At 36.2% G+C, this 72,089-nt stretch overlaps 3 protein-coding genes, 1 long non-coding RNA gene, 1 other non-coding gene and 2 pseudogenes across 7 annotated transcripts; 5 read left to right on the top strand and 2 right to left on the bottom strand.

The window, feature by feature from the left end:
• Positions 1 to 27,549: 27,549 nt before the first annotated feature.
• On the top strand, positions 27,550 to 41,271 carry LOC147481611 (sporulation RMD1-like protein, putative (DUF155)). The gene is made up of 7 exons (XM_086576747.1): positions 27,550 to 27,910; positions 27,988 to 28,099; positions 31,245 to 31,404; positions 37,930 to 38,078; positions 38,158 to 38,309; positions 40,592 to 40,706; positions 40,817 to 41,271. Exons 1-7 carry the CDS (start codon positions 27,591 to 27,593, stop codon positions 40,943 to 40,945), a joined length of 1,137 nt encoding a protein of 378 aa, XP_086432873.1. The 5' UTR covers positions 27,550 to 27,590; the 3' UTR covers positions 40,946 to 41,271.
• A 1,519-nt stretch (positions 41,272 to 42,790) lies between these two features.
• LOC147481609 (L-ascorbate peroxidase, cytosolic) lies at positions 42,791 to 45,965 on the top strand. Its single transcript, XM_086575493.1, has 10 exons — positions 42,791 to 42,907; positions 42,997 to 43,125; positions 43,201 to 43,375; positions 43,467 to 43,532; positions 44,512 to 44,560; positions 44,858 to 44,943; positions 45,097 to 45,176; positions 45,343 to 45,445; positions 45,536 to 45,594; positions 45,698 to 45,965. The coding sequence occupies exons 2-10, from the start codon at positions 43,007 to 43,009 to the stop codon at positions 45,711 to 45,713; spliced, it is 753 nt and encodes a 250-aa protein (XP_086431619.1). The 5' UTR covers positions 42,791 to 42,907; positions 42,997 to 43,006; the 3' UTR covers positions 45,714 to 45,965.
• On the top strand, positions 44,107 to 44,187 carry LOC147481610 (small nucleolar RNA SNORD36). Its single transcript, XR_015207056.1, has one exon. It is a non-coding gene; the product is annotated as a small nucleolar RNA SNORD36 (small nucleolar RNA).
• On the bottom strand, positions 45,927 to 47,713 carry LOC147481608 (uncharacterized; annotated as a pseudogene). Its single transcript, XR_015205471.1, has one exon. The product of XR_015205471.1 is annotated as an uncharacterized LOC147481608 (transcript).
• A 179-nt stretch (positions 47,714 to 47,892) lies between these two features.
• On the top strand, positions 47,893 to 54,436 carry LOC147481607 (BTB/POZ domain-containing protein At1g04390-like; annotated as a pseudogene). The gene is made up of 8 exons (XR_015205470.1): positions 47,893 to 47,904; positions 49,710 to 50,184; positions 50,298 to 50,417; positions 50,501 to 50,946; positions 51,404 to 52,555; positions 53,002 to 53,154; positions 53,645 to 54,205; positions 54,299 to 54,436. The product of XR_015205470.1 is annotated as a BTB/POZ domain-containing protein At1g04390-like (transcript).
• Positions 54,437 to 54,448: 12 nt separating this feature from the next.
• On the top strand, positions 54,449 to 57,028 carry LOC147481606 (U11/U12 small nuclear ribonucleoprotein 35 kDa protein-like). Its single transcript, XM_086575494.1, has 7 exons — positions 54,449 to 55,036; positions 55,102 to 55,185; positions 55,403 to 55,473; positions 55,873 to 55,963; positions 56,044 to 56,119; positions 56,341 to 56,419; positions 56,658 to 57,028. Exons 2-7 carry the CDS (start codon positions 55,155 to 55,157, stop codon positions 56,796 to 56,798), a joined length of 489 nt encoding a protein of 162 aa, XP_086431620.1. The 5' UTR covers positions 54,449 to 55,036; positions 55,102 to 55,154; the 3' UTR covers positions 56,799 to 57,028.
• Positions 57,029 to 57,896: 868 nt separating this feature from the next.
• Positions 57,897 to 59,908, bottom strand: LOC147481605 (uncharacterized). Its single transcript, XR_015206169.1, has 2 exons — positions 59,618 to 59,908; positions 57,897 to 58,260 (listed from the first exon to the last, which is right to left on the bottom strand). It is a non-coding gene; the product is annotated as an uncharacterized LOC147481605 (long non-coding RNA).
• Between the last annotated feature and the right edge of the window lie 12,181 nt (positions 59,909 to 72,089).

The following is a 72,089-nucleotide window of genomic DNA, read 5'->3' as shown; positions in this document are numbered from 1 at the left end:
CCTCTACCCATTTGGTGAAGTAGTCTGTTGCAGCTAGGACGAACTGAAAGCCTGTGTTTTTTTGTGGAATGAATGGACCCATGGTGTCCAAGCCCCACATGTGAAATGGCCAAGGGCTTGCAATGTTAATTAGTTCACGAGCTGGGTGAATGATGTTGTGGTCAAATGTTTGGCACTTAATGCACTTAAGTACATATTTCTTGGCGTCGATCTGCATTCATGGCCAGAAGTATCCTTGTGAGATTGCTTTGTGAACCAGAGAGCGACCTCCTGCGTGGTTTTCGTATTCTCCCTCGTGGATTTCTGCGAAAATTGTCTGACCCTGTTCTGGGCTTATGCACCTCAGATGGGCTCCGATGGATTTTTTGAAAAGTTTGCCGCTTACTAAGCAGTAGCAACCTGACTGATATTGAACATGTCTGGCTTTTGTACGGTCTGCTGGTGCTTTGCCAAACTGGATGTAATCGATGATAGGTTGCATCCATATTTGACTCATTTGAATGTCAGAGAGTGGGCATAGGTCAGTAACTTCTAGGACGTGCTTATTTTTTTAGGCAGGTTGGTCGACTACTTCAATGAGTAGTTTCCTAGGGTCACAGTTCGGTGTTTGGGTCGCTAGGCCCGCCAAGCTGTCAGCATGGCGATATTCTTTCCATAGGAAATGTTGTATGGAGATCTTTTTGAAAGAAGGTAGTAATTGATCTACAACTTAAAGGTACTTAGAAAGGTTACCTTCACTGGTGGTATACTCGGGCTTAACTCGGCGAACGACTAGTTGTGAATCACTAAAGACCCTGAGCTCCTGAACATTGAGTTCTAGTGCCATGTGAAGTCGTATAATCAGGGCTTCGTACTCCGCTTCATTGTTAGAGGTCGTAAAATCGATGCGAACTGACTTTTCCATCATAGAACCATCTGGTGACACTAGGACTACTCCGACTCCACTGCCCCCTGGATTGCTAGCTCCATCCACGAAGAGTGACCATTCTAACTGGTGTGGCTGTTTAGAGGTCGGGGTGTTGTCCTCTGGTTCCCAGTTTAAGTCGTCCACTGGGAAATTTGCTAAGAAATCAACAACGACCTGACCCTTCTAAGATGTTCTTGGGGTGAACTCAATGTGGTGCTCACCAAGTTCTTCTGCCCATACTGCCATGCGAGTTGTCTTGTTGGCCTTAAGAAGGATCTTCTTAAGTGGCAGGTCGGTGAGCACTTTGATCGGATGTGCTTGGAAGTAGGGCCTGAACTTTCTTGCTAAATAAAGTAGTGTAAATACTGCCTTCTCAATGTGGGAGTAGTTCTTCTCAGCTGGCAACAAAGTCTTGCTTGTGAAGTAGATCGGTTTCTCTGCGTTTTGTTCCTCTTTGAAGAGAACTGAATTGATGGCGAAGTATAGCCCCATCATTTCACCATTAATCGGTTTTGCCGGCATAGGTGGTGTTGTCAAATAGTCTTTGAGAGTGGAGAACGCCTAATGGCATTGCTCGTTCCAAGAGAATTGTTCACCATTTTTTAGAATTTGTAGGAAAAGTTGGCATTTGTTAGATGCTCTCGATTAGGGCTGTCAATGGATCAGTTTGGGTGGGTTTTGGAAAATCCAAACCCGAACCGATAAGAAAATTGGGAACCCAAAACCGAACTGAACCGATAATATTACATTTAATCCGAAACCGAACTGAACCGATAAGATAAATTGCAAACCGAACTCGAATCGACCCAAACCAAAAACTATAAAATCAATTAAATCTTAAATTAAATTAATTAATTTCAACCACACAATTGACAAACATATACAAAATTAATCATAAATATTACTAAAATGTTATCTTATCGATTTGGATTCATATCGGTTCGGTGGAAGGCAAACCCGAAACCAAACCAATATCTTATCGGTTCGGTTTTGGGTCAATAGATGGCAAGCCAAATTATCAAAACCCAAACCATTTTTTATCGGTTTGGTTAGGGTCAGTTATCGGGTTATCGAAACCCATTAACAACCATACTCTCGATATGAATCGGCTTAGAGCTGCCACCATCCCAAATAATTTATGTATCTGCTGCTTTGTTTTTGGATCTGGCATATCCAAGAACGCTTGAATCTGATCTGGTTTTGCTTCTATCCCTCGTTAAGATACCTGATATCTAAGAAATTTCCCAGAGAATGCTCCAAAGAGGCATTTCTTAGGGTTGAGCTTCATCTGAGTTTGCCTCAGTCTGGAGAACGCTTGTTCGAGATTACCCAAGTGATCTCTAGTTTTTTTGTTTTTTACCACCATGTCGTCTATGTAGACCTCAATGGTATCTCCTAACATGTCTTAGAACATATCGATGACCAATCACTTGTAGGTTGTTCCGGCATTCTTTAGGCCGAACAGGAGGACGTTATAATAGTAGATGCCTTATTCTGTTACTAATAATGTATTTTCTTGGCCTTCTTCTGCCAATGGGATTTGGTTGTATTCACTATAGGTGTCCATGAATGATAGGAGTTCGTGGCCAGCAGTTTGGTCCACGAGTTGGTCGATTCTTGGTAAGGGGAAGCCGTCCTTAGGTGTTTCTTGGTTGACGTTGGTGAATTCGACACATAGACGAACTGTGTCGTTCTTTTTTGGGACTGCTATAATGTTAGCAATCCACTCGGGGTATTCCACTTTTCTAATGAAGCCTACTTTTTTAAGATTGTTGCTCTTGTCGTTTATTGCTTTTTTGAACCTAATAGATAGTTTCCTAGGTCGTTGGCGAACTGGTTTAGCATCTGGATTAACATTTAACTTATGGCATACAATATTGGGGTAAATTCCAGGCATATCAATGTACGACCAAACAAAAACATCTTTATTTAATGATAAAAAACTTACAAGTCGTGCCTTAAGAGTAGGATCAAGGTTAGCTCTTACATAAACGAACTTGGGGTTATCCTCAGTTCCTAAGTTGACCTTTTCATTTAGCTCGGTCTGAGCAGTCGCCTAGGTGGGCTGAGTGATCTCTGGGGTCTTAGTCTCTGGCGGTGTCTCCTTGATTGGAAGGGGTGGGGCAACCTCTGGAGTATTAACTTCTGGAGGGGCTTTTTGGACTGAGCCCCCATTGTTCTCCTTTGTTAGTTCGCTTCGGGGGGTCTTGGTCAAGGTCTTGACCTCAGAGATGAAGTCGTCTGCCAGCTTGGTTTTGGCGATCTCTCCTTTGTTTTTGAGTGAAGCCCTAGCTGGCTCACTGACTGAGAAAATTTGATTACAGTTGTGAGCATCGAGCTGGTTGCTTCGGAGCTCCATCATACCTCTGGGGCCGGGGAAACACAACACTTGATGAATTGTTGATGGAACTGCTTGCATCTTGTGGATCCAACGACGTCCTAGTATAACGGTATAAGATGAGTTGACATCCAGAACGCTGAAGCGTGTGTTGATACTGACCTTGTCTTCATGTGACCCACTGAGACAGGGAGAATGATGTCACCTATTGGATCGGCTCGTGATCCGTTGAAGTCATAGAGGGGAGCTATTAGATCGACCATGACTGACTTGGGTATGCTCATTTCCTTCAGGGTTCGGTAGAATAGGATGTCACATGAACTGCCTAGATCGATCAGGACGCGTTTGACAGTCCAGTCGTTGATTTTGACATGGACTACCAAGGCATCATTATGTGAGAGGCATACCTTATTGAGGTCAGCTTCAGTGAAGGTGATGTCTCCTGAGCTACAGCCATTTGTGCGTGGGATGGGGGCTGCTTGTGAGGAGAATTGGTAGACTTCCTAAAGGGTGCCTACTCGTCTCCTTTTCTCCCTAGAGGACGTGACAGAGTCATCCTAGAAGGTGATCATGTTGATGGTTATGTTGTTGTCTCTGTCAAAGGAGTGCTGGCGACGCTCGTGACGCGATCGCTCATTTGAACGTCCTCTTGCATGAGAGCGAGCTCTGTTGCTTGGGTGCTATGGAGTTTGGCTTCGCTCTCTGCGAGCCATGAGTTTGTGATGCAGATTGCCATCGGATATATCAGTATAGTATTTGATATGCCCTGCCTCGATGAGGTCTTGAAGGTAGTGTCTGAGCCCCCGACATTCGTTGGTCTCATGGCATTTTGCTTTATGAAAAGCGCAATAGGGCTTCCCTGGTGTGTCATCTAGCCGTTTTACCTCAGGTCGATAATAGGCCATGTTTTTTACTTTCTCCAGTATGTAACTTGGAGATCTTGTAAGCACAGCGAACTCTATTTTGGTTTGGGTTCGGGTGTTGGTCAGCAGATCCTGTTGCCTGAGTCGCTTCTTGGAAGATGGGGCGTTATTTGAGATCACAGCGACCTCACCTGCTGCCTTCAACCTTTCTTTCTTGAGGCCTTTAGCAAGCTTGATATACTTCTCCACGCGTGCGTATAGTTCGGCCAGTGTTTCAGGCTACTCTTTTATGAGCGACCTAGACAGATCAATGGTTTTTTTTATCGCATTGGTGAAGGCCACTGTGGCGAACGACTCCTTGAGGCCGCTCTCCATGGACAATAGTTCTATCTTGAAACGTCCCAGGAAGGTGCGAATTGGTTCGTCACTCTTCTGTGACAATTGGAAGAGTGAATTGAGGTCGGTTGTCTTACATCTGTTGTGGACGTACTAGCTAGCGAACTGGTCAATGAGCTTTTCGAAGCTGTCGATTGAGTTCGGTCCTTAGCGAGTAGAACCAATCGAGAGCTCCATCTTTTAAGTTTGTTGGGAACAAGCGGCACTGTAGGTGGTCGAACTCCTGCGCACTGTAGAGTGTAAGGCTCTGAATGTAGCGAGCTACGTGCTGACCAGGGCACGTGTTGCCGTCGTACATTAATTGAGAGTCGAGGTTGAATGAAATCTTGGGGTGAGGGTTTATTGAGTACCTCGAGCATGAAAGGTGATGCCCAGTACGTCTTCAACATCTTTTGGGACGACTGAGTAGCGTCCTTTTTCCCAACACTCTGTTCGATCCGCTGGGAGAGGTTGTTGATAGCTAGTTAACCTCATTGATCTCGTCCTCAGCGGTAACTCTGTTCGGGTTCTGGGTCGAGGACTCGACCTGGGTTTTCAGAGAGGCGTTCTCCTGTCGGAGCTAGGTGATGCTACCGTTCATGGCTTCCATCTGGGTAGCCATAATCTTCAGTTGATCTTGGAGGCTTTCCATGCTTCGTGGGCTTGAAAATTAACGATTATAAGAAGACGTTTGGAAGAAATGGAAATTTTGAATAGATGAATTTTCAAGTAATTCGACCCATAGATGGCGCCAATGTAAATGTAATGTTTCGTTTAACCTTACTGGAGTAGGTATTTTGGGGGAGATAGATCAGTTGATTGGGTTTGACCAAGTTTGTGTGGACGAATTCGTATCAAGTTCTCTCTCTAGGGGGGAACTTGAATCAGGTCAGAAGTAGTTCCTCATATTCTTTATATAGGCAAAGATGCCCGCACTTTCTTCTCTCCCGCGTCAGGTCAAGTTTTGGACTTGATGACATTTAATGAGCCATGAAGGCATCCTATGGTGGAGTAATGGTGTGCGTATCTGAAGCTCTGGTCTTTAAGGTGACTGCCAGGCCATACGTTATTAGTCGTTGTAATGCTAGCTGATGTGAGTGTTCTGGACGCCTATCGTTATGGATATTGTTATTCTGGGAGCAGAGCGTTCTGGTGCTGATGAGGTCGCTTGACTTGTATGAGCTGATCATAAGTGAGTTGGACGTATGGATGAGTGCGGTCATCTTATTATGCTGGACACGTATGTAGTTAATATACATTGGTTGTATATATTACTCCCTCACAGTACCCAAATGACATGGAACACTTTGGAAGAAGAAGAAGGTGTATATTCTATACTATAATTGATTCAAACAATAAAACAACTAAAGAAGATTAAAACTTTTTTTTTTTTTTTGTATTAACTTATCTCTTACTTCATCTACACGTGTCTAAAGACTATTGCATCTCCATACCTTTTACAATTAATGGTCTATTATTTAAACTAGCTTTCGAACCCATCCTACGAACGGGGGTGTCGTTATATTAAATTATTCTAAAAAATATTAGCAACTATTCATAGCTATGAGATATGTAAATTATATTAATCACTTGTTCAAATTTCTTGCACCACTCTTTATCAAAAGAAAGCACCAAACTTTGGTAAAAATCTATCGATTTATTTTTGTTGTTATGTTTAATAATAGAAATTTGATTAAAATTTTGTGAGAATGTCCAATGTGGCGAAGATGATATTGAAGCTACTTAAATAGCAAGTCATTCACAATTATAATAAAATAATTATAATAAACACTACTTAAAATGCAAAATTATACTTGTCGAGATATTATATTCTCCCTATATATAATACAACTATGTTTCAAGGTTAGTTCAATGCATTTGCATCAAGTTTTTGATTTTACGTTAATTATTCTTTGAGACTAGTTCAATGTAGTTGGATCTAGTTTCCGATTTCTCATTAATTATTCTTTGAGGTTAATTCAATGTAGTTGTAAAAAGTTTTTGATTTTCTGTTAATTATTATTTGAGGTTAGTTCAGTGCAGTTGCACCAAGTTTACGATTTCCCGTTAGTTATTCATTAAGGTTAATTCAGTACAGTTCCATATAGTTTTCAATGTTTCATTAATTACTCTTTGAGATTAGTTAATTGCATTTGCATCAATGTTCCAATTTTCCGTTAATTACTCTTTGAGATTAGTTTAATACATCTGCATCCAGTTTCTGATTTCTCGTTAATTATTTTTCGAAGTTAATTAGTTCGTATCTAGCTTCCAATTTCCAGTTATTTATGCTTTGAGGGTAGTTCGATGTAGTTACATCCGGTTTCCGATTTCCAGTTAACTATTCTTTGAGGTTATTTTAATGTATTTGCATCCAGTTTCTTATTTTCCGTTAAATATTCATCAAGGATATTGCATCCAATTTCTGATTTTCCAGCCTGTTAGTTAATATATGATTTTAGTTTAATGCAGTTGCATCCAGTTTTCGATTTTTTGTTAATTATTCTTTGAGGTTAGTTCAATACAGTAATTTCCGATTTCCCGTTAATTATTTTTTAGGTTAATTTAATGCATTTGCAACAAGTTTTCAATTTCCCGTTAATTATTTTTTGAGGTTTATTCAATGCAGTTGCATCAAATTTATTATTTCCCTTTAATTATTCATTGATGTTAGTTTAGTGCATTTGCATCCATTTTTTGATGTTTCTATATTCGTTAATTAGTTTTTAGATTAGTTTATTGCATTTGCATCTAGTTTCTGATTTCTCATTAATAACTCTTTGAGATTAGTTCAATACATCTACATCTAGTTTATGATTTTTGATTATTTATGCTTTGAGGTTAGTTTGATGCAATTTCATCCGATTTCTGATTTCCCGTTAACTATTCTTTGAGGTTATTTATATTTCAATACATTTGCATCTAGTTTCTGATTTTCCGTCAATTATTCTATGAGGTTAGTTCAATACAGTTGTATTTGGTTTTTGATTTCCTGTTAATTATATTTTGAGGTTAGTTCAATGCATTATTTGCATCCAGTTTCTGATTTACTGTTAATTATTATTTGAGGTTTATTTGTAGCATTTTTGCATATCGTTTCCGATTCCCCGTTAAATATTTTTCAAGGATTTGCATCCAATTTATAATTTCTCATTAGTTATTCTCTGAAGTTAGTTTAATGCAGTTGCATCCAGTTTCCGACTTCTAGTTAATTACTTTTTGAGTTTAGTTTATTGCATTTGCATAAAGTTTTCAATTTCCCGTTTATTACTATTTGAGCTCCGTTCAATGTATTTGAATCCACTTTTCGATTTCCTTTTAATTATCCAATGTGGTGTGTAATACCAACTTTCTACTTATCCATCTGTAGCGTCCTTGCAAACATGATATAAAAATAAATTATGCTTGATTTACTATATGGGATCATCAAAGATTATCTAGTTCCTGATTTCCGTTAATTATTCTTTAAATTATATACCTGACTCACTATGTGGGATCTTCAAAAATTATCTACGAACGGGTCATATTAATTATTCTAAAAAATATATGCATAACTATTATATACAAATATTATATTGCTCACTCATCCAAATTTCTTATAACATGAAAACCCCACGTGCTCTTTATTAAAAAAAATAACTCACCATTGATAAAACATTAAAACCCTTCAACTTTATTTGTTGTTTAATAATTGAAGTTTGATTGAAGTTTTGTGAGATTGTCTAATAAAATGAAGTTCATATTGAAGCTACTTGAATAGCAAGGTGTTTCCAATTATACGAAAAAAGATAAGATAAACACCGTTTTAAATGTAAAACTATACTTATCGAGACATTCCTACAACATATAACACAACTATATTTTGAGGTTAGTTCAATGCATTTGCATCCAGTTTCTGATTTTCTGTTATTTATTTTTTGATGTTAGTTCAATGCAGTTGCATCCTAGTTTCTGATTTCTTGTTAATTATTATTTGCAATAAGTTTAATGCATTTGCATCCAATTTCCAATTTTATGCTAATTATTCTTTGAGTTCAGTTCAATGCATTTGCATCTAGTTTCCGATTTCTCGTTAATCATTTTTTGAGATTAATTTAATACATTTGCATCCAGTTTCCGATTTCTCGTTTATTATTCGATGATGTTGCATTTGCATCTAGTTTCTGATTTCCCATTAATTACTGTTTGAGATTAGTTCAATAAATTTGCATCCAGTTTCCGATTTTCCGTTAATTATTTCTTGAGGTTAGTTCAATGCATTTGCATCCAATTTATTTTTTGAAATTAGTTTAGTGTAGTTGAATCCGGTTTCGATTTCCCATTAATTATTTTTAAATATTAGTTTCACGCATTTGCATCCTGTTTCCAATTTATAGTTATTTTTTTTAGGTTAGTTCAATACAGTTGCATCTAGTTTCCGATTTCCCGTTAATTTAATCTCTGAGGGTTATTTTAATGTATTTGCATCCAGTTCCCAATTTTCCGATAATTATTTTTTGGTATTAGTTCAATGTATTTGCATCCAAGTTTTGATTTCCTATTAATTATTCTTTGAGATTAGTTTAATGTAGTTGTATCAATATTCTGAATGTCCATTAATTAATTTTTAAGATTAGTATAATACTTGCATATGCATCCAATTTCTGATTTCCCGTTAAATATTATTTGAGGTTAGTTCGATGCATTTGTATCTAGTTTTATGTTTCTCGTTAATTGTTCTTTGCCATTAGTTTCATGTAGTATTATATATATTTTAAAATATTTGTTATATATATATTTTTTAAAAAAATTTGCTATTATATATTTTGTGATGTTATTTTTTGCATAATTTAATTTTCCACATGTAATTTGTTTTGGTTTAGTTTGGTATATAATTTATTTAAGCTCAACGTCCACTTTAACTAAATCAATAATTATATAATCTATTTAAGCCAACATCCATTTTAACTGAATCTCGTTACTCCATTAAAATTGGGAATTATAAAATTCATAAATTTAATTAGAATATGTTGTAATTATTGTGACATATGGTTTTTGAAATCTTTAACTATAACTAAATGTCTAAATCCCACAGTGGATGACACCTCAAATTGATCCAACTTTATTTGTTAGGCCCATATATATAGTGCATACAATACAATTTTATTTGTTTTGGGTGTACACTATTTTATTTTATGATTAGTTTACTTTTTTTCCTTTTTTCCCAGTCACATGTGTGGTTAACAAATACATAAAATAAATGTTTAAGCAACTCAATTCATTTTTTCATTTGTTCTTTCATAGTTTCATTAACATTTTCTAGAAATAAACTTTGTTATATTAAATTTCATTTGATATTAGTGTGGAAGCTATTCTTTGTGGCGTAAGGGTTTTAAGAAAATTGTTTTTGGTTGAAAATATTGTTTTTTGCAATTTAGTTATTTTTTTATTTTTATTTTTTCGTAATTAGCTATATTGTTTATGAAAAATTGGAGACTCTATGAAACTCTAGATGGGATTGTTAGATGGGATTATTTATTTATTTATATCCTACTTTTTTGTAATTAGTAATAGAGTTTAGAAAAAACTAAAGTCTATGTGAGTGCTCAAAAAAATAGATTGGTGAGAGTATAACTATAATATATATTTAAGGATTTGGAATTTCTATTTTTTCGTAATTAGTATTAGTGTTTATAAAAAGTTAGAGACTCTATGAAGTCTTGGAAAATAGAGCCAAAAGGGTATAGGCGTATAGCTATAATATACTAGCTTTTTAAGCCCGCCTATGGCCAGGCCTGCTACATTGATAGTTAATGTTTCAAAGGCCTAGAGTCCACTTGAATAAATACTATATGTATATTGATAGACATAGCTAATGATTCAAAAGCCTTAAGTCCATTGGAATAAATAATATATTTATTGGTTTTTTATTTAAAACTCCAAAGTCCATTATAAATTATGGGTTTACTATTTCCATTTTTTTTTAAAGTAGGTATGATATCACTTGGAGAAGTAAATAAAATGCCAAAGCCCATTAGTTTGAGTTATGAAATTTGATTTGGACATGTTTTTTGTGCATTTGTTTTGTCTGTTTAATAGCCCAAAAAAATCTGAAATTAACGTGGTCGTGGCCGTTGGTTTATTCCACGTGTTTTTGTTTTTAAGCACATTTGGTGTTACTTGGTTTTCCCGTTTTCTTTGTGAAACATGTGCCATAATGTAGAAATTATTGGTAAATATAGCAATGCTCAATTGTTGAGGGAGTGACAATTATTATGTGCAATTTTTGAAGGAAATTGTATACCATTACCAACTCTACATTTTCATGAAGTCAATGCTACATAATCACCTGGCGGACTATTTTGTAGACTGACAACAGTTGAAACTTATTCGAAAACCCCTTGCATTTGGAGCAGATGACATTTCGTGAGAGTGTTAGCTTTTTGGATGTTCCATTGTAAAGCTCCTCCAAGCTAACCTTGTGGATGCATCACATCATTGCACTATCAAAAAACTAAAACAGCATAATTTAAGGAATGCACCCAACTAACACCAAAAGGTCAAATAATAATAAAGAATAGAATTCTTTCCTCGCGTATGGAGTCGTGGACTCACCCCTTGTACTTGGAGCAGATGACATTTCGTGAGAGTGATGGCTTCTTGGATGCTCCATTGTAAAGCTCCTCCAAGCTAACCTTCAGTGGATGCATCACATCCTCGCTCCTTCTCTGCCTTCGTCCTCTATTGCTACCAGCACTGTTGATGAATTATAGCTCCTCCTGCCAATTTCCTTTTGGAGCTAGTGCTTCTTCCATAAAACCTATGCACACCCTTTTTTTTCTTTGATAAGGTCTATTCCACACTTCATAATAGCTATGCCAAATGCTTGATTGATGTCTGTAGAGCGAGTAATTAAAAGACTTGATTTTTATTCTACATTTAAGTGCATTTCTTTAAAATCTTTGAATCAGAATTGAAATGAAAATTATTAGCTCATAATTAAATGAGCAAATAGGTGGAAGAATGTGTCATTGAAATCAGCAAGCATTGTCTATGACAACATTCATTAATCAAGGCAAAAACTATAGAATCTGATAACTCAATTTGTACATACACCAATTACATCATACTAAGTACATGAAGCTAAAAATGCTGGTGGGATTACCCACCAAACTGAAGCCATAGAATGATATGTATTGCTTGTTGCAAATGGGGAGGACAATTCTCATGGTAGATTGGGGGAATTAAATTATGGTATTCAAGGTGGAAGCGAAAGAAGTCAGATAAATCTTGCCATTGATCTGCTGACACACCCGTGTACCTCTCTATACCACCACTGTAATGTTAACTCTTGATTGACTACGGATCTCTTTTTAATATCCATAAATAGTGGTTGAAATGACGAATGTAACTACTGAATATCTCCATTTACAACTTGAACCAATAGTAAACAGACCACTTCAATGATTAACTTGGGTGGATTTAGCTCCTTCACAATTCTGAGCGCATAGAGTAATGATTGAAACTCAACCAAGTTATTTGTTCCAAGAAAAATTGGAATGGCCATGGAAAAAATGAACATACTAGTGTCATCCCTACGCACACCTCCCACTCCAGCAGGGCCTGCATTCGACCTAGCGGAGCCATCAGTGTTTATATTAACTTCAGCCTCCCTCCGGTAGAAAATTGTTCTGCAGACCATGAAAATGTTCGATCATATCTTGTAAAAGTTTTTGTGCATTAGATATTGCCCTCAATGGATCAGGACGTATATATCTCGCAATTGGTCTGCTGTAGACACAACTCCAGCCATGCATTGCCATAACAAAAAACTCTCCACTCATAAGGCAAGTTGGCCTTCCAAATTCTTGTGAAGGCTATAATTTCCTCACTGCATCCAAAATAAATTAAATGAAAACACCCTCCAATTGTTAAGGACAAAATCAACTTAAAAAGAAGTATTTATGATTCAACACAACACCTTTTCTTATAAGTAAGCATGCATGTCTATGTCTCTTACTGCTACTTTGTTCATTGTCACCTTTTGTTCGATTCTGATTGCATTTGCATTCACCTGAAACAAAGCACAATACTTATACCACTTAACTTTAATAATGATTTAAATTCATCGGGGTTGAGAATATAGTAACTGTCAATATATAGCTCAATTAAAATAAGTAATTGTCAACAACTAAACCACGGAATTTAACAAATTTGCATGCATTGTAGCCTATTACCATATTTTATTTCAACTTTGTTGGTCACATTTAATTTGTAGGCTTAATATACTTCAAACACACCTTTAGGTCTAACATAAAACCCAGACCACCGAAGACTCATCTAAGCTTGAATATAACATAAACAATGGATGGATGTACAACCATAGCCATATATATATATATATATATAAGACTTGAAAATTTTACACTTACCATCCATAGCAATTTATTTGTAAATCAGTCGCTTTGGCGAGCCTAAGTAATGAAACACCCTATGGTCTCATGATGTTCCTTTAGGTTGCAAGAGATGCTCCTATCTATCATATTCATGCATGTAACAAATTTTATATCAAGTATATGTTAAACTATTACGAAAATTTAGTAGTGCCAATTAGAAGAATGCATACCTTGTAACAGAAGTCTTCTTCCCATTCTTTGCTAATTGGTATTGATCAATTATGCTCCACCTTGTGCCATCCGCCGTAATTCCTGATCCTTTTCGAGCAGCAATCCCTAGACATTGCTCAATTGCATCTGCAATGAACCTTACAACTTTCATTGAGTTGTTCCACAACTGTTTGCATCATTATATGAATGAAATAGTATGTTAAGTAAGTGTAGAAGTTTATTAAAAGGTTGCACACTTATAAAGATTTTCAATTAACAAAAGTGTTTACAAAAAGTATAACAATGGGTGGCGTTCCTACTTTTGTATAACCTGTTTTAACTGGTAGTTTTTCAACTTTGGTTTGAGGATGGAATTTCTCGAGTGTTGGTGCTTTTGACTTTGTATTTGGATCTAAGGTGTTAGAAGGGTCTACCTAGTGTTGGGGAGAAAGGCCCTAACAGAAGAACTCATCTGCGGTATATGGTGCTAGATTGCCTACCCAAGTTTCACTTCAGCTTGTATAGTATTTCCCTTTAATACGCAATCTGGTAGAGCATAAGAACTACTTCCACCCTTAATAGTATTGGGAGTTCCACAGCATCTTCATCAATTGTTCTGATCCAAGCCATGACATCGAAGGAAATGAGATACAACCATTACTATATTCTGTGTTTGGTATGAAAGGTCTTCTTATAAGATTCACCCATTCACTTTCTGGACCTGGAAATGCAGCAATGACAGATCACTGGATATGTTACAAACAAAAAAATTGAAAACAATATAGACCAAGGACATGCCAGCAAACACAGTATGCAATGGTCGCTTGAACCCTGCAATCAGCGAAGGAAAAGAAAAGACTCTCAGGAGTCTCGATTTCCCTCAAACTGACTATGTTTTGTTTTCCCCCACCTCCAGATTCATCCCATTCTACCTATTTAACAGACCGAAGTACAATGGTATAAATAGTAGAAAGACAAAAACTTTACCCCTCGTGATAAAAGACACTTGATGCACTGGTATCAGTTTAAAAAGGGAAACCCATAGATCCATAGATGAAGCCAAAAAGGTATTGGCATGAGCGGATCTACCTGAAGGTTGTGTCCATTGGGAATTAAGCCACCTTAGTGGATCTAAATCACTTATCCCGACTATGGTGTAACATGGTGGTTTATTTTTATTTTTATTTTTATATATTTATTATTTATTATTTTCTTTGTGTGTGTGTGGTGTGTGGGGAGGAGGAGAGCTAGTACAACACAAATAATCAAGAGAATATGTTTCCATAAGGAATCAATAGAGAATGAGAGAAAGAAATATAGATGCATCAACCAATAATATGGAATGTGTGTATACATATATAGTTAGATGCAGCGTATCTTATCAACACAATGACACATAAAAGATGATTTAAGCTAACTAACCGTGAGAAGGAATATATTGCTTAAGAAAGTTGGAGTTACATGGGAAATTACCTGTGTTTACTTGACTCCTCTGTTTCAAATATCATTCCAAATCTCATCGCAATTGAAACTTGGGTACCATATACAAATTTTTGGAATTTAGTCAATGGAACAACAAACTCTGCTGGGCACGCCCTATGAAAACATGATCAAGATATATGAGAAAGTGGGGGGGTGAATGGAAAAACCTTGGATTATAAAATATGGTAAATGGGCTTCTATTTGCTGCTGCGTGGACTCCAAAGTGCATGCTATCAGCAGAGAGGTGCAAAAGTAGATAGAGAATTGCGCACTACTCATCCCCAAAAACACTCAATGCAAGAGATGTGTAAATTCAGAAGAAAATCCCATAGTTCGAGTTGATTAATTGTTTGTTGCACTTTATATATAGTATGGATGACTGAAAGCGTAACACAGAATTATAGACAACACTTACTCCACCATGAAGATCGACCATCAGTTGAACAATTTGTGTTGAATAATTGAATTCCATCTACACCATGAAGTTTGAACCTCTAAATTTTGTCATGCTTTGTCAAGTAAAGAGAGTACTCATGAAGAGCAAATTACACTCGCATGTCACATATACAGCGACAGATATAAGGAGTGAATCTACAACAACATCAGGAACTATCAATCATGATACGCATCTAAGTTTGGCTTTAAAAAAAAAAGAGATCGAAAATGGAAAGGTTGTTCACTTGAGCAATCAATCAATCAGTTACACAAACAGAGACACCAACCACTCCAAAGTTTATATCTCCTTTTGACAATATATACATACACCACCATTAGGATATTGTATATAGCTATTGTTACTCCATAGCAAGTATCAAGGAAACTCGATTTCCCAAAAGTATAACGCTCTACTCAAATTGAGCTAAAATCAAATGTGAAACACTATCATATGATTTAGTTAATACTTTTTTTTATAGTCCAAACCCATCGCACAATCAAGTGTGAAACAATCGAATCAAATTGATAAATTGAATTTATTCAACATTCAATAGTACTTCAATTTCAATTCTAAATATCTAAAATGATCACGCCTAACGCAACAATTCATTATTACCTATACTGAATTTAAAAGAGAGGTCTCTAGCAAACTCTACAGATGTTATAAGAGTCAAGAAACTCTAAAAGCTCAACATGAATATAATAATCATTCAAATAACATAAAAATACAGACAATCAACAATGAATAAATTTCCAAGGATTATTCACATGTTTCTATGCATAATGTTGATAGTATGCATGCAACGGAATCATTGTCACTCTATTAGGATAACTAATTAACAAATAGGCGTCTCAAGAAAGATAATAAAGTGAAGAGGCTGCAAGAACCCAAATGATTTTTTTAGGCACTTGAAATAAAGGCTTAAATCTGTAATATTTAAACAATTTCAAAGCATATGTTATAAAAAACAAAAATGTGTCTCAAAGGAAGTGGCAATTAATTTGAACATAAATGATATCCAAGGAAATCATAAAAGAGTAGGAACAATTGGAGATGTAGCGTTAGCTCTGAAATTAAAGGAATTTTAATACTCTCAATTGTAAAAATTTGACTTACAAAACCAAAAATCGAGTAGGCTAGATACGGTGGCATTAAGTTTTGTATTACCTTCATAAAAATCATTGGTCCAATTTGAACTCGAATAGAAACATCTTGTGTTAATCAACAGTGAATAAGTAGAGATGGGGAATCTTAGTGTGGGGTTTTGATTTGAGGTAATAGATTTCTGAGTGGGATTTGAATAAGTAGGGTTTTTACTTTTTAGTCATGGGTTTTTTAGGGTTTAAGGATTTCCATTTTGAGTTATCGTAGGATTTTTCTCCTAAGTTTTCGTAATACCCCTGCTAACGTGTTTACAAAAGAAGTAAAAGTCCCCTACAAAACCATACATCTGCATTCTCTTTCGAGTAGTGTTTATGTACTTCTAGAGCTCTCTTCGACCTAGGCTTATGGCTAAGATCATGGTCCCTCAATTCTAGGGCCTCCTTAGTCCCTGGCCTGATTCCCTCCCTGATACATATAGTGTTAAACCTCCTCTTCTGCACTATCCTAAGAGAATAATCAATGAAAAAAGTACCAAAGAAAATAAAACATTTGTTATCACGACAGTGTGTTTGCTCGATGATCTCACCTGTGCAATCAATACATTTTTCATGTAACGTAGTTCCACTTTTAGCACAGGGGTTTGGCTTATTAAAGCATTGTCAGTTTGTCACGCAATTCCAATTTCACCAACAACAATACAACATGTATTAATTCCCATATACATGTATATTTATCATACTTAATCCACCATGTATATTTATCATACTTAATCCACCATGTAACATTGAATAGACGAACTATTGGAAAGATATAATAAAAGTGAATGATTATCATAGGAAATAAACAGTCGTACCTTGATTCGGAATCAGAACCATGATTGAGCTACAATAGCAGTGATATGTTGGTCTACCACCATCATGACCTTGTACTCAACTGGAACAAAATAATACGATAAAATCAATTGACAAACTAATGCAAAAAAATAATTCAAAGAGAATGGAGAAAAAAAAACGATTAACTATTTTATTTTGGTGAGGTTTTGAGATATTATTCTTTAAACAATAATAAAAAACAGTAAAATAAAGCAATCGATGAACTGAACTTACAAAAAAAAATAGTTCAAATAGAATGAAGAATCCTTGATTCGATTTCTTCTCGGGAGAAGTTCATTGGCAAAATTGAGGATTCTCCTTCCCTTGAAGAATATGGGTGTGATTGAATTAAATTGTTTAAAACATGTGAGTTTTTGGTTGAATTTCGGAAGATGAAGAGAGAGGGTTTGGAAGAGATGTGGTTTTTAGTATGAAAGGTTATTTTGATAATTCCGGAGGCTAAGCTTCCTTTGGGAGAGCTTTATTTTTCTTTTGCAGTTTTTTTCTACACTTTTTTCGTAATACGTAATACCCCTGCTGACGTGGACAACCTCATAGAGCTCGAAAAGGGACTACTATTATAGATAGTTTTAATCAATACTTAAAATATGTTGTGAATGGAACCATGGAAAAGCTACTTATAATCTTACATCAACATAAAGGTAAATGAAATAGACGGAAAAAGATATATTTTTCTTAAAGAAAAAATGGCATGGTTGAACTGAATAGAGGCAAGGAATTACAATTAAGGAACTAACCTTAGCAACAATATCAAGTGCATAAAGCTAATTAATGTGAATTCCTCTGCTATCATTAGTCGTGAATCTGCCAAAACAGCCAATTTAAATGATCTTCATTAAAACAAATTCTACAACAAAGTGCTAGCTTTAGGTAAATTTGGATGATTAGTATATTTTTTCGTAGCTTGAATAAACAGCAGGTGACTCTTCCATTTGCTTCCACAATTGTGTCAAATGCTTTATATGAAAGATCATATCCTAAAATAAAAAACAACATTCCTGAAATGAAGGAAGCATAAAATGCTTGAAATTTACTAATTAATACGCATACCACAAAATATTAGTGCAAACAGATTGAATAGAGTTGCAACCTCGCTCTATGAGCCGTTCCAACATTGCAATTAAATTTCTTCCATAACATTGCACTAAATTTGAAAGGAATAAGTCTCTATTTCTTAAAAAAAAAAAATCGTACATTATAGTTTATTAGTCATGCTAGCCTGAGTTTCAATTTTGCTAATTATGCCTAGTCCTCGCAATCCAAGTTCTAATATCACAATATAGCTTCAAACATGTATAGGCTTAAGATTGTTAAATAACAGACTGGGCAATGTTACCATCAAGTGATACTATTTAATCATCATAATAGCGGTTTGGCATTATTATGGAGGATGGTCAGTATATCTAACAGCTAAAGGATGTACATTAAGAAGCATAAAATTATTGAAAAGGTGCTTCCATGTAAGAGTAGATGTAGGCTACCATTGGGAGCAGATGACATTTCGTGAGTGTTAGCTTCTTGGATGTTCCATTGTAAATCTCCTCCAAGCTAACCTTTGGTGGATGCATCACATCGTTGCACTATCAAAAAACTAAAAAAACATTATTTAAGGAATGCACCCAACTAACACCAAAAGGTCAAATAATAATAAAGAATAGAATTCTTTCCTTGCTACATATGGAACCGTGGACTCACCCCTTGCACTTGGAGCAGATGACATTTCGTGAGAGTGTTAGCTTCTTGGATGTTCCATTGTAAAGCTCCTCCAAGCTAACCTTTGGTGGATTTCAAGTGGTAATGGTCTATTTACTATCTTAAAAAGTTCAGTTGAGCCTTAACTATCTAATCATCTCTATGTAACAAAGTATTAAAGAGATTGGAAAACATACCTTTAAGCAGAGGTTACCCTCGAAGAAGTTTTCTACTCTTGAAGTGAACCCATGCCATCGCAGAAAGGCTGACCTCTTGCAAGTTTCATATTATAAATCAGTTAAAATTTGGAGAAGTTGGTACCATCTTAGAATGAAAGAAAACGATATCAAAGGTAATACATAAAACACCCTAAAGTTTTGTAAACAACAAATTGATGTAAAAACACGATATCTATAAACAAAATCCTATAACCTCCTTCGTACATTGCTCGAAAATTTATGCACTTAAACTAAAAAAATGTGCTCCAATATATTCTAATCCTATAAATGACTAACATTACTATGTACGTACTAACAGAACCAACCCTCCCATAGTCCTATGTAGCTAAAGCAATAAGAGATCAATATAAATATTTACAAATCTACAATAGCACAAACAAAACTATTTTTGAGTTGATAACACAGGGACCATATACTGATATACAAATTCTAACAACCACACTAATTAATGTACGTTGGCACTATGTTCCAATTCTTCTACTTGGTAGCTCGAAAAACTACCCAATCAAAAACTTATCACGAATCACGGCTCATACGAATGTCCTTTGAAATGCACAATATGGTTAAGAACATGTAAACCAATTCCTTTGTTTGCTTTAAAAGAAATGGTACATATAGTTTTTCAACAACATACAAAAAAAAAATGATTTACCGTGCACGTAGAGAGAGATATATAAATCTTCAATTCCATAATTCAGTAAAGCCTGGCTCATATAAAACCTATGCATTGTTTGGGACATCTTGAATAAACCACATTTTTTTTTAGAAAGAAGTGTGGATTTAGTTTTTTTTGCTGAATGATTGTTTTTGCCAAAAAGCTTACGTGTCCAGATTTGAGAAAAAAGGGGTCACTTAACAGTAATTAACCATGTGATGCACTCTCTATTCAACTTCTTCCTATGAATGTTTAATAGAGAATAGTCCTCTCACCTACTTAGAATTGCTCTAGTAATAAAATTCAGGAACAATGTTTTCAATTTGGGTATTAATCAGATATGCTACTGAAAGATTATACAGCCAAGTCAAGTAGAACTGCTTGTATGAGGCAGGTTGAGATAACCAAGAATCAACATTTAATCTACACCCTTTCAGACACATAAAAATTAAAATTAAAGTAGACTAACACCAAATCACATGATTTTTTTTTAGTACCTAGCCTGGCTAGAGTTTGGTCCTCATACCCATGCATTTGATCTTCCACTAATATTGTTTATGGTGGGCGAGTTGCCATCTATTTTTCCAGCCAACTCCAGCCCATGTCAACATGTGGCAGCTATTAAGAAATCTAGTAATTACTAATATGACAATAAAACATTCATGGCGATCAAGTACTGTTATTAAGAACATTTAGATTTTAATAGCCAATGTTTCATGAGACGTAACAGTATGAGATTTTGATTACCAATATCCACATTAAGGGGGTCTACTTGCCTGGGAGGTAAGCATGTATAAAAAGTTAATAAGAACTACCTCCACCATGATTGGCTTAAGTTTCTACCATCCGTATCCACCAAGGTGAAACCAACGACAGCATAAATAAGTAAATTTGATGAAAGCATTGAAATATAGCTCCACTCACTGACACATCCATGGACATAACTTAAGGCAGAGTACAAATTATATGGAGTCGCCTACCAGGTTCCACAAAGACACATGGATCATCACTACAGGATGAAACCAAGATATAACCTATTGGGAATACATGTAGATGTAATCAAATCTTGCTCAGGCGCATGATCTCCACATAACTGAGCCTATGATTTCTTGAAAACTGAACTTGTTTTCCATTTGATTATGAGATCGAGATCAATTAAGTCTCTTGTCTCTACATTGTGGTTTAACTATTAAATTTTCAACAAAACACTAAGAAGTGACTTTGTGTTTGATGACACGCCATTTGCAAGATAAAAGTCTTCACATGCTTGATAAAACAAATGAATAAATTAGGACCAAAGAAAGAAAATAGTATGAACACATTTATCAAATGCATGGGAGAAGTTTGGTCCATGGTGACTACAAATTAGAATAAAAACATTCAAAACAACAAACGCCTATATATAAACGATAGCCTGCTGCCTACCTCATACAACTTGCACGTGCTTATTTGTACGAAGACAATAATTTTGTTCAAGTGCATAGTTCCTAATATCACATATATAAATAGTAGCATTAAAAAGCAATGAACCAAGTACATCAGTATACTTCAAAACACTAACTCCTAAGTAACCCATGAACCCTAAAACAAATCAAAATCAAAACAAACTACCCTAATTAAAAAGCTCTATTAGATACATTCACATTCACATAATTATATGCAAATTATTCGAAATTTGATGTAAATAGCCCAATCTAAATTAATAGCATAGCAAAGAAAAAATGACGGAATTGAATCTTATCAAAACTACAATCATGCATACTATTTAAACTATTTAAATCGAAATTCATACCATTTTAACAATGTGAATTCACATACCCTACAAATCTATATAAAGAAACAATAGTAATACCCTACCAATATTATCTTAAGGGGCCAAATCAATTAGAATACCCCACTACAATCAATTGTCTCCCATTCAAACACAACAATCAATAGTGCTGCGAACACTTACGAAGGGTGGATCAAAGCAACAAATGCAGGGGATTGAACCATCAAATTTCCCCAGGTTTGCCTCCTTAAGTAGGCTTTGCGTTTTTCAGTGGAACAAATCAAAACCAACATATAAAACAATTGGAATTTATAAAAAATAATTGAATTGGTACAGTCACTGTAAGTAGACATACTCGAAATCCAAAGAAAAACTTACTCTTCTTCTGCCTTGAACACCAAGCCTTGAGGTGCATATGACAATTTATGCGTGCTAGGTTCGTATGGGCACCTTGAAGCAAGCAAGTATGGGGTTCACAAAGGTGGAATAATGTGCAAATTAAATACTGTGTTAGGTAGTAAAAAGTACAAAACCATAAATTTAAGAGGAAATGGAGAAACTCATGCATCCATCTCAACAGAAATTCTGCTTAACATTCCCATTAATGTGGATCAAACCCAGTAGTCATCCTGACATCCTCCTTTAAAAATGTTTAGAGTAAAAACCAAAAGCTTTCATGCAGGTTTCAACTTACAACGTGCATCAACTGAAACCAAGAAAAGGATTATTATGATTATTATTTAACATATGAAAAAGGAGTTTACATTATCATAACAAAAGAAAAAACTGAGTGGAAGTCCTTAAAGTCATCACTCCCAGTAGCATCTTTCCATTCACTCTGCTACAGCGAGTCACTTCTGCGGTTCTGCAAAGGCGAGTCCCTCTCTTAAAAAAATTTCTCTCCTCATATATGAACAAAGTGAAACAAATACACCTTTTATCAAATGAAAAAAATAATAAGTATAGATAAAAATAAAAAATAATAGGAGAAACATGTATATTTTGTAAAGCCCCCAAAATATAAAGAACCCAAAGCATATATCAAAATTTTCAAATTTCAATTACTACGGAACCCAAACCTGCTAAATGAAGGTGAAATAATGCACTCAATCCAAGTTGAAGAGAACCAATTCATAGTAAGTACACAATACTGTGGATAACAGGGGAAAAGTAGTCTAAACTCTTCCATGGAGAACCAATGTGTTGAACTCGCAAGCGAAACTTTTAAAAATAGAGAACGGATTTGAGAGAGTGATTCACAGAGGAAAAAAAGATACCTGTTGATCTTGGATTGTCAATAGAAATTAGATTGGTGATGATTGAAGAAGCAAAAATGGTTTGCCGTTTTTTTTCCTATAAAAACCCATCCTTTCTCTTGCCTTCACGAAGTGTTTTTGTGAGAGACTTTGGAGTGTTTGTCGAAGGCGGCTGGGTTTTGAGTTTTTTGTGTTTTCGTTTTTTATGCGTACAAAAGGGCGTGGAATTCATTTTTTTTCGAATTTGTGTAAAAGCTGAGGTGTCCACCTTAGAGAAAAAAGGGGATGACGTGGGTGCTTGGGAGCATTCTCAACTACTGAGTATTAATGGTCTTTGATATCTAAGGACTAAGGGGCCATTTGTTTTTGCCTCTTATAAGATGTGGCCCAGTGATTTTTGACATTTTTTTGGTTTGTTTTTTGCCTCTTATAAGAGGCATTCTACTAGAAATGTCTTATAAGAGGCATGATTTCTGTAAGTACCAAAATTGGATCTACTACAATTTTGTAAGTCTTATAAACTGGAAAAAGATGCAAACGCCCCAAGCACACTACCCTTTGCCCTCGTTCTCTCTTCTGCCTTCTCTTTCTCATTTCTTTTGCCTCCATTTTCTTCAACTGTCGCCACAACACTACCCCAAAGCTGTTGCTGCTGCTGCTGTCGCAATTTGCTACTGCTGCTGCTGCTGCTCCACTCGCACTCACACTCACACTCCCTCCACTGCTGTTGCTCCAACTTCCAATCTGAAGAAAATAGGTAACGACGATGACAAATCTCTTCTTGGTTAGAATATGAGTTCTTGAATTGTGGAAATTGGTTCACTTTGTTTGTTTGATTTGGTTCTTGAATGTGTTTGAGATGGATTTCATAATGTTATTGCATTCTGTAATACAGAATAGTTTTGTAATGTTGTTTTTTCTGAAAAATGTGAGCATTGTCTTATTTAGTTGAATTCTTGTTGAATTGTGATAATTATTATACTTTGTTGGTTTGATTGATCGAGTTCCTGAATATTTCTTAAATGGATTTCATATTGTTATTAGTTACATTACGATGGATTTAATAAATAATTTTATATCAGTTCTGTTCTATGTGGTTGTCACCAGAACCAAGAGAAACCAATCTGAGGTACTTTCGGCTACTTCACCTAAAAACCGAACTAAGTAGTACAGTGTACAACTGACCATTGCCATGAATCAAATCCCAGCTTCACACTCGATACATACTCTTTACTTTATGTTTCACTTACTTTTGAATATATATACAAGTTTTATTTTTGTTAGACTCTTACGTGTGGTGCCGTGGTCGATCTAACCGGACCTCATCGCTCTTTAGTATGGGCGAGAGGATCGCTATATCTGAGACTCAAGGGATAGGTATGTGTCAATCTGATTGTTACACAGCCATGGTTTACATATTGAGAATCATGGTCTCAATAGCACTAAGTTATATAGGTTCTCGGATGGGAAAAGCCTGATCGCTTCTTTTACTATTGAGAACTCTGCATATCACACAAGGTGGGTGTGAAGTTGATATAAAGCAGGCAGAGCAGGGTGCCTGTACATAACCAACAAACAGAGGGAATGGAATGGGCTTTTCTTTTTTTGATGACATTCAAGTAGCGCCATCTTGGGAATAGGGGCAGTGCGGGCGGTTTACTATAACCAAAGCGATCAAACTACTTGAGACCACCACACCTTACAGATGTCGGATACTTTTGCAAACCAGTCTTTCTAGCTTCCACTGAATCGGATGGGGGGATGGGGGTTCTAGACCCATGCATGCTTTCGGCTCCTTATTGCCCCTCGAGGGATGGTGAATCAATGAGATTCCCAGCTCATGTGTCAATCTGATTGTTACACAGCCATGGTTTACATATTGTGATCTTCCAGGGGCAGCAACTTTAAGATGACTTCAGGCTCAAATTTGACATAGGTAGAGTTTAGATAGGGGTTTACTACACATAGCATATAGTACTTCGAGTCTACTTTAAAACAGAGGCGTTGCTTTTAGATGTCCTTGCTAGGAGTTATTAAGTTTATAACACAGACTGTGATCTGAAATTCGCTTGGAATGGTCTTAAGACGAGGTTGATTGATTTATATGAGTAATAGTACTTGTAGTATGATGCAATATTATTTGGCGCATATGCTAGTGAATTGTTATACTAGTTGTTCTACAATATTTTGAAGCTCTCTGAATTATTACTTCGCAATCTGAGTAAGTATGAAACTCTCTTGATGGATATGTTTCATCTCTTTTTATTTCTTGGGGACTTCATCATCCTTGCCTAGTGCAATTGAATGGATCTTCACATTTGACAAATACTTATCTAATTACTTATGTAATTGAGTGTCTGTGTAATTTTTCATTGTTGGTTTTGTTGTGGAAAAGCATAGTGTTAAGGAAATGACTTGTATAGTTTTATGTGATGGATACATTGAAATGGTTATCTTTTTTATATGTAGGTCTATATGGATTCTTTTAAGTTATCATTGTTGGTGAGTCTTATAGCATTAGTAATATTGCTCAAACGTGCAAGAAGAAATACACTCCCAAGGAGAGTCCGTCAAAAGATGTGCATTTCCAAACGTAGTATAAAAGATTTAGTTAGGGAAACTTTGAATGGTCCATCAAAACAAATTTTCCAATCTTTTAGGATGGAAAAAGAATCTTTTCAAGCATTGTGTAGTCATTTTCAAGAGAGAGGGTACTTGGCCAATAGTAAACACCTACTTTTGGAAGAGAAGATGATGATGTTCTTGTTAACACTTAGTCATAACACTCGTATGGCACATATAAGTTGGTTATTCCAACATTCTGGAGAAATAATTCACAAGTACTTTCATGAAGTGTTGAAAGCTATGATTTTGTTTTCCAAAGAGATGATTGTACCACCATCTTGGGATGCCCCAGTTGGAGAACTTAGAAGTTATAAAGAACTTAGAGAATGAGCATTCAAAGGGGCTGTTGGAGCATTAGATGACACTCTCATTCATGCAGTTATTCCTCCTAGTAAACAGACCCCTTACAAAAGAAGAGGTGGAAAAGATTGTTGGCAAAATGTGTTGGCAATTTGTGACTTTGACATGAAATTCATATATGCTGTGGCTGGATGGGAGGGGACTGCCCATGATGCTAGGGTGTTAACTACTTCAGTGCGGAATCCAGCTTTCAGGTTTCCATTACCTCCTCGAGGTAAATGTGTAGCCTTTGTTTTATTGTAATGTTATCTACAAAATTATTACTTGTATATGCGTACTAAATTGTCATCTATTTCTATTATATATATAAGTATTATCTATGTGACGCGGCTTACACGCATACCAAGGGCTTTATGGCTCCATATCGTGGTGTACGATATTGGCTTTTGTCGACTGAGGACGTCCTGGGAGTCGTGCTAGGACTAAGGAGGAGAAGTTTAACCATAGCCATTCAAAACTAAGGAATGTGATTGAGAGGAGCTTTGGAGTTTTGAAAGCTAGGTTCCCTATTTTGAGCAAGATGCCAGGGTATAAGTTTCCAATTCAGAGGAACATAGTCATTGCTTGTATGACTCTTCATAACTTCCTTCGTAGAGTTGCCCTCAACGATGTGTTATTTCAAGCATATGGTAATGAGGAACTTCTTGTGAATAATCAGATTCCGGTAGACCCAGAAACAAATGATGGTGTTGAGCAAGTTTTCAGGCCATAAGATCAAGCTTATATGGTTAATTTACGATCTCAAGTTGCAGATATCCTTATGGCTAGGCCTAATAATCCCGAGTGATGTTCTTGTTAGTCGTGTTTTATGATGTTTAACTTCTTGTAAACTCTTGCTTGATTTGCTATATTTATGACTTGTAAACTTTATTTTTCTGACATATCGTTGATATGAGAATATTTAGACTTTTTTGCTTGGCATTTGAGTTTATTATATTGTGACATGTAAATAGGTTGATTAACATGAGATATATATGACTTTAAAATTATTGTTGATATTTATAAGCAGGTAAGATGGCATCAAAAGGAGATAAAGATGTTCTTTGTATCTGTGGTGGGGTACATGTAAAACTAAGGTATCGAAGACCTCATAGAACCCTAGGAGAGCATTCATTATATGTCCAAATGGTGCTAAAGGGTGTGGACTTTGGCAATGGGTGGATGAGGTGAAAATGTGTCCTTGTAATGAGGGAATTTGTAAGATAAGAACCTCGCATACTCTAAAAACCCTAATAGGAAATTCTATCGTTGCCCACAATCGACTAATGAAGGATTTGCAAGATGTGGATTCTTCCAATGGTTTGGGGAGACAAGTGGCACAAGCTCTATGTCTGCTGTAACAGAGAATGATTCTAGTGAATTGGAAAAGCTTGTCAAATTGCGCACATTTGTTGAGATGAAACAAGCTATAACAAATGATGTTTGTGCGGTTTTCTTGAAGAAGATGGATAAACTTGGGATCAATGATGTAAAGAAGAACGATAATAAGGAATGAGTTTTATTAAGCGCACATTTTATGTTGTATTTGTATTTCTATTTCTATTTGGATTTAAACGTAATGTTTAAGAGGATTTCTATTTTGAAACGTTGCTTGTATATGAATTGGTGTTATGAAACTAGGCGCGAAAGAAGATCATTTTGTTCAATAATGACGGGAAGTACAAGTTATGTAATGGTATGTAAAACAGGGTTATATTTGTCAAATAACCATCTATAAGATGTTGTGTGTTTGTTTTTTCTTTTTTTTATAAGTGCTTATAAGAGGAACTTAAAATGAAAAACAAACCAGTTTATAACTTATAATGTCTTATATAACTTAAACCCAAAAAACAAATAGGCCTAAGACAATTACTTGTCAGGACATGATAGTGGACGGTGGACTAGGGCTGGGAATGGTACGGGTTTGAACCCGAATCCGAGTATATTCGAATCCATTTGACTGGATATATGGTTTGTGTGTTCACCGACTCTGTAAAAATGAAGTAAAACAGACGACAGAGAGAAATAAAATGAGTAATTACTATTCATTAAAAACAACGACCAGGTTAATTCTCTCTTGTCCATTATTGAAACCATCCATGAACATCCTCAAAAGCCTCCAACCTTCCATTCGTCAGCGTCATTCCTGTTTCTCCTTCTCCAAAACAACCACCAGTTTTTCTCCCATTGCTTCTTTTATTGTTCGTAGTTTTTCTTCAATCGCTTCTACTCAATTATACGACCCACTTCCTCCTTCTTCCGAAGTTTATGATGCCACCGAAGATAATGAAATCGAAGATAATGACCCCAAGACTACTGTTCCTGTTAGGGCTTATTTCTTTTCAACGAGGTTTGCTACATTTTATTATTATTATTATTATTTTTATTTATTTGTTTATTTTCTCTGAATTTTGAATGCTGGTGCAGTATTGATTTGAAAAGCTTGATTGATCAGAACAAGCCTAATTTTACACCTCCTACGTCTCGAATGACCAATTATGCTGTTTTGAAATTCAGCAATACTAAGTGTGATACTACTGTAAGTTTGTTTTTCCCCTTAAACAAACTTTATTACCTGCCAATGGTATAAACATTGTGGAAAATGTGACTCCATATGGATTGTAATTATGGACATTTTGTCAGTTTTACCCCATTTTACGATTTAATTATAATTATGAACTCCGATTTAATTAAAAGATTGCAGTCTACAGCCAGTTAGAAATCACCCACCAACCTAACCAAGTAGCACAACTTAGAAGAAACATACGTGGGCCCTGTGAGAATTCTTAAAGAGTCTGTCTCACTTGTCTTTCTTGGTTTATCTTCTAAACCATTGCCCTAGACCTTGGAACCGAGCTATTCGACATTTCAATTTTACAAGGGAAGTCGTTCTGTTGTGGTTATTCGCTTCTCTTCTTGTTATATTTTGAGGAATAATTGGTGGAACAAAGGCATAAAAACATTCCACGGTTAGCAATCCTTTCATGTTTGGCATTAGAAGCATAACTGAATGTGGGATAAAAACTTTGGTTATTCTGCAAAAACAGTCGCCTTAAATTTGAGCATTTGTCTTGTGCCATTGATTTTTGACACTTAAATAAACAGATGGATTCCATAAGACCCATATTTCCCCCTCTCTCATCCTCTTCATACTTCTCTAGAGTAAGCAGCTCAGCCCGAGGTTGTTGAAAGACGTAATGTTTGTTCTGGTACTTCAGTTGTTACTAGTCCCAAAAGCTTTATCTTGTTGGTGTTCACCATGTTAAATACTTCCCTACCTCTAGACGGGTCATTAAGACCCCTTATATTCTGTATAGCTACTGGTTATAAATTTATTATTCAGTATGCTGGTTAAGGTTCTCATCCGTAGAATTAGTCCTACTGTCCCTTTGCGTTCTTCCTGAATTCCTTTGCTTCCTCCCTTTCTTTTATTGTCTGGTGCCGCTCTCAGCTTCTTTATGTTGTCCTTTTGTGACCTTTTGTGCTCTAGTAAATACCAACGATCTTTTGTTTATTTCTCCTTCCTCTGAGGAGATCTCCTACTTTAGCAATTCTATACTGGCCTCCTCATCTGTGCTAATGTCCTCTTCTTGCTCCAGTACCCCAAAATTGTTTATTCTCAGGACATTGTAGGAAGTCAATTTCCTTCTCAGCTTGAGGTCGATCAGTGTTTCCTTTCCCTTCCTTTGAGTTTGGTTGTTACCATTTCATGAAGCTCATTCCTATCGTGATTCCTCTGTTGCCCATTTACTAGATTTTCAAATTCCCAAAAACACTAGCTTGTTTGTGAGGCCAAATGCTTTATCTACGTAAAATTGAGGAGTGGTGTCGGACCAAGCACCCTCTTGTGGCTGTGCTCCCATGGGTGAACAGATAAAAAAAAGTAAGATTATGCACCAGATTGCACATATGGATATGCAAAAGTGTATGAATAGAGAGTCTGACAACAGGTTTGGTAAGGAATTGCAAATAGATATGGATTTCACAATTACTATCAATAGCAAAAAGGAGCGTCACTCCTTCATCAGATACACTTGTTTCTTGGCGAACTATGTTCTTCTTTTTCACAGACTTACAGGCCTCCATTCTGTTGTCGTGGCTTTATTTCTTTGTGTTATCCATTTCCGCACCATCTTTGATTAACCATCATTTCACACCTCTTCTCTGTGTGGGAAAAGACTTTACAAGTATTGCACACTTGTGGTGCCGGGGTATCAACGGGTATTGTGCAGGGCTTAGTTTCCCTAATATCCATTGAAAACTATTCCGCTGTTTCATATCACTTGATACTTGAGAACACACTTTTGTGAAGGTTAAGGCTTTCTTGTTTTGCCGTGTCATTCAGGAAACATAGGAATTCTTACCATCCTTGCAACACATCTCAATCCTTTTTCAGTCTATAATTTTTTTGAGACATCAAAGAACCTTGCCAAATTTGGATGGATTTGATTTCCTTCCTTAGGCTCTAACCTTCATGGAACCTGTTATGAACTATATATAGTCTTCCTGCAATTAAATTGTTCCCATCTCAAGTACTGCTTGTACCTCTCTTCATTGTGAAATTTAAAATAGAAACAATCGTTATCTATTTGTATATCATATCCACTTTTCAACTTCCATTGCTTTTGAAGACTTGCTTTGACATTCGGTAAGATATTCATCTTTTCGTATAGAAACCTTTTAGGCATTGGGTGCGTATACCTTTTCACCTCCCTTTAATACTTCTGTAAGGGAAAACAACTACTGCATCTTCATCTTTGGTGATATTTTTTGTCGGTTCTGTTCTTTTCTTCTCTTCGCCATTGTCTAGGTAAATGGGTTCCCCATGGTTCGTCGCAAAAAGAAAAGAAAAAGAGATTCCCCATGAAAGTTGTTGTAAAATAGAACTTTCTCTGCCATTTGATGAGCAGCTTTGGCCTCATTGTTCTTCAATATGACTTGCATATTCTGATTTGTCTCATCTTGGACCTTGGCTACTTCCAGGACATATGTATCTTCAAGTGGCGTGTTTTCTCATTCCTCAATAAGCTTTACAGCTTCCAGATTTGATTGAAGTTGTACCTTCTGGTGGATTTGGTCCTTCCTACCAGTTTTCTAAAAAGAACAACTTTCCCTCCTAATCCAGATTTTTCCTCTAATGTGACCTAAAATTGGTGAAAGAAGCATTGGATTACCTCGTGCCTTTGCTTTGCCATTGTGAAGGTGGAATTAACCCGGTCTCCAAAGCCTACACGCTAAAGACTGCATATAGAGGAGAAATCTTAAATTCTTAAGTAACACAAGTTAAGGCTTCGATACCGATTTTGTATGTATTGTCTCTCTCTCTTTCTCAACTTAAATGTTTATCAGTAATGTATAATGTGTTATGTGATGTGTCAGGGTTTGAATCTCCAATGTCAACTACCTGAGTTAAATGGCAATTCGAAACTTCTCAAGATCTGTTGAATGCTTTTTAGAAAGTACTAGTCATTTGTAGGAATTGGTGCTATTCAACTTGTGAAGACTGAAATGATTCTAAATGTGTGAAAGCTTTGAAAATAAGACGACAAAAGTCGTTGATTCATAGCCTGTGTGCGTCTGTGCACATTCCGAATCTCCAAGTTAAAAGAGTTAATTTATCAGCAAAATATAAAATTGTATGGTAAAGTGTATCTAAAAGCTGGTTGCTTGGCTTCTTATTTCAGGCTCTGGAGGGGAGCTCAAGCGTGAGTAACTGCTCTTACATGGTGGTTTTCCAATACGGATCCATCGTCTTATTTAATATTCGTGATCAAGAGGTTGATGCGTACCTGAAGGTTGTGGAAAAACATGCTTCAGGATTACTTCCGGAAATGAGAAAAGATGGTGAGCTTATTTTAGAATTGTTGTATCAAAGTCCAAGTTTTAATAGGCTAAGCTCAAAGCTGGTTGATATTTTGATCATGCTAGTATCTAGTCGGACAGGTATACAGATGGAAAAAAGACATTATATCATTATTTAGGGTTATAAGAATAAAACTGTTTATTTAGTAAGAAGGAAAGGATAATACTGATCTCTTCCTTGCATTATTTTATCAGTAACGATACACAAACCTACTAATTTGACTTACTTGACCGACTACTAATGGTAACTATTGATTTGTATCGAGATACGTGTCCGTGTGTATTTCAATGCAAACCAACGTTATCCAAATAGTGAGTCGCAATAGTAGGTCTAAAAAGTAGGTCAGTGTAGCACTACTTTTATTTTATCTAGTTAATGCCCGTGCCAGATGGCACTCAAGACTAGGGTTGTCAATGGGTTCCAATAACCCGATAACCGACCCGAACAAAACCGATAAAAAACGGTTTGGGTTTTGATAATTTGGTTTGCCCTCCACCGACCTGAAACCGAACCGAACCGATAAGATATTGGTTTGGTTTTGGGTTTGCCCTCCACCGAACCGATATGAATCGAATCGATAAGATAACATTTTAGTAATATTTATGATTAATTTTGTATATGTTTATCAATTTTGTGGTTGAAATTAATTAATTTAATTTAAAATTTAATTGATTTTATAGTTTTTGGTTCGGGTCAGGTCGGGTTCGGTTTGCAATATATTTTATCGGTTCGGTTCGGTTTCGGATTAAATGTAATATTATCGGTTCGGTTCGGTTTCGGGTTTCTCAATTTTTTTATCGGTTCGGGTTTGGATTTTCCAAAACCCGAGCCAAACCGATCCATTGACAGCCCTACTCAAGACATATTGCATTTAAATTAAACACCCAAAGAGACCATCTTCATGGTAGCAGTGGATCGATGCTATACGGATATAAGGATAAGGGCACACTACTCATTTCCATCAGTTTTATACTTCATAACCACTTAAGATTACGGGGTGTTACTACTTTCAATTTTAATAATTTCAACCATAAATCATCGTTTGTTTATTTTTTTTATTTTTTTATATAAAATCGAGTAGTCTCCTCTGTATTTTCAACATTTCAAAAAACCTAAATCCTATCATGAAAAATCAAAAGAATACAATTCTCATTGATCAATCCTACCAAGATATATAACTTAACATTAATACATAACACAAATTACTTCTAAAGTTAAAAGACAACTCATTAAACACTAAAGAAGACACCACATAATATTATACCTGGGACTAGTCCACTAAGCTCCTCATTTCTCTCCTTCTCCACTCTATGCATCTTACTTGATGCTAACTTTATTTGATTTGGAGGTCTTGGAACTAACTTCAGATCGTTGCACACTATTGACCTCCCTTATAGATAAAAATGCGCCATGGATGAATGATTGTACGAACTTCCTAACGTGTTGCTGAAAATTTCTAGTAATTTAACTTGGCACCTGCAAGTAAACCACATAAATATGATTTTTCCAGGCTTGGAACCTTTAGCATTTTTTTTACAAAAGGGATGGTTCTCAAAAGGAAAACATCCCTATTCTTACTATTGACATTTGACAGCAATATATTTTATCACATTAAAGGAAATATCTGGAAATAGCAAACCTTAAATCTTTTATCATGGCAACCATGAATGACTACATAAAATAAATTTAGAAACTAAAGTACATCTGAATGAAAATACTCATAAACACAGATCATTCGCCAATATAAATATCTTTATGTAGTTGAAGTCATATGATTTAAGGGAGCTCTAAGAACATAAGTTAACCAAATGTTATACCTGAAATATTTCTTTTGGTTTGAAAGGAGCTCTAACAAAAGAGCGGGATGATGACTCGAAGTAGTAAATTGTAGAATACCTAATTTCAAAAGCACCGAATACAATTACATAATTAAATGCAAATAATTTGAAAGATTAAATTTGATGTAAATAATGAAATAAATTAATAGCTGAGCAAAGAAAAACTTGCGAAATTGAAGAATCTTATCAAAATTATAATCATGCATACTATTTATACCAAAATGGAGAAAAAGAGGAAATAGTCGAATTGGGTTCATTAGAATATAATGGTATTATAATTCAAACCATTTAACAATGTGAATTTATGTACACTACAAATCTATACAAAGAATCAATTATAATACCATACCAATATTATCTTAAGGGTCACCAAATCAATTAGAATACCCTACCACTATTAACTTAAAGGGTCCCCAAAAAGATTAACTATGACCCACTCCATCAATTGTACCCATACCCCATAGCAGCAATCCTTACAAAAATTCCTTCAAATGAACCTAGCTTCTTTGTTGTCTTTTTGCTATTGCGCCTTCTTCCTTCATGCCTCATTTCAGCATAGCTTTCCACACAACTGAACAGGATATCGAGATTACTGTATTGTATGCCTACTACTCCTACCTTCTATCAACAGACATGGACATTTACATAAAAAGAAAGAAAGAAAGGTGTCAGCTTAAAGCAGGAACCGCCCCTGCACATCCGTCTTGCTAAGCCTTTAGTCTCGACAATGCTACAAAAACTAAGAAGGGTGGTTCAAAGCAACAATTGCAGAGGATTGAACCTTCTAGTGGTTGATACGTAGGTTTTGTGTTTCTCAATGGAACTTCTATTGTTAAAATCCGTAAAGGAGTCATAGCAGTACCGAAATGGAGAAAAAACGTAAAATAATCGAATTGAGCACATACCTTGAGTGTTCGACGATGATTTGTTGAAGGTAACATTGAAATAACACTCAGCGAGAAGATTGCGGCAGGCAGAAGTAAGATTTGATGAGTGAATTAATTTTAATAAATTTTAACAAAAACACTAAAACTCATATCTGACACTATAGTGCTAATAAGGTGTGGGACCCTTGCAGTCGGTAAAACCGTTGGGTAATGATACCAGAGGTCTGGGGCTCGAACCCCGCCAGCATCAAAGAGTTACTGATCTCATTTAAAACAGGCTTACCAATAATAATAATAAAAAAAAAAAAAACTTCAGACTTGGAGTTTTACAGTGATGCGGCTTTTGAAATGAGAAACACCTACATTTAAATGGAATGCTAATCAGAGTCTATTGCACAACTTTTTCAATAGTTTTTATTCGCTTAAGGGGAAAATAAAAGAGGAAATAGTCATATTGCGGCAATAGTCATATCAAAACTCAGACCAATTTTTGAAGAGCTTTAAGATAGTTTTTGAGGAGCTTAAGATAAATTAAGGTTAAAGGGAGGTGATATGTAGTAGTCCATACACAGTATTAGGAGTAATGGAACACTTCACGTATGCTACGTTGCTGCTATAACTCTGTAAAATGGCAACACAATATTACCACCTAACGCTTCTTAATAATTGGTAGTCCAAATTGGACAATGTAATTTAAAAGCACACTATAACATGAAGTTAGGAATAGCAATTTCAACTTTTCAAGTAATAGCCTAATAAAGTGATACATGATGATAATCGGCACTTAATTTGCTACCATCAACTTACCACAGAATCGGAAGTAAGTAGGAATAGCAATTTCAACTTTTCAAGTAATAGCCTAATAAAGTGATACATGATGATAATCGGCACTTAATTTGCTACCATCAACTTACCACAGAATCGGAAGTAAGATTGTCATAACCACTTCCAGTGACTGAAGCAAAGCTAACTCCAGTGGCAAAGTCTTCTATACCATAAGCTGGATCCAAATAAGTATGTATAAATGGTTTGATGCCAAATACCTCAGATACGAAATCAGTAGCTAGCCTTCCATTACAAAACGTTCCAGTTGCCTTCCAGCTGAAGAATCTGACCCAAATTAAAATCAAAATAAAAATTGCAACCTATTTAAACAAAAATGGAGAAAAAAATGGAATCGAGTAGATACCTCGAGTGCGCGACGATGATTTGTTGGAGGTGAGAAGATGGGTATAACCCCAGCGAGAAGATGGTATAAAACCCAGGCGGAATGAAAGTCATGATATGTTATCTCACAAATATCTAACAAAAACATCGAAATTTATGCTTTTTGGGCTCGTACCAGTGACTTGGCGTGACAAAGCCCATAAAAAACCAAGTGGGAACCGTTTTTGTCAATGTCAGTTTTGCAAAAATTAATTGAAACTCTTATCTCATGGTTGATCAGCACACAACAACCATTAGATGGTGACAGAAATCAATCTGGACCGTCCTTTGTATTAGCCTACTTGTTAGTTTTGTGTAGTGTGAAAAAAAACCCTATCTTATTATATAGATCTTAAATCGAATGAATAAATTATGTAGTGTATAATGTCATTAATAATCTTTAACAACAACGTGGCTGCTGTCTTACAATTATTACTAGACGCTAGGAGCTGCTAGTGACTCACTATTTGCACTGTATGATAGATTTTAGGTGTACCTCTGTCAAGTTAGGCTTATGTTTAACCACAGGCTAATCCAACATATGTAACTTTTGGTCAAGTGCTACTGATGCTTCTTTGATGGGATAAAACATTTGTGATTGCAACAACGACGTGGCTGCTGTCTTACAATTATTACTAGACGCTAGGAGCTGCTAGTGACTCACTATCTGCACTGTATGATAGATTTTAGGTGGAGCTCTGTCAAGTTAGGCTTATGTTTATCCACAGGCTAATCCAACTCGTGTAACTTTTGGTCAAGTGCTACTTATGCTTCTTTGACGGGATAAAACATTTGTGATTGCAGAATGTATAGTCTGTCGGTCAAGAGTCTTGATTTTATTAGTCAATTTGCAAGTACACAGGTTAAACCCTTCGTTATACTTGATTGAAACTAGCTTAAGCCTACTTTTTGTATTATAATATATTAAAATAACTGGCAGAAAGCATGTAGTTTTACAATCAATTGCATTGCGTACTTGCTATAACAAGTGAGTTGTTGAACCCTTCTTTATTAATTAATTATTTTTTTGATTGGCATGTCTGTTTTAAATGAGATCACTAACTCATTGATGCTGGCGGGTTCACTACCCAGACCTCTGGTATCACCACCCAAAGGTTTTACCAACTTTGCTAGTTGGACCTATCTTTATCAATTAGTTCTGATTAGAGGAATTTATTACTAAATCTGTTTGAAGGAGGTTTAGTGTGTATTTACTGACATAAGCAAAGATGCTTGTAGTGTGTACTTCTGATTAAAGGAATTATTGCCAAATCTGTTTGTAAATTATCTTTCTTATCCTTGTTGATCCTAGGAATTCAGGTGTGATTATTATGAATGTTTCTCTAATGGAAAATACGGTACTCAAGCATATTAAAGATCCCCAGGGTATTAAAGTTATGCGTGCGTCAGACAAGTTCAAGTTACTTCAGCACTTGATAATGATAGTTTAATCTAAAAAGTACAAGATGACTAGGTGGAAAGTTAAATATGTAAATATTGTGAACATTGAAATGCATGGTACAGAAGTCACTATAAATATTGCCTGTGTTGACGCTTAGACCATGCTGAGTGCATCACATGAAGAGTAGGCGATGTCCATTGTATTTATTAGGTTTCTGTAAGGATGCATGTCAGCTACCACTCATGAGACTTATTAGCAATATTTTTTCACTCACATCATGTTTAATAGATCATTTGAGGAAAATCAGTTTTAGAAACTAGGATACTATAGTTAAAAGTAGAAACATTCCCCAACTATACTTTTTGATCTGCGTCTTTAGCCATACGAAAAGGTTGGCTAGAAGAAAAATAAAAGCAATTAAACTTTTCCTTGGTGATGGAGGCATGGAGCCTCTCTGTCTTTCTTGTGATCTGAAAGGAAAAGCTTTGCAAGTGCCAGTTGTATGATTCCTAAATTGTCAATAGCTTAGATCAGAAAAGAAGATTAAAATAGGATATGGTTAAGCCGTTAAGAACAACAAAATCTAGATCACCAGAGATTATATAGTATACAGTATAGATGCATATATTCACACATTGTTTCCTTTGACTCTGCATTCACTTGAAACTTGAACCAATCCTTGTGTGTGTGTGTGTTTATAACTTTGAACAGAACAGCTCAACAGCATAATGGAAATTTATAATATTTTGAGTATCATTAATCAAGTCAGAGAAGAACATATTGGTCATCAAAATTTCTGTTACTTTTTTATACTTTTATTGTGGACCGTTATATGTCGGTTTAGTTCTTTTAATGTTATAACAGTGTTGCTAATTTATGTGTTTCAGATTGTGGAAAACACTGAGAGGTTATGTCCTTTTGAGGATTATATTGTTTGTGTTAGATGTCATATATGTGATTCTGCGAGGTAATCCTCACTAAGCAAGGTGCTAAGTTCTGAGATTACCACCTCCTCTCATGCAAAAACATTATAATATTACAGTACAAGGGAATCCCAATTGTACACAAAATCTTGGAACCTCAGTTATGGAAGTTCATTTATGTTAATAACGCTCCACTTCTGGATATATACACTTACTTATAGTTCACATCTATTACTTTCTGTAATTATAGAGTATGAGGTGAGAGAGAAGCCAACTCTTCACACCTGGATGCGTGGTGGATTAGACTATATAATGCTCCAGCATCTAGATATCGACGGAATTCGTATCATTGGCAGTGTTCTTGGTCAAAGTATTGCTCTTGATTACTATGTTCGCCAGGTACCTATTTAATCATATTTAATTGTGAGGGCAGTCTAACTTGACCTTTATCAACACTCACGAATTGATTTCTGTTTAGGTCGATGGAATGGTTGCGGAGTTCACGGACATAAATCGTGGAATGGAGAAAACTGGTACATTTACAATGAAAAGGAAAAAACTTTTTCAACTTGTGGGAAAGGCAAACTCTAATTTAGCGGATGTGATTTTGAAGCTTGGACTATTTGAGAGGTAATGGCTTACCTTATCATACCAGTAGATATTCTGCTTTACACTAGATACAAAAGGCAAATTAAATTTGGTTGGTACAATGCCTCGTACTAGTCATGCAGTCCTCTTGCATCAGTTTTTTCGTTCAGATTTCTTAAAAGGCATTGAATGAAATTCTCTTGCTTCATTTTATTTCTTCTCATAATCATTGCATACTTGGGCCATGGATGTCAGTTAGACAAACTTATTTTATGCATGGTAGATATTCTGCTTTGCACTAAATTCAAAAGGCATGTAAATTTTGGTTGGTACAACGCCTCGTACTAATCATGCAGTCCTCTTGCATCAGTTTTCTCATTCAGATTTCTTAAAATGGGGTTGAATAAAATTCTCTTGCTTCATTTTGTTTCTTCTCATAGTCATTGCATAAGTGGGCCATGGATGTCAATTAGACAAACATATTTTATGCACAGAGAGGATCCACACTTTCTTCGTAAGCTAAACAGATAAATCATTTTTATTGTAAGTTTCTTGGTGATTGACATACCCTCATCATGGTATATACTATCCTTTACTTTATTATGGGTGTATTATTTTTGTTGTTAGTGTAGTAATTGCAGGATCTCCTGCATTACTCTTCTAGGCAGCACATACTGCTTATGTAGGACCTTCTCATGCAGCCATGCTGTGTTGTTCTATATTGGGGTCAATCTTGTTTGTCCAGATTTTGGGCAGCTTCAATGTCGATTAACCCGTCCGGTTTGGTGACAATGGTTAATGCTTATGCAAGTCTTAGCAGTTTTACTTTTCATGCAAGAAAATGAAAAAAACACGTGGAGATCTAAAGAGATAGTAGCATTAAATATGGCTGACAGAAACCTCGTTTTCCCCTTGTCGACCTACATTTAAGTTTCAACTATATTGAAAATGGTCGAGTTATATGTAGTATAAAGTATTGGCTGTAGGAGTGGGTTCAGCGTGATGCTGTCTAGAGTGGTGGGTTTTGAAAAATGTTTGTTGGGGTGGGAATGCTTTATAAAGGCGTGATGCATTTGTGGTCACCTGACTTTGTGCCATGGTGTAATGTTTAAATTTTCAAATCCTTCAAATTTTTTGACCATGGATTGTTGCAAGTACTTGCTATACCATCAATTTGGATCAAATCAGTACGATGGCGTATTGGATTGATCTGGCTAAAAGATTCACATGGGATTTCTCCATTAAGGCAGCAACACTTTTCTTTCAATATTCCTTGCAAAGGTGGAAGAGTCATTTATCCAATGAAACCCTCTCACATTCAGTGCACTTGAGAGTCTGATCCACATATGGGTTTTTTTTTCTCTGCTCAACTGTGTCCTGCAAGAGTTGATTGATCTGTGTTGTATTCAACCATTTGTATTCGTTACCATCTAAGAAACAAAAACTGGGTTGTTCGAGGTGCTTCTGTTCGTATTCAACCATTTGATTGATTGACCTCTTGTTTCAGTAGAAATTTGTTGCATACCATTGGTGTATAAAACTTCGGTGATTTTTACCAATTAGGGAAGAAATTTTGTGTTTGATTTTGAGGATATTGTTGTGGCGTGGTGGCCGGTGGCGGTTGTGGTAGATAGTGATTGTGAAGAAGATGGAGATAAAATAAAACATTGGCTGTTGAATTAGCTTAAATCTGACGGCCTAGATGACACCACATGTTAAGTTAATTGAGTTGGTCTTCACAAAATCATGTGGCATACTGGTAATTTAGTAAATCATTTCCTTACAGTTGACTTGTTGGTTAACAGTGAAGCAAATTTGACTAAACATGGAATTGTTTTTTTTATTTTGGGGGGGGGGGTGTATCTGTAATAGTTTTGTCATTTTATGTCTTGGGTAATGATTAACCTCAATAAGTTTGTGATACATTGATAGTTCTAAATTTTTTTATACCATTTCTATTTATATATACGTATTCTGTGGTTCATGCGGGAAAGGATAAGTAAACATTTTAAGTTGCAACTAGCAGGATGCTTTTTACTTTTGACATTTAAAATTTTGGCTCCAGCTACCCCAAGGATATCCTCATAGGGATGAGGGTCCGCAGACCGTTGGACGTATGATCAAACGGTCTGGAAATTAAGAACAAAAGGGATGAGAGAGAAGATGAGAGGATGTTACATTTCCAGATTGTTGGATCACACATCCAACAGTCGCAGACCCTCATCCCTATGAGGATATCCTTGGGCAGACGACCTCTAAAATTTTATATGTGATTTCCAGCCATTGGTTCCCTTTTGACATGTGAGTCCTTTGGGCTGTTCCAGGTCAGACATTGCTTGGAAGAAAGCCAAGTACGCCCAAATATGGGAATATCTTCGAGATGAATTTGAACTGACACAGAGATTTGCAAGCCTTGATTTTAAGTTGAAATTTGTGGAGGTAGGCTTTTCGAAATTCCCTTTGAAAACTGTATATATTTTCAGATTATTCAAGTATGTTACTTCTTCAATGATATGCTCCTAGTTATGTGCTCTGATTTTTCTCTTCAGCATAATATCCGTTTTCTACAAGAAATTCTTCAAAATAGGAAGTCGGATTTTCTGGAATGGTTAATCATCATATTGATTACAGCTGAGATTGTGATATCTGTTTATGACATTATTCATAAGTCACTATAGTAGCTACAGAGATACAGGAAGCTTATGGAATTGGTAATCAACTATGCTGCATCTGACACTGATCACCAAGTAGTCAGTTTTAAGGAGCTCTGATGTGGCTTTTTATTCTCAAATAAGCTTATGATAATTTGTCACGTCGTAGTAGTTGTTCTTAATATGTAAATGTACTCTTCTTTGGGTTGAAAACAATGTGCCCTCAATCCCTCATATTGAAAAATGAAAACTTTGAAAAGGGGAAAACTGTATCAAACATTCAAATCTCTTTGAATGTTATTGTTTCTGCAATATTGCCTTCATAATAACAACACTATGAACAATTTTGCATTCATGCTGGACTTTGGTCACATCTTAGAAGTAACCTTGCGGTAACTAACTTATCACGAGTGAATGCAATACAATGTTGTGCTGGCAGGATGAATCGTTCTAAATAATAGTGGATTTTAATGGGGAGAAGAAAGGTTCATTTCACTAACCTCTGCTGGTCTTGGTTCATGGAATTTCTGTTAGAAATCAAAATTTTACCGTTACGAATCAATTTATCCAATTTTCTTCTTGTATACATTTCCTGCATTTCTCTCAAACCAAGAAATCCTTGTGTGGGAACTCCCGTCACAATAAGCTGAAGTTTGACTAAGCTGTAGGTTTCAATTGGTTATCAGGTCCTTGGCTCCTTGCACGTTGCAAGTTTGCAACTGATTTCTTTGGGTCCATCAGCCGTCTGAATTGAATTTTAAAGTGGGGACAAAATCGACTGTTGACATGTAGAGGGGGTTCACAATTTTGTGTGAAGGCCGAAGACTACTTCTCCCAACTCCCAAGACGGCTTCTCGTCCGGTCGAAACCAGTTTTTAAGGTCATAAACTCATAATATTGGACTGAAAAATTTGAAGCCACAAAAATATTTTGAAGCAGAAAATCTCATATTAGTAAATATTAGTAAGAGTGGAATTCGAGCTAATCAAGGCGAGCTTCACTATTCTCAAGCTTGGCTCGTTTATTAAGTGAGTTTTGAAAAAAGTTCAAATTTAGCTTATATAATATATGAACTAGCCCGGATAGTTTGCTTATTGAGCTGAACTTTATCAAACTCATTTGTTATATGACCTATAATATAGGCTCAAATTCGGTTTATTTATTTATTAAATGAACGAGTTCGAGCCGAACCCGAATTGCTCGACTCAAATTCCACTTTTACATATTATAGAGTATATATACTAATAAGTGGTTGGTTTTGGATCGGAAAACATGTCCCAATCCCATGCCTATGTCCCACGTTGTGGTCCAAGAGTGATGGGTGGTCATGCAGTCAATAAGGATGCTAGTGGATCCATGTTGCTTGTGGGTTGTGGCAGTCAATTTAGCTCATGGGCAGTAACGAAGGTAGAAATGAATATCTTAAACAATTTTTCGGTTTATGTTACTTTTTTGCTGAGGAAAGTGGAATTAATAAAGTGTTATTAACCATGTGATTAGAATCGGCTCCAAAGCCAAGGTGATGATATTGTCAATTTGATCATTATAACGTTTGTAGAGTTAGTACGATGATGGTGATTTAAATTTTAAAACTCGCGTAAAGTCCGTGTGCAAAACTGCAGCCTCCGAGAGTGGTTTATGAAAAGTGTATGTCCAGTGAAAACAGCGGAATCCTGTATGGAAGGAATCATTTCCAAATGAAACGCGTTCACACCTATCAGTCCAAATACACACATTCTAATGTAAAATACCTACCTACCCTCGTCATACATCTCACCCAGCACTTAAAAGAGGGGATATTTCAGTACTTTTAACATAAAACTCACACCAACCAAGAATTCCATTACAAAGAAACAAGATCGTAGCCGTTAAAACAGGGAAATCAAGGGTTGAAAAAAACGTCTCTAGAACTTTCCTTTTCTAGAGCTCTTTCCTCCTCTTCTTATAAATACCACCTCGTGACAGCCACACTCTCATTTCTATCAAAAGGTGAGTGACGATCCGTCAATCGATCGTTCTTACTTGTTATGTATTTGATTAGATCTGACGGGGGGGTTTTTTTTGACTGTTTTGTGTAGGTAATCAAAGATGGTGAAGTGTTATCCAACAGTGAGTGAAGACTACTTGAAAGCAGTAGAGAAAGCTAAGAAGAAACTGAGAGGATTTATTGCTGAGAAGAACTGTGCTCCTTTGATGCTTCGTATAGCGTGAGTTTTTGAGGTTTTATTGGGTTGATCTGTTGTTTGGTTGTTGATGATGATGATGATGATGATGATGGACAGATGGCACTCAGCTGGAACATTTGATGTGAAGACAAGGACTGGAGGACCTTTTGGGACTATGAAAAATCCTGCTGAGCTTGCTCATGGAGCTAATAATGGACTTGATATTGCTGTTAGACTTTTGGAACCTATTAAGGAACAGTTTCCTATTCTCTCTTATGCTGACTTTTATCAGGTATATTTTTTTATTTTGGTAATTTGGAATGTTTTTTGTGTTTTAGATGTATATTGATTTGGTTTGATGTGATTTGTGAATGAGTTTGTAGTTGGCTGGAGTTGTTGCTGTTGAGATCACTGGAGGACCTGAGGTCCCTTTCCACCCTGGCAGGGAGGTTAGTCTACTTTTCAATCTTTGCTTTCTATTTTCCTTCAGTTGAAAATGAATTATGATGAGTTAGATCTATCCACGTTTAGTCATGTTGTGTCGTTGTTATGATATTTTTGTTTTTTTTTCATTAGTAGTCATATTGCTTCTAGTTTGTAGATCAAGTGCTTAATGAGTTATTGTCAAACTTGAGCTAATTTTGAGGGTGATATGCCCCTCTTGAGTTTGTTCTACTTTGAAACATAGACAATTGAATTTATTTTGCTAGGAATGTCAGCTTGAAACGTTTGATAGCAATAGGTGGTGTCTGTTTAGGTAGTAGTGATGTTTGATGTAGTATCTAAGGGTGACATTGTATCAATGAAATGGGCTACGAAACCTCACACTGGGAGGACATGTTAACAATATATATTGGAGAAAGTATCTTCAATGTTTGTGATAATTCAATGAAGTGATCGACCCTTCAGAAAGTGGTAATCTCTCAAGTGTTGTTGGCGTGTAATTTGTAATTTTTATCTGAGGGTTCAGAAATGTATGCATCATATTTAGGATGTGCCAGACCTAGGCACAAGAAATGATCTGAGCACTTGATGAATGATATTGATAATTTTCTGACGTCTCTATGAAGCTTCTAATATCGAGCTTTTTAAAGCTGATGCTCAGATCTGCACCTTGATAAATAAGAAAAAAGTGGAATGGATGAATGCATTTATTCAGCAATTGTTGTTTACTATGACACTTGGTAACATTGGGGAAAAAGGAAGAGCTTGGGGAGTGTATATTTGTTCAACCTGAAATCTGTACTGTTAGGTCGTATCAAGCTACTATCTTAAGATCTTTTCGTGCATCAAATAAACTAATGTGAACAGGAGATTCTTCTTGCTATTCTATACTTTTGAAATTTGTTCTGGTGTGTTTTAATTTATATCCTTAATCTATTCATACAATGCTAAATGTGTGATTGAAAAATTGCCTCTGATTATCAGGACAAGCCTGTACCACCACCAGAAGGCCGCCTGCCCGATGCAACCAAGGGTGAGTTTCCCCACATTCATAATAGGTTGTCTAGGTCTATAATCATTTTCCCACTGATTTTACAGTATTAAATGCCATCCATTTCTCATTATGCTGACCAGTCTTGTCTGATTCTGTTAGTCATGATGCAAAGTTTATTCATACTTATGTCCATCTTTGCATCAACCTGTTTTAAATGGTTGTAGGGACTCTGTTACCCGGCTTCTTTTGGTTTCCATATTAGGTTTTGTTTATTATATTGTTTTTCTTAAGTTGATGAAATGTTTGTTTCCTTGATGAAATATGTTAACATTTCAGGTTCGGACCATCTGAGGGATGTCTTCGTCAAACAAATGGGTCTTAGTGATCAAGATATTGTTGCTCTCTCTGGTGCCCACACCTTGGTTCGTGGATAATATACTCTTTTTATCTCCATTTCCTATTTTCTAGCTTGTTTAGTTCTACTGTGGTGATTGACGCAATTGTGCTTCCTGTGCTGTATAACAATTAGTTTGTTACTTCCTGAATTTTGTTTACATATGTTATGTATCCAATAGGGAAGGTGCCACAAGGAGCGCTCTGGTTTTGAAGGGCCCTGGACTGTCAACCCCCTAATCTTCGATAACTCTTATTTCAAGTAAGATTTTTTCGGCTTTGAGATAAATTTTTCTTCGATTGAGTTGTGCTTATGTCTTTTCCATCTTTAAAAATCTGTGATAATGTTACAAAATCGATTTTTTCTGTGATTAGCTCTCTCTGGATGCATGTACATATAAAGGTCATCATTTTTATTGTTGCAACAGGGAACTATTAAGTGGAGACAAGGAAGGTCTTCTACAGCTCCCATCTGACAAAGCTCTTCTTTCAGATCCATCCTTTTGTCAACTTGTTGACAAATATGCAGCGTGTGTGTTCCATTGTTTTGAATGGTCTATGCTGATATTTTGTGTGTTTTACTCTCTAGGGGGTTTATGATGGATTTTTATTGACTTTCAGGATGAGGATGCCTTCTTTGCAGACTATGCTGAAGCCCATTTGAAGCTGTCTGAGCTGGGGTAAGTGGAAATTATTGCTTTGTGGTTCTGTTTATCGCCCTGCAAAGTTCACTTTTACTCTTTATCTTGTTTTCAAGCTGCTAACGAGATGCTTTATTTTCAGGTTTGCTGATGCTTGAGGAAGAGGTTTCCCTTTTGTTTTAGGAACAAAATGAAAAACTGATAATGCAGATTGTAATTGGGGTTTTTGCTTCTAGTGATTTTTGGTATGAGATATTAAGGATGAATATGAATATGGTAGAACAGACACCATCATGAAACATTTCAGTCTGGTTAGTAAATGTCTGGTTAGTGTTCAGGTGTTCAGCGTTTCGAGAATAAATCAAAGACACTATGTGGTCTTATGAATTGTATTTTGTTATTTTGGCTTACCTTCATTTTTGTTTGCTTGCTTTCAATTTTGCTCGACTGGAACAAGTTTTGTTTCCAACCTTCATTTCTAGTGTTGAAAAGAAACCTTTTTATCCGCAATCCATAAATTATGTACTGATTCAGTATGCTCATGGGATATGATCAGAGTGTCCAAAATTTATAAACTTAGGTACTTTGAGTGCAAATCTAAAAGTTGCTAAAAGTCTAGGACTATATGTTAAATCTTTTTCTGATAAAAGTAAGCCACTTCCAAAAGCTGGTAGGAAGGAGACGAAGGACTTCGTTCCTACGTATGACTGTTATTATCATGTACAAATCGTATGTATTAATGTCCTGTGGATGAAACAAGGCAATGCCTTCGAATATTAACGTCATGATTTACATATTTAGTCGCTTGGATGCTAATCCTTTCGTCCTAGAAAGAATGCATGGAGAGAGAATTGGATTAAGATACTGAACTGTGTAGGGCTGTCAGTGGAAATCGAAACTGAACTAAATTGTTAAGAAAATTGAGAACTCAAAACCGAACTAAATCAATAAAAAATATTATAAACCGAATCCAAATCGATAAATCAATAAAAAATATTATAAACTGAATCCAAATCGATCCGAACCGAAAATTATAAAATTAATTAAATTTTAAATTAAATTAATTAATTTTAATTACATAATTAATAAATATATACAAAATTAATCATAAATATTATTAAAATATCACCAATATTTTATCATTTCGGTTTCGGATCGGTATAAAATAAATCAAATTATTAATCGAAACCATTGACAGTCCTAGAAATATGAGCCCGTCTTTGATTTAAGTAATTTACCGTGTTTGCTTGTTAATTAAACCACACGGAAAACATGCCGGATAAACAGTAGGGTATCTTTGAAATCTCTGCTGGTGCACTCGCCGTTTTGGAGTGACCAACTGACCGTCTATGATAAACACTGTAAAAAACGTATTGGGTTCATTAGAGGTCTCAATGCCGTAGTTACCAACCAAAAAACTAAAAAGCAGACTAGTATAGATTTTGCTAAGCTTTCTGTAACTTAGTCATCTAAAAGATCTCAAACAAGAAAAAATAAAAACATTCATGGCTGCTGATTGGTCTAAATTTCCAGGCTTTGCATTCCATTGGTCGAGTCTGTATATCTATAAAACCACGTACTTAAACCCCATAAAAGGCGTAAGAAACCCAAACCTCTTGACAATATAATTGCAAGCTTTATACAGCTTCTGTTTAGCATCTAACAAAATATGAAGATGACAATATAAGCCCCAACCCTAATTTCCCATTCTCATCACCACCTTCCACAACAATATTCCCATTTTCAACTCTATTACCATTCTCCATTTCTTTTCTTCTTTAAATGGACTCTTCCCATAATTCCAATAGTACTCTCTATGTTTAACCCTATAATCTTCCATTAATGCCCAATAGTAATTTTCATACACCTTAATCTCTAATTTTAATCTACGATACCTACGTCTAATCACTTCTTGTCTAGTCAAATATTCAGATTTACTTAGTATCAAGTCTTCTTGTAATTCATCAAGTGTGAAAGGTGGTGGTGGTAAAGCTGTTGACTTAATGGGGTTAGGTTTTTTGTCTTCTGTGTCACTACTTGTTGTTGGGTTTTTGAGATGAACCTTGTTGGTGTTGGTGTTAATGGAGTGGTGCTTGTTAGAGAACCCATAGGTGGTGCACCTTAAGCAACGGGTGTGAATGGTTAAGAGATTTGGGGGTTTTATAAGTTATAGCCATCGAAACAAAACACGGGGCACAAACTCTTATCACCTGAGAATCCCACATCGTGCCTGTTCCGGCAAAAAACAACACCCATTTTCTCTTATAAAAACCATCCTTCACCTCATTATCTGATTCATTCTCTCTCTTCACGAAAAGTAGAGAGATATAGCCATAGATGGATATAGCGGTGCGTGTGGGGTGGTCGCACTGAGATTAGAAAAATTCCACTATTATATAACTAATTGCCTAGAAATATCTTCAAACTATAAGGACCTTACACTCTCCAATTATTTTAGCAAACTTCTACTACAGGATGATGATGATCACCAACTGGTTAACAAATGTACTGTTTCAGAGTTACAAATGACATTTTAAAGTCAGTTACGTAATAACAGATCAACTAGCTTATCCAACATTTTCCTCCTTCACCACAACAATGTTAATTGTTGTCCCTCATTTTTTTCTTCTTTTTGTATTGATAAGACGAACAAATTCTGCAACTATAACGTGAAACTTAGGTGCCAGTTTACTTGCTGAGGAGATGTTAAGACCTGCCTTCTTCAAATCCCTTGTGACGTGTTTCTGAGCCTTTTCAAAGTACACAGAGCATAGAGAAGGTTCAGTGGACCTTAATATTGGTTTGCCGTAATGAACAGGTCCAGTATGTTGACTGTAGAAAAACAAACAATACAAAATTTTAGCAAACAAAATGTGACCAGAAGGGAAAAAACAAAAAGCAAATTGAAGTACTGAATCACACTATACAAGTCTTCAAAGTGGTTTAAGCCATTCAACTCCAGTGCATAAAATTACTCTCCTTAAACTGGAATAATAAAATTTGAAATATAAAAGAACCTATATGATATGAATCTCTTGGAGATTAATAGCCAATTGTAATACAGTGAACACAAGGGAGTTCATCAAACAATATTCACACAGTTATGCTTTAATGATGTTGTTGACTAGCTTGCTAGCGGTTATGTTTCCTAAGTCGTTTGGACGACTTGACCTTAGGTCATATGCACAACCTGTTTGTAGTCTAGACACGTGGTCTGACACAAGTGGAGGGTACTGACAATGATTTTACAAGGTCTCGACTTATATTTTGTGAGATATATATATATATATAGTTTATATGTACGAATGTCTTACCAAATTTTTATTGGAGAATATCAAATTATTCACGAACTACCATATAAAATTATAACTGAATTAAACCCAATAGATTCAAGTCCCAAATAAATCTCGTTACCAAACTTACTGACTGGGGGATGCGAATTTGCATTTTATATGATCTTTAATATTGGCGAAAGGGGTTGTTGAATAATTACCACTCAGTTATGACACATGTTTCAATATTAAAGATAATGAAATAAAATGTGGTCGGCAAAAAGAGGTTATTGAATAATTACCACTTAGTTATGACACATGTTTCAATATTGAAGAGAACAAAATTAAATGTGGTCGTTATGGATTTATAAATAAATTCATAAATACTTCAAATAAATCCACCTTACTAGGTAATTTTTTAAAATTGATATTCTAATTATCAAAATTGATTTGAAATTGAAAATCAAATTATAGACATGTTTCAAGTTAATTTATTCAAGTTAAATGTGATGTAAAATATAGTTATATTTGTCAAATAACCATCTCCAGATATTGTGTATTTGTTTTTTCTATTTTTACAAGTGATGAAAAACAAACCACTTCGTAAGATACTAGTGGAAAATGTACGCGGCTAGTGGACCGAGCACCACACATCGGTCTGCGCTCGTATTTAGAAAAACAGAAAAATGAAATAATTAGTTTTGTTGTAGAAAATTGAGTAAGCCTCAGAATAAATGATTGTCGTTGAACCGAAAAAGTGCAAAGGCACACCCAGCAAACAAATGCTCTCAATCTCATGATAATGAAGGAAGGAAATGGCTATTCGTTCTATTTCTGCATTTCATCTGATACGTTTTGCTTCTCATCTAACTTTTGTTAAAGCTTGAATATTCATGTATTGCTTTTGATGGATTTCAGGATTCTATTGCTGATATAGTGTTGCCACTTATTGGAATTACTAAAACCAGGAATGAGGCATTACTTGGAATGACAGCGGAAGTAACAGTAACGTTTGTTGACGTTTTGGCCAATTGTATTCCTTTGCACCGTTTTCCTACTTGCTATCTTCTCCACAATCGTCAATTGTAACTCCATCTGCTACTGGTCTGGGAAATTTTGAAAGAAAGCAAGGCTGTAGAATGTATTGTATATTGTTTGCAGGGATTTATTGATGGAAGTAAACCATTTGAATGTTTTCAAGAGATGGCATCTCTTTTGGAGACCGTATTGTTGCACTGGCCTCCCTCCAGGTACCCTGTTTGGAGTAATGTAAAATTGATGGAAGGCTTAGGAGGTATATGTACAAAGACTGATTCTTCTGTAGAAGTTGCCGTGTTGCAGGTGTATTCTGCCTTAGGTAGCCACCACTTTCTTATGGTAATTTCTTTACCGAGCATTCTGAAATGCACGTATAGGTAGATCTGCTACTGTGCCTTGCAGTAACCACTATTTTTTTTTCTTTCATATCAGCTCTGTGTGGTGACGGGGCCAAGAAGCTCCTTGACAACACCGATGATTTTGCATTGCATGGAAAGCTCACAACCTCAATTTGTGCGAGTGAAGGCGTTCAAGCTTGCCTTATGTTTAGCGGTATGAATCATTTCCTGTTTTTGTGATTGTGCACCTTTGGTGTTTTTTATTTGGGAAATAATCAAGGGTTCCTTAATATGCAGAGATCAGAACAAGGATGGTTAACAATTGCGAAAACTTGTTGTGAGTCAGTTGTCAAAGCCATAATTGATGCATTGGGTGGATGGAACTTATGCTCTGGAAAGGTTGCTACCAATCAAGTGCCTCTCCTTGCTCTGGCATGCAAGCTAGCATCAATAACTCATTGGTCTGGAGAACATCATGCTTACTTTTGGAAGCTTGGGGTTGATAGAGTTCTTCTTAATCTTCTTGTAAACAATTTTTACAAACGTAAACAACCTGAAAGTGGCGCGTCACTGAAAGAATTAGCAGATGCAGCACGCAAGGGTCTTGATGCTAATTATCTTTTAGTTTTAAGGCCATATATCTGGGATATTCTTGGATGGCTTGCAGCACACTACTTGGAAAACTTCAACCCTGAAGCACAAGGAAACAGCCACTCGCTTAACATTCTAATCACCTGTGGATGGTACCTTTCTCTCCCCAAACAATCCTGCACTTATTGTTTCTTGTTTCAGTCCAGCAAGTGTACATTCATTGATTTTTGTTGGGCGGGATTGGAGTGGTCTGTAACCAATCCCCAAACTTTCCTGTAGTTGAACATTGACCTTTTTTTTGCTGAAAACATTTACCTCAGATGATAATTAAAAGCTGTTCTCAGTCCTTAACACTACTGAAAAGGCAAGCATTGTATTCCTAATTTGGGCTGCTTTACCTTTCAATTATTTTCATTATTGATGCAGCAAGCAATGTTAAAATGAAGCAGTAGCCATTGTGTAGCCTTGGGGACTATTTTTATTTTTGAAAAACTGCTTAAAATGAATATTTTGTTCACAATTTAGAATTTCCAATTAATGGCGCCGGTTAATGTTGTATGTCTTTGGAACTGAGAATGTTAATAATGCTTGTTCTTGTTTCTTTGATAGCTTGATACTGATGGACGCAGTTCAACAAAAGCGCCAAGTTTCTCTGGAAGCATCCAAAGTGGAACCTGCTTCTAAAGCGGTTCTGCTAATGATCCATTCTCCCTGCAAGTATATTGCATCCCAAGCTACATACATCTTATCTGAATTATCTTCATACAATGTGGAGGTCTATCTGGAATACGTTCTTGGCACTATAGATTCCCGCAAATTTGGGGCAAATTTCAGTGTGGTGAATAAATTCCAGACTGTCAATGATTTGATAGTGTTGTTATGTGTATCAGTTTTGCCAAAGTATCGTAGCTTTATTATTGAATATGATGGCATAATGGTTCTGTCAACCTTTACAGCGTGGTGCCTGAGCAGTAATGCAAACGATTCCCCTAGTCCGCATTCTACGACGTCCAATCACAATACATGTTGTACGCTTGACACTGAAGATTGGGACAGTGGAGACACTATTGTTTTTTAGCATGTGGGGGCTAGTTGAATTGATACGAGACTGTAGGACTGTAGCAAATCATGGTGAAGTAACCTCTAGTCAATTAGCTGGCAGTGTGACTCTTGGAAGTTTCGATGTTCAGACTTTTATTGATAAATTGCAGACTGTCTCCAGTAGCAGCTCTAATAGTTCTGGACTTAGATGGTGTGCGACACATATTCTTAGGTTTTTTGGCCTTTATGGTTTTCCAAGCAGATTTGGCAGAAGGATTGGGAAAGCACTTTATGAAAAGGAACTTGCTGACGTGCATTTTAAGCTTTTCAGTGGGAAAGTTTGACAGGTCATGGAGTCATTCTTAAGGTTAGATGTCCATCCTTGTTTCCATCTGTGGAATCCCCTTACATTTCCAATGGAACAATCTGTGATGGATCTTCAGTGGGACAAGATACTGAGAAGCCATGTAGGAATTTTCAGAGAGAAGTTCGTTTATCTGCCCAAGTTGATCAAAATTTTCTGATGAAACTGTTGGAATTTGTTTATATGGGGTTTGTACAAGTGGATGACGATATTGTGAAGCCACTCAAAATGCTCGCTAGAGGCTGTGACTTCAATTCTCTATCTCAACTCCTCAGCAGAAATTGTCCAAAGTGGGGAACTAAAGTGTCATGCTGCGACTTTACACCTGCTCTTGGACCCTCTGGACTCCATTTTTGGTAGGGTCTTCTTTGTCTATAAATTTTAGTTTGCAATCCAGAGAACCATATAATTATCTCCTAAATTTTAATCAAAGTGCATGTGTTGAACTTGTATGGTTTGTACTATCACTTTGCTCTGTCGTTGATCTGGTGAGTCCGATTCAGCCACCAGATGACTCGATGACCTGAGTTTGTTGAAGCTGTACAATTTAGAGTTCTATTCGTGTGCAGATGATCTGAATTCTTATTCCCTATGCGACTGTTGTGGTATATGTGCAACCAATTGTATTTGGTTAGAAATACCAGGTTGCTATATTGGTCACCGTGAGGGTACACTCTCCGAAGATATATTTTTTAATTAATCATACGTTATGACCAAATTGTGTTGGTTGTTACTGTCTATAGAGGAAACTTGTTTGTAGTAACCAAAATGGTGGTTCTAACTTTCCATGTTTATCCTGCAGTGATATGGTCGTCGAAGCTAAAAACGATGAAGCAGTGGACTGGACTTGTAGATATTGTTCTCTATCATCACCACACATGCATGTCCACAAAATCATGTTGTGGTTGAGTTCTGACTACTTTAAAGCATTGTTCCAGTCAGGAATGCAGGAAAGGTGCCACACGAAATTAACATATACTCAGCTGCTATTCATTTTTTATATGTGTATACAGTACCCAAATAAATGCTCAAAGTTTTTGTTACAAGATGTTTTTTAAAAGTGTGTTCCACCTAATATTGTAGTCACAGTCTATATAATTCATATGATGTGCTTGTGTGCAAACCCAGGTGGCATAAGTGCCAGATCCATCCGTACTATTAATAGGCCTCAGCTTGGGAGCTCTATTTTTTTAATGTTGTTGGAACCATGTTTCAACGAAGTGCCACTTTCATAGTGAAACTTTACTAATTGATATATTTATTTAAAACTGTTTTGAATAGATAAACACGTCATCTGGAAGCTTGTGAAAATATTGACCCAAATGGCGAAGCCGTTTAGCGGACTAGATTTCAATAACTTACATATCAGATATGCATTATTATAAATATGCTGTTAGCCTCTCTTTAAGTTCATGTTTTTCCTGTGCTCTTCTGTGTCTGTGCAGCCATTCACACAACATAAAGGTTCCAGTCGGTTGGAAAGCATTGTCTAAACTCATCCACTGGTTCTATTCCGATGAGCTTCCAAAACCCAGTTTGGGATGCATATGGAATAATATGGATGTTGAGGGTCAGCTACAAGAGTTGCATCTGTATTTAGAACTGTGCTGGCTTGCTGAAATTTGGCTCTTGGAAGATTTTCGGGATGACGCCTTGAGAGTGGTTGTATCATGCTTAAGTTCCAACAGGTACTTGGCTTTGAAGATCATTCAAATTGCCACTGAACTCTCTCAATGGGAGATAGTTGAGGTTGCTGCAGACTGTATCGCTCCGTCCTTTCCCCATCTACGTAACTCTGGTGATCTGGAATTTCTAAATGAAGAGCTGGTGGATATAATACGGCGTGTGCATGTTCGGCCTTTCTCAAGCTGGTTACAGTGACTATTCTGATTGAACCAATGTGGCTGTTAAATCTTGATACATCCAAGAAAATTCTTTCAACCAATCCCTCTCCTTTTGTGATATATATATGAGAACTACCTGTTGATTGCTGGGGTTTTGTAAAGGTCAGTAGTGAAGTCTACAATCTCTGCCTTCTTGTTTCAGTTACAAATAGTATGTACATATTCTAATTCTTGTAAATTTATCTACTTTTGCAGTAGCTTTGAAAACAAACGAACATTAGGGATGAATACAGCGTGGAAATCATGCATGTGCATGAGTATAAATACGCATCCACAATTTAAACAAGTACACAGGGATAGTAAGGTCAATATACTTACATTATGGGTTGCAGGATCAACCCTTGTTGACACCAATGAGAAAAATATGTAAAAAGACTTGTGTTTGCAGTCTTCTTCAGCTTATTTTAGTTCCATTGAAAACATTCAGTGTTTTGTATTGTTTATGGTTGTGTTTGGTCAATGAGATAACCGTTTTTTCTGGAACTTGTCTAGAAGTTGATTTTGTAGAAAGACCAGATCGTTAAAGTCGTGCATTTTAGCTTTGGATATCAGGGTTTCTGAACTTCTGAAGTAGATGTCATGAGTTAAGGCTGGTTGTTGAGGGTTCAGCATCATATATACTCCTAGCCTCCTAGGTGTGAAGTAACTAAGCAAGTCACTCAGTCAGTTGCGTAGGGAATCAAATAGCTCAGGATCGTGCCTACTGGTTAGCCATGAAGAGAATCCTTGAGATAAATCACATAGCATAAACTGATAAATTCAACGTGTGTCCGATGTCCTAGCACCAAGATAGCTCTCTCTTAGCATCTTAGCATTTTGGCATCTATGCCGATTCGTACCACCCGATTCAATCAGGAAGCATAGACGGAACGGACATTCTTCCTCATGATAACGCCGTTTATAGAGCTCTTCTCTGTTCTTCAGCTGGCCTATGTATGTAAACTCTCTTTTTCTCTCTTTTACTTTATTTACTTGTACTCAAAATTCATTCTCTACAGATGACCCCTTTGGAGATGCAAAGCTCATTGGTGACCTGGGTAAGTACGGGAAGATGAAGAACTTGTGTTTGGTTCGACATATTGGTGAGTTTGACTCCCCTACTATTTCATTGTGAAACTTTCCTTGTTTCATGTTTGTCAGTTTGTCCTTCTATAATAATATAATAATTATATTTAAGGTGACTAATCCAACACTGTCAAAAGCATTGCATTTGGTGCAGTATCGGCCATGATATAATCGGTCCTCTTTCCCTTGGCATAAGGTCTACTTTTGAACTTCATGTTAACTTATGATTTGCAGTAACTGGTGCATCATGTGGTTATGCTTTTGTGGAGTTTGAATCTCAAAGAGAGATGCGACGTGCATATCAGGTGCCTTCACTCAAATTGATAGATTTCACTGTTTCTGCATTTTTCAGCTTCGGGTGATAATTTTGCCACTCGGGTTGTGCTTTTGTATTCCTGCAACTTTAACAAGAGTTTTCTGGTTGCAATGAAAGGCCTTTGCTTGTTGCTTTAGGCAGTTCCACCATCAAATCTCTTTTAATGGAAGGACATTTTTTAATTTGTATATCTTCTTAGATAGGGATTTTGGTGGAGGGGCTTCTACCAAGACAACCAAGCCCCCTAGAAAGCATATTAGTGGTTGGACAAATACATAAAAAATTTCTATCATGTAGAAATAACATTATTTTATCCTTCCATATTTAGTATCCTTTCTGTAATTACTGCTAATAACGGTTTTCTTACATTGTCTTCTTCTGTGTGCAGGACGCTGACCATTCCATCATTGATGACGTTGAAATCATTGTGGATTATAACTGGCAGCAACTGATGCCGAGTTGGATTTCTCGAAGGTTAGGTTAGTTACGAATTTCTCATTTTTACATTGTTTGTATACTCATCGTATTCATAAGTTTTAACCTTATATTCCATCAACAGGAGGTGGCCTTGGTGGTAAGAAAGAGTCAGGCCAGCTTCGTTTTGGAGGACGAGAGAGACCATTTCGAGCACCACTGTATGAACTTCTAATTGATTTACTAATTATTCATAGATGCACCACTCTATGTTTGGCTGCTGATACTATAAGATCCCATCTTTGGTTTCTCTATGGCGAAATCCTAATAGTCTTCGCAAAACTTCATCCTTTCGTCCTTTATCCTCCTTGGCTCCTTGCAATATCATCTCAAAGGAGAATAGACAACATTTTATTTACATATTGTTTCTCTATATTAACAGGCAGCCAATTCATTATGATGATCTGAAAAGGCTTGGTATTTCCCCTCCCCAAGAAGGACGGTATCTAACACGTTTTGAGGTAACGCTCTCTGCTTTCTAATCTTTATATTGGTAAACATGGATTAAGTGACAACGTGGGGAGAACCGAGAGGTAGATGGCCACAGTTTTATCAGATGAAGTCAGAGTTGGTCTCCTAACTCAGTGTTTGATCCTCATATGAGCTTCTGATGAAGCTATAATTAATCTTAGTAAGGAATTACTGGATATCGTCCTAGTACCTAAAATAAATTTGTAATTCACATTGCTCATGGTATAGGACCCTTCACCTCCTAGAAGACCAAGAAGCTCTGTGGATAAGGACGAGCATTCACACTCGCACAAGCCCCACAAACACAGTAGAGACTCCAGTCGACATGAAGGAAGAAGATCAAGCAGCAGGGATCATCTTTCAGACTAGGTGCAAGAAGTCTTGCTAGGGAGAAGCAAGGACATGACATATTAACACTATTGCAAATTTTTATATCCTTTCTGTTTCATGTCCTCTCAACTGTACCTTAGATATTGTGAAAATAGAACAAAAGTGTACTGAATGGAGGAAGGAGAAAATAATTGAACACTTGGCTCGGCAGTACTTAAACGCCATATTTCAGGTTGATTTGAATGTGATGCGCCATATGTTTTCAGTCATCTATTTATTTTCCTAGCTGCCGTATACATGCCGTAACTGTTACTTATTAAGGACTTCAAATCTCCACATCGAAAATTATATTAGATATTGCAAAAGTGTAGCATTTTGTTATAAAAGTGTAACTAAATGGTTTAGCAATTAGCAGTAACTAACAGCCTTGATCTGTTAAAATGGCAACTAAATGAGCTTAAACTAAATGAGCTTTTTGAGCGAGATATAGAGAATACGTACGTGAATTTGGTAGCTTATCTTGAAGTGTCCAAATTTGGATGTATTACGAAATGGCCCAAGTTTATGAGAGTTAAAGCATTATGAACGTTATCTCTTGCAAGGTAAAAAAAAAAGACTAGCAAATAACCATTCCCTTTGCTCTGACTTGTTCTAAAAGTTTGACCCATCTGTGTCGTTTGTCTCTGAGAAAATTCATGTGAGTTCACTTGCTCCTCAATAATTGAGGTTTTAGCAAAATAACTTTCAGTGCCATTGCTTTCTGCCAACAGCTCAAGTGCGCTTACAAAAATACAAAGTGATATTAATTTTTTGAATATGAGTTATTGCTAATACATGAGTTGTCAACTTGTCATCTCTATTAATTTCTATTAATTTTGTAGAACGCAATTGACTTCCTATATTATAGAAACATAGATACCATTTCATTATTAGCAGAGGATCAGAAGTTCTTTTCACTTGCAGAAGATTCCCAAACTGAATTCGCATCTGACAGTCGCAAAGACAAACCAATTCTACGCATTCCTCATCTAATAGCCTCACAACCAAACTAATGGGTAGACATTCAGATACCGGTGGTATATCCATACAGTGGAGGTGATAAAGGAAGTGCTGCTAAAATCTAAAAGTAACAAATGCAAATTATATCTTTAGACAGTTGTAGGAATCAAGAGTACAGTGATCGGTATGGTATCAACATTACAAATCATTATGCCAAAGAAAATCGCAGCACCCTGGACTTCAAACAGAATTCTCTATACAGTTTGCAATATTCATCATAAAAAGCTTAATCCCTATAAGAATTGCGTGTAGTAGATGTATCTTGTCAGTAATATTCATATTTTAATTCAATCAGTTAACAATCTGCTCCACTGAAGAAAGATGAGTCGCACCATCTGTTAGTAAAAAACCACCAACTATTCCACCAACACTACTGCCCCTTTATGCTTTCCGACCCAAAACTGCCAGCAACTCCACGCCTCTTATATTTAGTTTGTGCCACCTGAAAGTAAATGTCAGAGTTCAGTAAATAAGTGAGACACAAATTATAATGTCACAGAAGCGAAAATTCTTTAAGCATAATAGAGTGGCGGGTGGCAATAATTTTCCAGAGAAACGCTGCTCTTATACACATAGATATCTGAGCAGATAAATTTAATAATTCCTCACTACCTGATACATACAATTAGGACCAAAATTTACATTTCTTTTTATATAGCTAATTCCGCAAAACAAATGATATGTAAGAGGTGTTGGATCAAAATTCCCTCCATATAAAAATGCAGAAAATTGGGTATAGGTACACAGACGCAAATTTCTTATGTTCAGAGGAAATAGCAAACTTTTGTTTTGTTTTTCCTCCATAAAAACTGAAATTTGACATCTGTCTCAAATTTGAGGCTGACTTTTACAATTTGACCTCTTTTATTAGTCCCAACTAAAGAAGCCAACTACCAACAAAAAAAAATACTTAACCAAATCAGTTACAAAAGAGTAGTGGGTTAATCAAAATAACTAAAATTCATCCAAAATCTACAAATTTCCAATTAAAAGTGAGATGAATTTCTAGAGAGACCAAAACAATGTGGAAAACATCAACTTCAAAAACGGAAAAAATGTATGTTGATTACAACTAATTTCAATACAGCTTTAACAATTTAAAATGCATCTCTGATAATTTTGAATATCATGTTTAAGTTTTGTTTGATGTAATTCAAATTGTGAAATTGTGAAAGGACAAATGGGTTTTTTTTATAAGACAATTGTATTATTTGATTGCAATCTTGGAGCAATACACACGCACCCTTGCCTGATGAGTGGCCTCGATTGACACACACACCTACAGCTTGTGCACATTAGATTTTCGTATTATTTATTTGTGGAAGAAATTTGCCGTTACAAATGAAAGGGTAAAAAGGAAAAATAATAAGTTTTAAAAACAGTTATTACACCCAAAAAGTGACATGTTGTTAAAATTGGAGTAGAATCAAAAGATAATATTGGTCTTTCTCTAGACAAAAAAGACACTAAAGAAAGTGTCTAGATCCCAATTTCTAGTATAAAAATGGGACCGCAAATTTCTACCAATATACCTAGAGTGTTTGTTTAACTAGTAGACGAGAGTTTCTTTGATCTGTTTCTTTACCATACAAACACGTAACAATATCTGTCTGTTTGCCCATCTATCAGTTACTAAACAGAATTCACTTGTTTCTTTTGTCTATTTTTAGCAAAATAAGTTTAGGAGTCACACGCTCCTGGGGACAACAGGGTGAAAAGCAACACATTAGAGACAGAGCAATTAGATGTCAATATGCAAGAAATAAGACAGGGAAACTTAAAGAATAATTTCCAAGTACCTTAGAATGGCATGAAGCCTATTCGAGAGTTACGGCAGGAGTTTGCCATCAGTCGGACTATTCAGTTTCAATTGATTAAAAAACTTTCTCATCGAAGTCCTACGGGATGATGATGATCCACCAACTGGTTAACAAACGCAATGTTTCAGAGTTACAAATGACATTTTAAAGTCAATTCCGTAATAACAGATCAACCAGGTTATCCAGCATTTTCCTCATTCACCACAGCAGTGCTAACAGTTGTCCCTCCTTTTTCTCTTCTTTTGTATTGATATGACGAACAGATTTTGCAACTATAACGTGAAACTTAGGTGCCACTTTACTTGTTGAGGAGATATTATGTCACACCAAAAATTTCAGACAATATATAAAATAATGATATTCAATCGTCTGAAAACCCGGGGTGAAACAAAACCCAATACCCTATTATCAAACACAATATAAAAAAAACTGAAATCAAAAGAAAACTAAAAGAAACAATTCTTCATCACATTATTAAACTACAAAGAAACTAACCAACTCTATTACATTTGTCTCAAAACAAAACCGTACACTACAGAAAAACTTAAACTTGAAGACTCCAAGAACAACTTCAAATCACGTGTCCTCATCCACTGTATTAAACCATCTATGTTTCCAAGAACACATCCACGTTACAAGACAATGCAAACATGGGTCAGCAAATTGAATTTGCTGGTATGAATAAGACTAAAAATATAAAATAGTATAGCAGTATATTCAAACTTTCAAATCAAGAAATATACTATTACAATCATTTCAACTTGGAAGATAATTTAGTTCCGTATTCTCAAAACGGCATGCAATTTCTTCCAAAGTAAGAGTTCAACCCCCAATATACATTTTCAAGAAATCTCATATAACAATATTCATCATTCTCACTTTCTAAAATAACTAATAATATAATTACCACTTATATTTCACTTATTACATAGACATATGATAACTTATTTAAATATGAGTTTGATACACTTTACTTTTAAGCCAACACGTCTTCTTAGGGTAAGACAATGTTTATGCATAAAAAGTTAATAAGTCCTACTCTCCCGCAAAACAAAGTTAGATTTCTCAAATGTAATCATTTATAATATACATCTATTTTACTCTCACTGCAACCATCATGGGTATATATAATCTGACATAATATATCGTCAATATTAATATTCATGTCACACCACCATATCCATTGTATCATAATATATCACAAATATTAACTAACATTCATATCACACTACCATATCCACCATATCATAATATATCACAAATATTAACTAACATTCATATCACACTACCATATCCATCATATCACGCTAATCATATTCACATTTCTTTATAAGAAATTATATGCATTATATAATAATATATCACCAATCATGTCCAATAACTCGCTCATACTTAAAGCCAATATTTTTCTTAAAACCACTCATCTACTTATGAGAACGAGGAAATATATCACAACTAAGGAGTACATTCATCCCTCGTGAGTATTAACTCACACAAACCATGTATATATTTCTCATAAGAAATCATGTACATCATAATACATAAATATTCATATGCAATAACTCAGTCACACGTAAAATCAATATTTTACTTTGCTTATTAATTATCTTATCGACTCATTTATTAAAAGACACAGCCCAACTTTTAGTTCCCACACCACGATTTGCACTTCACACATTTGCCAAATCACACATATCCGCGTGCCTTACTCACACCGAGTACCACTACAAGACATATGTCCCAAGCGGGGATATTGCCTCCAGAAAATATATTTTCATCTTGTAAACTCATAACTTGTGAGTCACAGGCATCTTTAGGCTTTCCATACACATATACAAAGCTTCTTTTGGGCATAACAAAATATCAGGTCATTCATGGCATATTCAATAAATACCTTGGGTAATTCCCGCCACATTCAAGGAATACCCATCATAACACTAACAGGTCATTTATGGTACATTCAATGAATACCTTAGGTCATTCCCACCACATTTAAGGAATACCCATACCTACATTCCCATACACTCAAGGAATACAACCCACCCGCAAGGCGAATGTCTTAGTTCTTCTTTAATGTGGCTTTTCACATGACATCATTAGTCAAAAATATTTCTTTTCATCAACGAGGTGTGGAGAGATCTAAAGATGTGGGTGACTCATTAAATTTTTACCAGACACTTTTACACCGGATTTTAACACTCAAGAGTTCTCATTTATTATAATATTTCATTACAAAACAAATATCGTCTCAAACAATAATTCATTACTAAAAATTCCAAACAAAATAACTAATCAACTCAACTCATTATCAATTATATAAATCATAGATATCAAAAGGTTCAATCAGAAATAACGCATTAGTTAAATGTCTCGTGAATATATTTTAAACAACCACAATCACGTACACAATTAAGTACTAACATTGTTCACATATAGTTATCACAATAACTAATAACTAATAACTAATATATAATATAGTGGTTGCACTTTTGCTCAAAGCTGCCTACGTATCCAAATCTTTCAAGATTGGAATCAAGCTTTCGCAGTTCTTATCAACCACATAGTCAAAGTCAAAGAACAATAAGAATTCATATTTTAAGGTTGCACACTTCATTTCCTTTCATTCCTCAATTATATATATATATATTAAACACAAACTTTAATGTAACATGTCACGTGAGATAACATAAATCTATATTAACATTTAGTGTATATGCAACAATTGTACTTGGAATATAATACAAATGTGAAATTAAGCAATCAAGATTTCAAGTCACTCGTATGTCTAAGTAAAATCATTTATCTCATTCCAATAAGAAAAATTAACTAGAGCTCCTCTAAAAAGAAAACATGGTAGGTTATCTAGTTAACTTGCCAAAACAATAACATTTTCTATAGCCATCCAAATGATAGCCCACTTGATTATTTGAAAACTAGGATAGGTATACTTACTTTTTCATGTAGAACTCGAAGTCCCAATGTTATTCTATCTTGGAGTAAAAAATAGTTCAAAGTTGGTAAAATCCTAATTTTTAGCAAACTAGATTTCTGACGGACTATCTTCTAAATGACACAACGCTTTCCACAGGTGCCCAAATGCATCGAGGATTTTTGTGTTGAAAAGCTAACACAAAGAACTTACTTTCTTATGTTTGATAAAAATACTCAATCTCATTCTAAATGTTCGAAAACTAGGCTCGAACACAGTGCGCAGAAACTGATTTCTGATGCACTATTTTCTGCCAGTCAAACTTCCAAACACCATAATTAATTACACAGATCTTGGAATGCGATGAGGCCAATTCGAATAGAAAGAATACTTCCAAATCTTACTTTTTCATGTTTTCATAAAAATCTAGTTAAAACTCTAACTAAATTAAAACTGGACTTGAACACAGTGCACAGAAACTGATTTCTGACGCACTATTTTATGTCAACCAAACTTCCAGACATCATATCTACCACAAAAGACCACAGAATGCGACGAGGCCAAATGGGTTGGAAAGAATATACAAAAAACTCACTTTTTCATGTTTTGGCGAGAGTTTGAATCTGACCCTAACTAGGTGAAAATGCGATTCCAAACCAAACACAGACCGGATTTCTGCAGTCAGAAAATTCTGACATGCTAACTTCCGAACACCGTAACCATATCCACAAACCTCGGAATGCAACTAGGTCAATTGGGTTGGAAATCAGACTTTCAGACCTTACTTTTTTGTGTTTAGAGGAAAATCTAACTTAAACTCGAAGTATAAGAAAATCACCTCCAAAACAGGACACAAGTATAAGTGTTCTAGTTTTTAGTTTCATGAAATCAGTATATGTATGAACCCAAACAATTAAACCAACTAAGCAATATTCATTGATTAAAATTTCAAATTTCAAAATCCACAAGAAATTGGTAGAATGATTACTCACGACTTCACCAGCGCCATTCTATCATATGGTGTGCCAAAACAAAAGAGACAACATTGAATAAATTCATGGAACGGGATAAAATGCATGTACATTAGTAAATCATTTATACCCATGATCACATATCATTAATTGAAATAGTATTCGGTAAGGTTTGCACCTGTAGCCATCTCATGCATAGCATTCATATCAATCATTACCACTTATACAATTCATTAATAGTTCCAACAGTAGCTATAGTTGAAGCCTTACAAAAGAAATCTAAACTTCTCACATATATAATGAAATACTTCAAAGCAACCTACATAACACCATGGCTACAACAACATACCCACGAATATCTAGATATAGCAGAAGTAAACCTTGAGTCAGTAACTCAGTACGCCATTTATCTCATTTGATCAAATTAATAATTTTTCATCCCAAAATTCCAATTAATAAATTAAGTAAATAACTAAAAGAAGTTATATGCTCATCAATCAAATAAGTTGTAAAGAAAAAATTTAGACTACTCACTGTTTGTAAACCGGACAACTAGATTTTCAAAAGCGGAAGATTCTGAAAGACCGAAGTCGACTGTCGCACGAAGAAGATGGTCTTCCTCATTCGAAACCTTTTCTTTTTACTCTCAAACAGCAACCACTCACTGGTGTTACTCTCCTTTCCGGGGTTTTTTTTTTTTTTTTTTTTTTTAAGTGGAAATTTTATTAATAATGATAACGAGTTTTACAAATAATTAGGACAAGCGTGCAACAAGGCGCGCCCGCAAGTCCTTTCTGAATAGCAAAACCTATCCTAAAAAAACAAACTCGTTAGAACCAATCGTCATTACATTGCGGTCCATAACTTTCTGCAATCTCTTAAGGAGCTCAACAGATCGTTTCGCCAAGAAACCAAAGGTGTCAAACTGAAAGGAATGAAACAATCTTTGGTTAGCTCTACAAGCCTCCTCGTGTTTCTCAATTTTCCCCCATTTGCTCTATTAGTTTTGCTTCTCCCACCCTCAAAGACTCTATTCCCAAGCCCTACTAATGGAGAGGCTCGGTTACATCAACACACGATGCCTCCCCTCGGACCAACTGTAGATCAATACATCCGCGGGCGAAGTGTCGATCTCCCCTCGTTCGGATTAGTGAGAAAATTCACGGGGAGCCTCCTTCTTCACCGTACCCCCCTCCAAAATGCATCACATAAAATATCTCGACATGATCATGTCGGTATTTGAAGCCCCGGAAAATATCTACAATGTGTTTGCATGGTCCCCAAAAGTATCTAGTCCGCTCTTTTTGCACACGGGGCATAGACCACCATCCGAGTACAAAGGAATCATGAGGCGGTACGGAGAATAGAACGATACTCTACGGCGACATTGTCCAAGTCCCTCCATCGAATAGCAAGTAGGAAATCCTTTGCATGTTCGATTTGTAAGCATCAATGACCGCTTTCGACGAAGCGGATAACACAAACTCCCTCCTCAAGACAAAGAACAATCTTACCATAGAACGCTTCCGCCAAAACTTTTTGTGGTTTTGAGGGGCGGTAGCACTCACACGACCATAGGCGAGGTCAAAATCGGGTTGAGCGGGACTCAATACCGCTAGCAACATCAAGAATCTCATCCAAAGTCTTTGGGCCACAACTCCTAAGAATGTGGTTACGGAAGCTCGAAGTCGACGGACGGGAGGCCACAAAAGCAAGCGTAGATACATCGGTGGCACAATAAATACCTAAACCGCCCTAGGCGTAATGGGAGTGTCGATAAACGCCGGTGTAAATCACCGAAGCGGGGACCATCGAAACCACAATACCCTGGAGAACATTGCGGAGATGCCGATCAAAGGTCTGAGCTGCCTCTCTGAAAAAGGATGGTGGACAAGTGCGAATCGCGAAGACCAACTTAGAGAGCCCAACACAAGCTCGTGAAGAGCTTAACTCACTTGTGTATGGATCTTCTAATACAGCCAAACAGTCCATCGAGTCATAGCCTTGTCAATACGGCTTGCGAACAAGACCCATGACAAAAGATGCATCGATTAAAGCGCACCTCCAAACAACGACCACCTGGCGAGGATGGGACAAATCTGAAGGAAAGAGACCGGGGAGTAGAAGCGGCGTGGATCTAGTGATGGCCAAAATATCTCAGTTTTAGCCACATTAAGAACCAACCCATAAGAAGGTCCTTCTTCTGAATCATACCCAATTTTGCCGCCATTTTCGTATCCCGACCGAGTCCCATCATCTAGGTACCACGCTTTTGTAGCAATAACCGACAACCGGATGGATCCGTAGAATAAGAGGATGCAACACCGGTGCAAATAGAAAGGGACCTAGAGGTCGCCTTGTTGGACCCCGAAAGCTTGACCATATGTAACCATCCCCCACGATAACCAGCGGTGACAATACAAGTACTTTCGACCCGAGGGCAATAGTGGGCATCGGGATCTGAACCTCTTTCAACATGATGGTCCGATCAACCATGTTAAAAGCATGCGAAAATTTACCAACAAACATAGAAAGGGAGCTATTGTCATTTGTTAGCATACACCATACGGTTGACGGTGCAAAATCGCCTCTGCTCCACCGAAACACCCACCCCATACCGAAATCCCTGTAAGTACCCAACCACACCTCTCGAAACTCCTCTCATTTCAATCTTAGAGACCAAACGACGCCAAACCATGCCCACGCCTATGGGGCCGAATCTTTTGTTATCCGGCTTAAGAAGTGGAGTAAGCGGAGCACTTCGCTATAAATTCGCTTAACGTGGACATAGGACATAGCGACTTTTTTTTTTTTTTTTTTTTCTGTAAAAATAAACTCTACGATGTGAACTCCTTTTTGTTTTAAAACCCCCCGAAAAATAGGAATGGGGTTTATCCTTTTCCGTCCTTTTTTTTTTGTGTAAAATAAACTCTACGTGTGAACTCCTTTTTGTTTTAAAACCCTCCGAAAAACAGGAATGGGGTTTATCTTCTTTACCCTATCTCTTTCAAATCTTTATCTCTTTTATTTTATTTTATTTTATTATTATTATTAATATAAATCATATATTATAAAAATAATAAATAAAAATAGCCGGGTGTTATATGTTAAGAGACACGCCTTCTTCAAAGCCCTTGTGATGTTTTTCCGAGCCTTTTCAAAGTGCACGGATCATAGAGAAGGTTGATGGACTTCAATATTGGTTTGCCTTAATGAACAAGTCCAATTATGTTGGATAGAAAAACAAACAATACAAAAATTTAGTGGACAAAATGTGACCGAAGGGAAAAACAAAAAGCAAAGCTGAAGTCTTGAATCACACCATACAAGTCTTCAAAGAGGTTTAAGCCATTCAACTCCAATGCATAAAATTACCCTCTTTAAACTGGAATAATAAAATTTGAAATATAAAAGGACCTATATGATATGAATCTCTTGGAGATTAATAGCCAATTGTAATACAGTGAACACAAGGGAGTTCATCAAACAGTATTTACACAGTTATACTTTAGATTGAATTAGCTTAGTTATCTAAGTTTAACATTTCAATAAACACAGGCCTAAAACACATTTGTGCCACTTGCCACGGTCAAACAATTAGGTATCTTACATGAAACGATTTAATCAAATAAAAGGGCATTCAAGTTATTATTATTATTATTTGAAACGATTATGGGAGTTTAGGTGGACCCCAACCTGTATTAATTAAACTCTTTGGTACATCTTTTTGTAGCATCTTCTTCCACTATTACATTTAGATCATACATGAGAGGAGGAAAGCTATAAAAGGTTTCTCCTGGATTTATAATTATATCAAGAGAAGTACTAGTCTTAGCCAACATATCAGCAGCTCTATGCGTTTCCCTATACACATGGGAAATCTTAACCGATTCAAACTTGTTCATGAGTTCTCGAATGGCTTCAACAAAGGTCGATCTGATTACCAATGACTTACCTCTATTTTGTTGATAACTTGAGTAGCTCTCATGGAGTCGGACTTGACCAAAATCTTTAGGCAATTCACGAGTCTTTGCTAGAAGTCCCGCCTCAAAACCTTTTAATTCTTGGATTATCACAGATTGAAGGTTGACATTTCCCAAATAGAAGAGTATAGGAATACTTTCATGATTCCTCAAAATACCTCCATATCTAGCATTATCATCATTGACCGATCCATCAACATTGATCTTTACATAGCCTACCGATGGCTTAGTCCACTGGATGAATTCTGCAACTTTCTACTTGTACTTGATCTCGATGCCAAGCCTAGCTGTCATTCTTCTGGTCACCTGGGAAGAGTCATCAGTTTCCTTGATTACTCATTGGAGGTAGGTCCTCATCTTATCAATGATATGCCTGCTTATCGACTCAGCAGTGTGAGATTTATTTCTAAACCTTCTGCTATTTCGTTCGTTCCATATCCCATACACTGCCGCACAGATCATGGTTCTAGCAATCTCACTAGACAGCGAGCTGGATTTAGTGAATCTTAGGAGTGACTGCCACTCTAAAGAGGATTCAAGCACTGAAGCTCCCATTCCCAATCTATCTTTGATTGCTGCCCACACCTTCTTAGAAAAATCACAATTGAAAAAATGGTGTTTGGATTTTTCTGGATGAGCTTCACAAAAATAGCACTTTGAATGAGTAAGGACCTTTCTGTGAATCAAGTGATCTTGTGTAGCAAGGCACCCAGCAAATAGTTGCCAGATTATAAAGGAATGTTTTGGGACATTGTACTTACCCCACACCATTCTGTACCAATTGACCTTTTCTCTTAGTCCTTTGATCGCCATGTATGCTGACTTTGTGAAAAAAAGTCCTGAGCTGCGCTTGTAACTGTCCATACAACCATATCCTGAGCCAGATTTGTATTTATGGAAGTCTGTAAGATGTTCATCTTTAACTCACCATCTGGTAAGTTATGAATTATCTCATTCCAAGCCCCATTTGTGATAAAGCTTAACCCGACTTTGGCATCATCCGGGACTTGTAGATGGTTTCTAGATTGGGCATTGTGAAGTAGTAACTTTGAGGGATATCAAGGGTCATGCCATAAGCTTGTTTCTTCCCATTTGCTACCAAGCATTTGATATATCTCGGGCTATTTTTCTATGTTTCAGGACACACCGCCAAACCCACGAACAATCAGGAGGTACCTTCATAGTCCAGAAGTGCTTCTTTCTTATATGATACTCCCAAGTCCATTTTGTCCAAAGTGTATCATCCTTACTTGAAACCTTGAACACCAACCCACAGTAAGCAGCTTTGTTCCATACCCTCGGGTCAATAATACTCAGACCTCCCTCCTTCTTATGCAATCTCAAAGTTTCATGACTAGCTTTATGCATCTTAGCTTGCACACTAGCACCAACCCATAGAAATCTGTTACAAAGTTTAGCAACCTTGTCCAATACACCCACTAGAAGGATAAAAGTCTTCACCCAATAAATGTGGAAGGATGAGAGAATTGATTGAATGAGTTGTAACCTTCCGGCATAAGATGAGGCCCTGTTCTAAAAATTGATATTCTAATGGTGATTCTTTCTATCAGAGGAAGGCAGTCCTTGGTACTAAGTCTAGCAGCAGTGAGAGGTAATCCCAGATATGTAATGGGAGGGGTAACTAGTTGGACACCAAGCATCCCTGCAAGAGGAAGGCCATCATCTTCCGTCATACTGCCAGTGAGGATTGTAGTCTTCATTGTATTAATCTTGAGCCCCGTGAGAGAAAAGAAATAATCAAGCACAGACTTAACAACCATAATGGAACCAGCTTCCCCTTTGCAGAATAGAAGAACATCATCTGCAAAGCTCAAATGAGTGGTAACAAGTCTTTTACACTTAGAATGAGGGAGAATGCTCTTCATGTGAAGACCTTGCTTAATGACCCACTGGCCAGTTCCATAATCATAACAAATAGGTATGGAGACAGTGGGTCTCCTTGCCTTAATCCCCTTTTTCCTTCAAAGAATCCATGAGGGCGACTATTGACAATGACTGAGTAAAAAGGTGAAGTGAAGCACATAGACAACAACATAATAAACTTTTTTAGGAAATCTGAATCTTTTGAGGACCAAACGAATAGAATCCCAACCGTGAGTCATAAACTTTTGGATATCAACTTTGAGAGTACATCTTTGTGGCCCATGCTTTCGATTGTAGCCTCGGAGTAGTTCATGGGCTAAGAGGAGGTTATCTTGGATGCATCTTCCAGGGACAAACGCTGATTGATTAAGAGCAATCAACTGATCCATATAAGGCTTTATCATGTTGCTTAAAATCTTGGCAATGCATTTGTAAGTAACGTTACAACAAGCAATAGGTCTATATTCATCTACCCGAGAGACAATAGTGATAGGGTTATATATTAAAAACATTACTTTTGTATTAACTCTAATTCTTTATATTTTGAATGAGAATCATATGGGCAAATGTTATGCATATTATATATGTTATAAGTCATATGCATGTGTCTAATACTTTATGTTGTAGATGATATGGTGTTGACACACAGAAGATCATATCATCAGTATCTTATAAAGTCTAATTAATCGTTCACAACCTAGATGGATTTGGACAAACCATTGGTACGGTTATAGTATAATCTGGTATTAGTCTATCTTGACTATAGGATTACACTAGTACACTTTGTGTGTATTGAACATGACCAAGTGAGGTTGTTTCTCTTTATACTGATTATATAAGAGAACAAACGCCTCTGTTATTATGGATGCTTGTCCTCCTAATCCGGATATAATAACGGGCACTTACATACATTGTACATTGCTTTAAATCATCAATGAATGAGATTCATTAGTGAATCAACAAACTCGATGGATTGGGTAATGACATTGTATGTAAGGTGTGATGTTGATTATAGAAGGAATCCGTATCCCGCAAGAAGTCGGGTTGATGATGTCCCCTTGAAGAGCTCAAAAAGATTGTCATATAAACCCTGCAGGTGGATTTATTCCGACATGACAATGAGGTTGAGTGGTACTACTCAAGGACATAAGAAGTTGATTAATGTAGTTGTCAGTAACTTGACTTAATCAATGGACATTCGATATCTTAAACACGGGGAGATCAACGAGCATATAATATGGAGCCCATAAATGCTGACACATAATTTGGGATTATGGCGGTAGTGCAATAATGACCTTTAGTGGAATAAGCCATTTGTTGACGGACTTGGGCCGTATGTTCTGGGTGAACATGGGAAGCCCAAGCCCATCAGGTGGCCCAACCCTAATTTCTCCTCATGGTCCCTGTTGTAGCCTATAAATAGAATAATCTCTCTCTGGCTGAAATTGACTATTCACTAGATTAGAAAAAGAGGCAAGGAAAGATAGACCCAAAATTGGATCTAGCTTTGTGAGAAAGAAGGGGATTGGTAGATCGTTGCCCACACAACGTCCAATATGTTTTAAAGGAATACAACAGAAGATCAAGGGGTTGATTTCAGATTTGATAAAGCTTTAATTCTTAGAGATTACATCTAAGCCGATTCTCAAAAGGTATGTTCTCTATTCAAAATTGTGAGAACCCCATTGATTCTGCTGCGCGTGGGTTCTTGCGATTTATAGAAATATTCGTTCTAAAATAACGGTTCCTACAAATAGGCTTATTGGGAACTAGACATAGAAATGTAGCATTGGTACTTTTATGAATTTTGTTGAGTTTGAAAGCTTCTTTCACAGCTCTTAAAAAATCTTCTCCCATAATGTCCCATGAATTTTTGAAAAAAAATGCAGAGTATCCATTAGGCCCCGGAGCTTTTGAGTCATCCATAGAGAACAACGCTTTTGTAATTTCCTCACTTGTAACATCTTCAGTAATATTATCTGTTGTAGCCGGGTCAACACCTCTCTTACTAGAATCTCATCAAAACTCAGGACATAATTAATAGTATGAGACTGTTCTCCAAGAAGCTCTTGATAGAAGCTGAGAAAAGCATTTGAAACTTGTGCTGCACCTTCATGCTTGTCTCCATTTAAATCGGAGACTGACCAAACAAAATTATGGTTCTTCCTTTCTTTTATTGCTTGGTGAAAGAATTTATTTCCTTTATCTCCATAGTCAAGCCAATCATTATTAGCTTTAGCCTTGAGGTCCATATACTCCATCTCGATCAGTTTACACAACAACTCCCTTGCTTCTTTTTCTTTAACACATAACTGGGGATCTGAAGGATAAATATATAGTTCTTTTTATAGTCTGTGAAGGTCCTCCCTTGCTGCCTCAATTTTGATGTGGATGTCTGACATGTGTACCCTAGCCCAGCCCCTCAGTTTAGACTTGAGTAACTTAAGCTTATGCGCAAGAATGTAGAGTGAGCTACCAACCGCCTTTATATCCCACACTTGCTGAACCACCTCTTTATAGTTGTCATGAAGAGCCCAAAAGTTTGCGAGAAGCAAAGCGAATTCTACCTCTTTCAGAATCAACCAAATGTACCAACATGGGGGAATGATAAGATATTCCTTAAAGAAGAAATTCTGCTGAAGCATTAATGAACACAGAAGCCCATAAGATATTTATAAGGACCC

This window comes from Coptis chinensis, chromosome 8 (assembly GCF_015680905.1).
Source record: "Coptis chinensis isolate HL-2020 chromosome 8, ASM1568090v1, whole genome shotgun sequence".
Lineage (NCBI taxonomy): Eukaryota > Viridiplantae > Streptophyta > Magnoliopsida > Ranunculales > Ranunculaceae > Coptis > Coptis chinensis.
The sequence above is the reverse complement of the archived record's forward strand: the minus strand, read 5'-3'. Positions and strand labels throughout refer to the sequence as shown.

Coding starts and splice junctions, on each gene's coding strand:
- LOC147481611 (XM_086576747.1), top strand. CDS start 27,591: ATGAGTAATTACTATTCATTAAAAACAACGACCAGGTTAATTCTCTCT. Junction 38,079..38,157: donor TTGATTACTATGTTCGCCAG/GTACCTATTTAA, acceptor ATTTCTGTTTAG/GTCGATGGAATGGTTGCGGA. Junction 40,707..40,816: donor TTAAGTTGAAATTTGTGGAG/GTAGGCTTTTCG, acceptor TTTTCTCTTCAG/CATAATATCCGTTTTCTACA.
- LOC147481609 (XM_086575493.1), top strand. CDS start 43,007: ATGGTGAAGTGTTATCCAACAGTGAGTGAAGACTACTTGAAAGCAGTA. Junction 43,376..43,466: donor CTTATGCTGACTTTTATCAG/GTATATTTTTTT, acceptor ATGAGTTTGTAG/TTGGCTGGAGTTGTTGCTGT. Junction 44,561..44,857: donor CCTGCCCGATGCAACCAAGG/GTGAGTTTCCCC, acceptor TTAACATTTCAG/GTTCGGACCATCTGAGGGAT.
- LOC147481606 (XM_086575494.1), top strand. CDS start 55,155: ATGAAGAACTTGTGTTTGGTTCGACATATTG. Junction 55,186..55,402: donor GTGTTTGGTTCGACATATTG/GTGAGTTTGACT, acceptor TATGATTTGCAG/TAACTGGTGCATCATGTGGT. Junction 55,964..56,043: donor TTGGATTTCTCGAAGGTTAG/GTTAGTTACGAA, acceptor TTCCATCAACAG/GAGGTGGCCTTGGTGGTAAG.